The sequence below is a fragment of the Epargyreus clarus genome, unplaced genomic scaffold (assembly GCF_041222505.1).
Source record: "Epargyreus clarus isolate Ecla_fem2 unplaced genomic scaffold, WU_Ecla_fem_2.2 ptg000006l, whole genome shotgun sequence".
Taxonomy (NCBI): Eukaryota; Metazoa; Arthropoda; class Insecta; order Lepidoptera; family Hesperiidae; genus Epargyreus; species Epargyreus clarus.
Genome location: NW_027332214.1, coordinates 13,420,765 through 13,483,863, shown reverse-complemented (window position 1 = coordinate 13,483,863; position 63,099 = coordinate 13,420,765). Strand labels below are relative to the sequence as shown.

Below are 63,099 nucleotides of genomic sequence, written 5' to 3'. Positions count from 1 at the left end.
CCACAAATAAGTATTCTTTGGTACAGCGAAGTCCTGCAAACTTGATGTTGCGCCCACGCACCTTATCAATATAATATTTCAAAGCAAAGTTCGAAGCTTCAAAGCCACATTTCATGTCAGATTGCAAGCTCCTAAACAGAGCCGGATGGGAGAGTCCCCAAAATAGAGATATAAAATATCCAAATTTTGGACAGGTCACCAATTTTTGCGCTATTGTTTCCAAATATTTTTTCGAATTTTTAAATGAATCTGTACTTCCGATAACTAATGAATACATTCTTTGTGGTAATAATTTTATTTCCTGCAAGTATTTTTTTGAGATTTTACGGAAAAAAATCCTTTCGATTAATACTTCGACCCCGCCCCTTAGATGTCTTAGGATATCAAAAACCTCAAAATCCTGCTTGTGAATTTTGTGTGATAACATTGAGAGGACCTTGTTATTAGTGCAAGAAGGGATCATAATAAACCGAATTTGAATTTTACACTTTTATTAATAAAAACAAAGAGTGACAGCAATTGAATTTTACGAAGTATTAACTTTCTATTGCTCTTTCTTAAGAAATACACGTAGTATTTATAAGTAAATTTTAACAATGTCTTTAAACAGATATTTTTGTATTATTGCTCTCTCTTATAAATACACGTAGCATTTTATCGTAATATATAATTGAATTTATCTTTAACAAAAAGCAGTCTTGTGTAACATTTAACGACCATCGTATATGTATTAAAGTTCAAATACATTTACCGCACTTTAACAATAAGAACATTCAGACTTAAAACTGCCATTTACAATAAATTTTAAACAATAAAACATTTGATATTCTAGTCGTAATTATAGCACAAGAAACATGTTTATAAACAGACATAATATATATTTAACTTATATTTAAATTTACAATTAAAATTACAGTATGTTCCCCTCTGGGATGGGATAGAGATTATATGTTTATTTTACTCCATCTTTGTAGAGGCGTGGTTGGTGGTTGTTTTATAGAGAAAATGTAAGATATAAAATTATACTGGCCAAGTATAATTTAATTTTTCTAAAATGATCTAAATGCGTTTTTAAAAGAATTGTGTAACCTGTATATCTTTACTGATAAACACCACGAATAATAAAACTACCTGAATAATTTAATATGTTGAGTATAATTACTTGAAATAATAAGATTACTGCAAATAAAATCACAGTGAAACGTGAAATTATAGACCGATTAATAGATTCGGTAATTGATAAATTGAAATTTGGTCACCATTAAGCCAGGATTGATAATTTGTTTTAGTAGTTTAATCGTCAGGGACAATATTATATTGAATAGAGTACATAAAGATAACACAGTGACCTGCGTATTTAGTATTACTTAACTTAGCAATTTTGAAATTCACCTACCACAGAGCTTTAGGCACGTGCGTCCCCATGAGCTTGCCATGTTATTGAATCATGTTAACCTAGGTACTTACAAGTAACTTATCTAAATCAGTCTGACTGAAGAACATCGAATGGTGAGTTGGTTGTTTATCGCGAGGACCGCAGGCGAGCAACCCGGCTGGACTGGTGTTGCCGTACATCATATACTAATCTTATAATTTACTACTTATTATAGCACAAGAGCCGACCGTGCGAATTACTGTGACCATTTGCCTTTAAAAATACATTTACATAAATTGATAATTAGTTATAGAGGAATATTAAGTGTAATTGTCAATACTTTTAAATTGCCGAAGATATATCAATTATCATGTAACAATTTTAAACATTAATACAACAATATATTATAATATAATTATTATATTTTTTCAAATAATGTTCTAAAAAATTGGGATAAAATATATCAAATTGGCGTTATTATATTATCCCTTTATTCATTTCTAAAAATATTATTTGATTTTGAAGCAGATGGCCATAAAACAAAGAGTCGGCTTTAAGACTATTAGCACTTAAGTAACTACATAATCATTACTTTTATTTAGATTTTATTACTTAAGAAAGCCAAAGTATATTCTATTCTGTTATTCGTAAATGTTTGGTGTTATTCAGCATTTATACTTAATTATGAATTATGAATGTATGTATTGTATTATATAGATTAATATCCAATTAAATGAAATAGTGTGATCTATTCAATTATTCCGCGTCATCTAGGGATCAGTCGTACTTATTTTTTTTTACAATTTCGGAGTTTATCTATATTATATGACATATGAGGAAAGTTTAAAAGCAATTTCATCTTTTATCAATTTACTAAAAATATTCTCACTTTACTCAATCGACTTTATATCTCGTATACATATTACATACTTCTTTATATTCAACTATTAAATATATTAAAATTAGTATTCCAGTCTGGTTTAAATACAGTTTAATACTGTTTAATATTCTGCAGATATTTTTTAAAAATTATATTTTTACAACAATAATATATGACGTGAAAAGAAAAAGTATTTTTCATGTTTCCTTTAAAAATTTTCTTACAAAAATATTACATATCAATCGCTTTTATTTATTAAGTGTTTTTATTAGTAGTCACACACCACACATATAAGAAAAACCAGCGGAGTCTTAGACTAACAATAATTCTAACCTCAATGTAAGATTCAATATAGTCCGCGCCAAACTGCTAGTCTGCTCTGAAGTTGTTGCGCGCAGGTTTAGTTAGCATATACTCCGTAATGTAGGGGCACACTAACGCAGCTATGTACCCATGGGAGAGAGCGGGCAGCGGAGGGTGCCGGGAGGGTTCCGAGTTGTCTTTGTCCGGCAAATAACTGCGAATTGCTATTGCGACGCGACTCGATTCTATATTCGAAACGGACTAACAGTTCGGCGCTTACTATACATTAGAGCCAGTTCTAGACTTCCATGTGTTCGGCGTGTGTTGAGTCCATGCACTCGTATCCGTACTTGATGAGGAAGTGGAAGCGCGGGTCGGAGGCGAGCTCGGCCAGCTCCGGCGCCGTCAGCACGTCCTCCGCCGGCGGCAGCAGCAGCTCCAGGTCTCCACCTGGGTTCGTAATAAAATTGCTATTATTTTACTTCTACTCATTGCGTCAAAGAAATCCGTTCGAAAAATGCGATATGTAGGTAAGTATTGTAGTGTATGTGAGTAGTTAGGTGGAGGTTAGTTCGGGCGTATATGTCATAAGGTAAGTGGAGACTGTGAATCAGTATGTGTGCGAACGTCATTGTACGCAGTCTTGACTATTAAAATTAAGCGAAAGTTTATATTAAAAATATATAGCCATAAGACAATAATAGCCAAGCGATTTAAGCTCTGCGTCTCAATCAGGGCTCCGAGATTCAAATCTCAGGTACGCGCCTCGGATTTTTCATAATTATGTGGGTTTGGAAATTAATTACCGCTTGCTGATTTAGCATCATGATTAAAAGTACATCTGAGTTTTTTAAAAAAAAAGGTGAAAATTAAGTTTGCATTCTGCAATCAAAGTAAATGGCAAGGTATGTTCAATTTATAGTTATCGCCAAACTGCTAGTCCGCTCTGAAGTTGTTGCAAGCTGGTGTAGTCATACAATTTGCTATGGCGACGCGATTCATTTCTCCATTCAGAGCGGACTAGCAGTTTCACGCGGACTATACGTATGTGAGACATGGTACTGACCCATGAGGTGCACGAGGTCCATGAGGCGGAAGAACATCTTGTCGCGCAGCGCGGCCGCCGGCGCGTCCGAGCCGCCCCACTCGTCGCGCCGCACACACGCGCACCAGATCTGTACATACATGTCATCTCATTGTGCTTTCAACAAATATAATTATTGATTAACATTCTCCATTTATGAAGTTGTTAAAAATTACAATAACCATACAGACGCAATGCCAATCGTATCGTAAAATATTTTTTAATATATCTGCTTTTTGTAAATTTTATTTTATTTTTTCTTACCCGTAAACGAAGCTCATCTCGTCGCTCCATATCTTGTATGAAATCCGTGAGGTCCAAGGCTTTCTTGTAATCGTACTCGTTGAGAGCCTTCGACTCGGACTCAATGTACATCTGTTGGTAAAATGAAATAACAAAGATTTAATTATGTCCTGTTAACACAGGAGCTTCAATTTTTTTTATTGAAAATGTTATCAAATTCTCTATCCATTAAAATATGTTTCGCTGGTTTTTGCTGCTAGGGTTCACGTGAGACATCCGGTGCAGCGTATATCGGTCGACTGCCCTCAGTCCCGTCATTCGCACGTACACCTACTACACAGGCAAGGTACTCACGTGCACCAGCTCCTCGGGCTCCAGCACGCGCGTGTCGTCGGCGGACAGGCCGTGCCGCGCGCGCACGTCGCGGGGCAGCGCCGCGTGCTGCTCGCCCAGCGCCAGCCGCCTCTCGATCCTTTGCCACGTGTCCGACGACTCTACGTCGTTCTCATCGGAGGCCAACAGGCACAGCTTCGCCAAGGATGCCATCGTCTAAAACCGATGTACATTTTTATAGTCGAAAAGTTATTCTGGAAAGAAGAATTTCGCACAGGAATAAACCATTTACGTCAAAAAACCAGCAGAGTGCGGAAAACAGACAAATATTCATGGCGACTACCGTTATTATGTATAGGGTAAATTTTTCAAACACGCCTTCAGGGCCAAATCCGTAACTACAAGGATTAGCAAAAAATGTTGACAGGAGTTACGAGGTCGATTTTGGTAAAAACTCAAACTGTATCATAACTTTTTAAAAATATCTTTTTCCCTAGCCGGGAATCGAACGAGTTAATTTTGAAAAAAAATATACCCTCTATATTATTCCACTATTTGATACTTATGAGGATCAAATTCTAGGAATTAATTTTATGTGACAAATTAGAGGAAAAGGAAAATTTTGAAGAAAATACATTTTTTTTTTTACAGTATCCTTAAGGATTATAAATGACATATGACTATACATAAGTCATAATATGATTTTTTTTTTTTGGTTAATCATCTATAGTAAAGCTATTTGTTCATTTATCTATTTTAGACAAATATTTAAATATTACATAACGATAATAAACACTATGTAGAAGTATTGTCGATTAGCTTATGGGACTGACCGTCATGCGCGCGACGGACGCGGTCTCCTCGGCGGCCATGTCTGCCAGCAGGCGCGCGGCGGGCGCCACGTCCCCGGCGGCGAGGCGGTGCAGCGCCCGCAGCGGCGCGCGCGCGGGCGCGGCGGCCAGCCAGGCGGCCAGGCGCGGCGCCGCGCGCCCGCCCAGCGCGCGCAGCAGCAGCGCGCTCGACGCGCCGCCGCGCGACGACAGCCACGCGAACGCCTTCTCCGCCACGCCCTGCCCGCAGACGCACCGCATTGTACCACGTCGTACCGAATACAGTTCGTTATTTCTAATACTGAATATCATTTTGAAGTCAATAACGAGTAGCTCCGATACGAACCGCCGATTCAATCCTTCGTAATGCAACGTATTCAAATTCATACTTTTTTCAATCAAAAATTCATTATTTTTTAAAATCTGCTTAAATTGATTTTTATGAAAAAATTATGAATCTGTGTAACCAACGTCAGATAGGACTCCTTAAAAATTATCCTATTACAATTTTTGTCCCTTCAACAAATTAAATAAAATATAGAACCCACTCACCTCATTAGCATACTTGTCGATGTATGCATGAAGACGATCCATATCATTCTTCTTGACACACATTTCAATCAGTAGATCGAAATCTTTAAACTTCTCCGCCAACACCGCCGCTCGCTCCGTTTGGCCCTCATCAACTGTGAATTAACAAAATGAATCACATTTTTAAAAGCTGACCCCTAAACATATGTAATCATTATAATTTTAACATAGTAAGTTTTCGAACCTCTATTTCATACAAGAACACTAATCATCAGATGATTTTCACACTGTAGTCACCTTCTACTATATTCGGAAAGTGATACTAGATCAACGAGTCATAATTTTTGGTTTAATTCATTTTTTCTTACTGTAAGGTTGTATGATCTCCCTCCTCATCCGCTCATATATGTGCGCAGTGTGTGACGAGTGCTGCAGTGGCTCCGCTTCGGTGAGCATCAGGTCAGCTAACGTTGCTGCCGCTTCTAATACTTGAGCTCGCAGACTTATATCCGGGCAGTTGTGGGCACATTGCCTGAGAAAAAAAGTTGTTTTGTAAATTTATGTAGTTCATGTAAGTATTTTTACAAGTAAAGAATTTTATGTTATAAAGATTTCTGTGGCCTATTTTTGTAAACATGGCCATGTCTGGATGCAGTATCGTAAGTTAAGTTATGTGTTGATCTGTCATACTAATTGAATTATCTAAGGAACGATGATGATGACAATGAATATATTTGAATTGTTTAATGGATCGTAGTATGAATAAATTGGGTACGTGTCTCTCTGCCTTTGCATGTCTGTCGCTTTCTGCGTTGTGTGGTATGATGCCTATATCAGTACGCTGTTTGTGTGTATTTGTGTGTGTGTATGTGTGTGTGTGTGTGTGTGTGTGCGCGCGTGCGTGAATGCAGTGTGCGCGTGTGCGGCGTACGCACGTGAGGGCGCGGTGGTGCAGCGCCTGCAGCGCGGGCAGCAGCGGGCGCGCGGCGGGCGCGGGCGCGGCGCAGGCGGCCCACTGCGCCCACTGCGCGCGGCACTTGTGCATCTCGCCCACCACCGTCTGCGCAAATACGAAATCCATTAGAGTTAAGGTATTGTCAAAATCTTGTATGAAACCGATCAGTAACGGTCATTGTTTAAATAAATATAAAATATATACATTATTTTGAAGTTGTTGGAGGTATTTATTTATAATTATGACATGATAATACGCATTGTAATTGTTTTAAAATTCAATCCTATATTATACTTCCATAGTAAAATTGACATGTGCTTTATTTTTCCTTAAGTTGTACATACATATACAGAGTAAATTTTTCAAATAGGCTTTCAGGGCCAAATCCGAAACTATAAAGATTAGCGACAAATGCTGAAAGGAGTTACGAGGCCGATTTTGATTAAAACTATAACTGCATTATTAGTTTTTTAAAATATCTTTTTCCCTAGCCGGGAATCGAACGAGTTCATTTTGAAAAAAATACACCCTCTATTTTATTCCAATATCTTCGAAAACATTGTGAGAAAACCCTCACACCTTAGAGATTTATAAAATAAAATCTCATGTATGTAATGTACGTTAAGTCTACCGATACGTACTTATCCAGCGCGGTGGACTATAGCCTAATCCTTCTCGTTCTGAGAGGAAACCCGTGCCCAGCGGTGGAACAGTAATGAGTCGATGATGAAAATACTTACATTGAGCAGCGTGAGCGCCTGGAGCGCGTGCGCGGCGGCGGCGCGCGGGCCGGGCTGCGGCGGCGGCAGGCGGGCGGCGGCGCGCAGCACGCGCCACGTGCGCGACACGCGCCGCACGCACACGTCCGCCGCCGACAGCGCGCCCGCCGCCAGCGCCGCACACACCTCCGGCTCCTCCACGCCCTCCGCCTCCGACCCCAGCGCCACCTGACGGCAGTACACTCACATTTGAAATATTCGTCCCTTATAATACCATTCTCGTCAAAAAAGGTGCAAAAAGAGCTCTCCTTCAAGGCCGGCGATACTCTGGCGACTCCTCTGGTATTGCTAATGTTCATAGGCAACGTTGACTACTTTCCATCAGGTAGCACGTCTGCTTTATCGTTAGGCTTAAATACATTAAAAAACACAGAATTGAGCAGTGTTGAGCTGTTTTTAAGGGCGTGGTAAGGGAGAGAAATGAATACGGGGCGTTCTAACTTAGTTTTCCGAGGTAACGTATGGTGCATTCGTTATACAAGTCGTCTATAAATTGCTTTAATTACTTACCACCACTTAAATAGTTATAAAAAAAATAATTAAACTTTATTTTGGATAAAGAAGAGACCAGATAAACATTATATAATAAATATACGCGATACTAATCATCACTAATCGCCAACAATATCTAACCAACCTATATTGGCTTGTATGTACTAACCTGTTGAAAGGCTGCGTCGACGATAGCGGTGGCGGACTGGTGCGCCCGCTGCAGCGCGCGCGCGGCCGCCAGCTGCTCGGCCAGCGCGCCCAGCACGCTCTGCGTACTCACCACGCCCTCGCCGCACTCATCGCTCTCTGCCACACATACACATACAACATGTATTACGCGCTTTCACTAAACGATAGAACAATCAATAAAGTAACAGGCAAGTTATGACATAATATGCATTATAATTCAGAAAAATAATACAACGATTTCATAACTATTTATAGCGTGATGAACAAAAATAAAACTTATAAATTATACGCAATATACACAGGGTGAATTTTTCAAATATGCCTTCAGGGCCAAATCCGAAACTTCCCAGATTTTGATCCTTATAAGCAACACTATCAGATAGGGGAATAATATAGAGGGTGTATTTTATTTCAAAATAACTCGTTCGATTCCCGGCTAGGAAAAAAGTTATTTTAAAAAAGTAATGATGCAGTTTTAGTTTTTCTCAAAATCGGCCTCTTAACTTCTTTCAGCATTTTTAGCTAATCTTTATAGTTTCGAATTTGGCCCTGAAGGCTAATTTGAAAAATTCACCCTGTATATTTAGCAAATGAATTAATCACATTAAATTATGAATATTATATACAGTTGAGTAGAATATGCTACATGATATGTTGAACAATATTAAATATCAGTGTCATTATTTTTTTTATTTTTTATTTTTTTTATCAACATAAATCCACAGCTCCTAAAGTATTACGTACTGTGCACATGCACATGTGCACTTATAAAAGTGTGGTTATTTCTAATTTACATAGTACGTAGTGTATGTTTAGTATATGAGTGTAGACGCTCACCGGCGCTGACGAGGCCGAGGCGGCGCCAGAGGCCGTGTGCGCGCAGGAAGTCGAGGAAGAGCGAGAAGGCGCGCTGCTTGTCGCGCAGCTGCGCCGCCGGAGACAGCGCGCACGACCCGCCCAGCGCCGCGCCACCGCGCACCTTCCAACTGAGGCACAAACACACACATTCAAGTAATATGGAAAAAATGAAAGTGAATTTATACAAAATCGTAATCTAAAATCGACATAAAAGTTTGCCAGTAAAACTCCCAAGTTTACAAAAAAGACTACGAACAAAGTAATTTTTAATATGTTAATATGATATTGTAATATTTTATATCTCTGGTAGAACCCTTTGAGTTCTAACTCCGGCGTACTACCGCCACACCTATTTTTACCTAATAACAACAGTGAACTGTTTTGGTTTGGAGAGTGTGGTAGCAATTCGTTTCTGTCATATTTCTACTTTTTGTGCGTTTACATTCCGTGCGTGAAGTATTATGCATCCAAGTGCGTGTCCGCATCGGAGACGAATTCTGTGTATGGATTAGCATAGTATGTCACCGCGGGTCGCCGGCGGGCGCGTCGTCCAGCATCTCGGCGGCGACGGCGCGCACGGCGCGGTCGAGCGGCGCGTCCACGTCGCCGGGCGCGCGCGGCGGGAAGGCGGCGGCCAGCAGCGCCGCGGCCGCGCCCGAGCGCCGCACGTGGAACAGGAACGCCGTCTTCAGCTTGCCGCACAGGTCTGTCGAGATCGCGTTCACCTGGAACACAGGATAACGTCAATACACGGGACTTTAAGAATCTATAACTCCAAAGACGTATTTACATTATTTAAAATCCAGTAAATATGTCATGGGCTCATAAATGTATATTTGCATTAATTATTATTTTTTTTGCGTTTTTATGAGATTTGGACAATTGGCAAATCATGCTACATAATATGAACTTTTTAAAAATCACAGCTATTATTCAAATCTTCGAACACAGTCTTATATTATTGAGAATTGTATAAAATAGAAACTATTTTTTATACTCACTTCATGAGGATCTATCTCGTACAAAGAAAGATTCCCATCGTACATATCAGTAGGACATGGCGAACCCATTGGGCTGTCGCAAAGTGATCTGAAATTATTTCTTATAGTTAATAAAGTGAAAAATGATAAAATACACATGAAATATTTTTATACATGAAATAGTGCCTATTGAGCAATCAATTTATACATATAAAAAAAACGGTCTTTTGTATGTTATACATATAAAAGACCGTTTTAAGATGTATAAAACTTTTCAAAGTTCAATTTTAGTTACACTCGAAACACTTACGGCGGTTGTGTAGAAGGTTCATTGATTTTCAGCAATAAGACACCATGCTTCCTGCTGAAGAGCAACGGTGACCCGTCGCAAAGCTCAGCGCCCACGATGCGGTCACCCTCCGCTGATACGTCGATGTATTCTGCCTTATCTGATGTTGCTGTGGCTGGGAATATCAATAAAATTTTATCGTTTTATCTAAGTACACTACTAAAGGGACTAAGTCTCTCACGTTATAAAATATACTGATATATATTGTATATAACATACATATAATGATATAGTTACTGATTTATAATTATATTGAGATATTAAATAATACAATAACTTGATGTTGGTTGGCTATTGACTCATAAAAACAGTTTTTTATTTTAAAGTATAGTCCGCGCCAAACTGCTAGTCCGTTGCTGGAGTTTGGCGCGGACTATACCTAGGATAAAGTTACAATTTAGATTAGTTTAAATCACTTTTATTATGTCTGTAATATTTTTCGAGGTTTTATCACCAAATGTCTGACGTTTGGTCCGATGTTTGGGCTAGTGATGATAGCACATTCTTGTAACACCATTCTCTCTTTATTTTGTAACCAGTGAGTGATCTTCTAATGGATTTCCGAGACTACTGTATAGTGAGAACGGTGTGCGTTCGCACAAAAAGATTATCTTTTTTATAACTTGACAACTGACATAACGTGGGGACTTCCGGAAAACAATTATTTCTGTTTCCAGTATAATTTTTATTTTTGCAATATACTCAGTTACATTTCTCTCGGTTTTTGATTTAATAAATATAGTTTCTTGTTGTGGACAACTCGGTAAACAGTGTGTGTGTGTACGGTACCGGCGACGAGCGCGAGGTAGGCGGGCGCGTGCAGCAGCGCGCGGGCGCCGAGCGGCAGGAAGCGCGGCGCGTCCTCGTGCGCGCGCACCGCCGCCAGCGCCTGCACGCGCGGCCGCTCCGCGCTCTCCACGCACACGTGCGCTGAGGAGGGAATAATTATTTATTCCATGATCACTTAACACTTGTGAAATACGTTAAGCATTTGTAATAAATAGATAATAATAACAATAGATAATGGATAAACATATATAATTTGCGTACATAAACGTAAAACTTAATAATACGTAGTAATATGATAGTGCCTAGTTTAGACATATAAATATTATTGTGTAAAGTGCTTATTATAATTCTTACCCAATGCATATCTCATCTCGGGCGAACGTGCTACATTTACGGCTGCAACTAGAAGTAACAACCCATGTGGGCCGTGTGCGTGCATATCCAACGCCATTATCTCCAATGTATTCAGATCACCTGCAGACGGTATTTACAAGTTATCTTAAATAAAATAAAGAGAAGTAGTTCCTACAATGTATATGACAAAAGATATGGTGAATAAATTACATATATAGGCATTATTTTATTTAAACTCTATTTCCATTTCAATATTTCACTTTTAACAAATCCATATTTCATCTCTAGATTTGAAAATGAAGGTGTCCCACCTTGCGGCGCGAGGTGCGAGCGTGCGAATGCCTCAGCGAGCGGGCGGCGCAGGTGGTGCTCGTGCAGCTCGGCGCCGCGCCACAGCTGCAGCAGCGGCCCGCCCGCCAGCAGCGCCACGCACTCGCCCTCCCCCGCCTCGGCCGCCGCGCCCCCCTCCCCTGCCTCGCCCGCCTCGCCCACGCCGCTCGCGCCGCCGCCCAACACCACAACACCCACCAGTTTCTGTGCCACAAGATGAACACTGCTATAGGACACAAAGCCAAAAGGGCACTATATCTTACATATAAAATTTTCGTGTCACAATGTTAGTTACCATACTCCTCCAAAATGGCTTTACCGATTTTCACCAAATTTTATATGCATGTTCGTAGATCTGACAATCGGCCAAATATCTATTTTTCATACCCCTAAGTGATAAGGGTTGTTCACCCCTAACATTTTTTAATTATATGGCAACACAATTTTGCCAGAACAGCTAGTATCTATACATATAAATAAAATTGGAGTGTCTGGTATTAATATTGAAATAACCACTTTTTACTACTTGCATATAAATATACATATGGTACATACACCAAAATAACATTTTTTACAATTTTTGTCTATCTGTTTGTTCTGGCTAGTCTCTCAAATGGCTGGACCTATTTTGACAGAACTTTTATTGGCTGATGTAAGGAGTAACTTAGGCTACTTATATTTTAGAACTAGATGTGCCCTAAGGTTTCACAAGGCCACACAGCTAGTTAAGCAATAAAATTTGTTCTAAATTAGATATAACCTCTCTTCCTTTGGGAAGTCGGTTACAAACTGTTAACCAGATTGAGTGTCCAATTTATTCAATGAAAATACAAAATCACACATAAAAAGAAAATAAAGATGTTTTTCGTAAAATTAAGACCATCATCATAACACTAAGTAATATCATTCCTATTATCCTAATCCTATCAATCAGTATTACACAAAATAACTTACTGTATCACCATGAGCAGGCATAGACCCAAAGAACAGCAATGACACACGCCTCCCAATACCACCTAACCAGCCACTAGGTGGCCTTAGTGTCTGGCAAATCACAGTTGGTCGACCCTCTATAAAAAAAAACATCAGATTAACAATATAACCCTAACAATGTTTATATGTCTGTTTGAGAGTATGTATGTATCTATGTATGTATGAGAGTCAATTATAAGTAATATAGTTTCACTGTTTATCCAATAATAGTAAAATATTATAAAATAACTTACCTTTACAAGTATCTATTTTGACTAATGTACAAGTCGTAGTTGCGAGCAGTAATCCTCCATTAGGCCTCAAAATCAGACGCTCACACTCTTGTCCAGCCAACTCACATGTGACATCAGTGTATGCACCTTCTTGACCCACAGAGGGCCAGTAACGTATCACACCTTCTGGGGAAATGCCCACACATGCTGGCATTTGACCATCTTCATAGAACAAGACTACAAGGTCTGCTTTATGTGCAAGGTCTGTTTGTGGCAATGCTAGTTCCCGTGCAGGATGGGCCGCATCCCTGCTCCAAGCCAAGACTCGTCTGCCAGCCACTGCCCAGCACCAACCACATGACGACATGCGTACTGTTACTTCACCACTAGCTAAAATATAAAATGAAATTTTAATTAAAATCATAACATAAAATTAATTATCAATATGTCCACATCGATATATTAAAAATAACAATTATGATAATAGCACTTTCTACACATAGCATCCCACTATGTTGTGAGTACTGTGAAAACATAGACAAGTAAATAAACAATCAGACCCAGAAAAGAAATCTAAATTCTTAATTTTTCGTTATATTTACTAATATAGTTTAGATAAAGTACCACACTGGGCATCAAAAATAAAAAATAAAGATTATAAAATAGGTATCACAAAGGTGCAACCCCAATAAAATTTCCAAGTAAAAAGGTAGACAACATTTAAATTACTATGAATTAACATTACCGGACAATTACAAAGGTTGTACTGTAATTAATAACATACCAAATGTGAGTGCTTCTGTAACCATTACAGGCAAAGGTGCTCCAAAAGTTTCAATAGTCATCATGGGAGTCTTGTAGATCACATCACCACCTTGCGGCTCCGCTGATTGCGTGAATTGGCTGTAAGGAATATAACCTATAATCTGGCGGGAATTTTAGCACATCAACTGGTTTTTATTTCAAAATTACTAACTGTAGTATTTGTAATAAATAGGAGGTACAACGAAGAACAAATCTCAATAAATTTATTTTCTTTTGTAAAAAACGGTAATTCTAAGTAAGTTTTATTTGATACTAAAAAAACTACCTCAAACACGGTTGTCGGTCAAAGGTATCGGTTTAATCATAATAATATATTGTTTCTCGTAACCGCTATATTAGTGAATACATCGAAAATAATAAGCGTTTAATACTTACTTTTGATTCTTTTTAGCAGAAGACAGGCCTATAGGCCTTCTACCAGTTATAGGCGGTCTTACTCGAGGTGAAAAAGGACTCCTCGTTGCTCCAGGACTAGGATAATCCATTTTTCACAAATATCAAACAATCACAAACAGAAAATAACAGTTATTAGCAGAGGGATTAACTACACCATTCGCTTTTCTGGAAAATTAATTTCGCAAACTGGCAAATTGTTCAGTGTCGAATTCGAATTGATTGATTGATGGAAAACTTTTTGTCGTTAACGCCATTGACGTCTGAATAGCATCCAATAACTATAATTATACAGCCAAAGTATTACTTAGCCATATCTGAGTATAATAAAAATATTAAAAAACACATTATTTATTATTAAATTTAAATACATAACTGACTATGATTAAAACTTTCTTCTTACATTCCTTTATACCAGTAATTAATAAATGATAGGATAGTAATGTATGATAGGAGGTATCAGCTATCACTACTCGATTATTCATAATAATGGAAAGCGACAGTCAAACTTTATATTTACATGTTTAAATTACATCTCATAACAAATAATAATCATTTAAAATCATTGTATATGTATACTTTTATTTAATAGAATTGGGCTGATCGGGCTGATCATTTTTATAAAACCATTATATCTATACTAATATTATCGATTTTAAAAATTCTTTCACCATTCGAAAGCTACATTATCCACGAGTAACATAGGCTATATTTTAAATGAAATATATTTGATAAATAGATTTTGAGGAGGTACAAAGTTTGCAAAGTCAGCTAGTGTATAATAAAAACACAAACCATCAGAGTAAATCCTGACTGCTTAAAATTATAGCATATGGTTACTTTTCCAATTTAAACGAACGAATAGATAATAATCGATGGAATATAATAGTATATTTTTATTAATATTTATCAATCACACTTATAAAAAGATTAATACATTATTACAGTCATTAATTAATGACTGTAAAAAGAAAAGTAATGATAACGTAGATAAAGTTAGGTCGAAAAGAAGGAATCAAAGGCGTATACCAAGTATTAAAAATTAAAAAAAATGTCAAACTATAACGTAACTGAGGGCAAGCGGCAAGTTAGCAGTCAAAATAATTTTCGATTTAACGGTTCCCTTTGTGATTTTGAAAGTATTTCATGTATTTACTGCTTTATTCGTGTCGTGATTGTTTTATGCCTCATATTAGTGTTGTAGGCACAAAATGTACATCAAATCTATATTGTTAGATGGTTTTAAATCATACGGAAACCGTGTAGAAGTGAGCGGTTTTGATCCGGAGTTTAACGCTATCACAGGATTGAATGGAACCGGCAAATCTAATATATTGGACTCAATCTGCTTCGTACTTGGCATCACCAATTTATCTAATGTAAGTTATGTTTGATTATAATAGTCTTAAATTTTGTAAAACACTGTATTCTGTCTGTCTTCATTTCCCGCCAAATATTCTGTTTACTTTAATGTTTTCTGTTTCATAGTTGTAGTAATTATAGGTTCTAATTTTCTTCTCGTGTCTGATAGTAATATATATTTCCAAATGTCATTATTCTATTCTATACTAAATATATGCAAAGTACCACTTGATAAAAAATAATTTTCATAATCAAATTATATTAATGTGCTCTTTATTTGAACACTTATTTATACTAATTACTTACTTTGTCCATAACAGGGTTATACCTAAAAAGTCCAATCATATTTGACTTAATTGTAGATTTATGGAAATAGGTGATAGTGGTATTGCTTAGGGCTTATAAAGTTAAATAGAAATTCATAGGTTGTAGGTTCATTGTTAGAACCTGTCATGGTTTTACATGGAACCACAGATACAGTTTCTGCCTTTCCCCCTCAGTGTAGACTGTCGTGTTACTGTGTAATTTGCAGGGTGTTGTAAGTAGCAATGCATGACCGACCTTGCCCCTGCAGTGATCATCAAACATCTGGTAGTATGCTTCTTGCAACTTTAATTGTGTAAAAAAATGTTTTCTTCCTATAAATTTCACATACTCATAGGTGAGAGCAGGCAGTCTCCAGGAACTGATCTACAAACATGGCCAGGCTGGCATTACCAAGGCCACCGTGAGCATAACCTTCGACAACAGAGACAAGAAGCAGTGCCCCATTGGCTACGAGAACCATGATGAAATTACTGTCACTAGACAGGTAAGGAGATCTTATTTTAAAGTGAATGAATGCAGTCTCAGAGACCTGGATTGTGGCCTGGATTTGTGGTTTGTGGAGTTATTGCCATACAAACACAGTAAAGTACAGGCACATGCAGGACTAATCTATATTCATAATTTAAGTTTTACCCTGGTTAAGAATTACTTGTGAAATGCTTTAAGCAGCATGTGGGTCACATGATAAAATACTTGGAAAAAGGTTTCTATTCTCTTAGGAAATACAAAATTGTATATTATCTCTATGGCTATCTTTTCATGTACACTTTTACTTTCATTTAATTTGTTAACAGGTGGTAATGGGAGGCAAGAACAAGTACTTAATAAATGGCATCAATGTTCAGAACAAGCGGGTCAGTGACCTCTTCTGCTCTGTGCAACTCAATGTCAACAATCCCCACTTTCTAATCATGCAGGGGCGGATCACCAAAGTGCTTAATATGAAGCCTCCTGAGGTATGTGCCATATTTTCATATTGATTCTTTTCTAGTAATTCTATGTATATGAATGAAATGGAAGTTCATAATACACATAAAATCTCCTGTTTTGTGGGTACTATGACCCAAAGACGAGTACAAAACATAATTTGAATATCACTTAGGTTAAATGTGACTGGGGATTGAATCCGGGACTAATGTATATCTGAGAACCTAGTAATATATTCTGATGAATGAATAAATGAAATGAATAATACAAGATGCTATCACATATTATATTAAAACATACATCTTGTCTTTGACACCAGATCTTAGCAATGGTGGAGGAAGCGGCAGGTACAAGAATGTATGAAGCTAAGAAGCAGGCTGCACAGAAGACCATTGAGAAGAAAGATGCCAAGTTAAATGAGCTCAATGATGTAAGAATTTTGTATTCATAGTATAGTAAAAAAATATATTAATTTCAAAGTCACAGACACACATCTAAGTTTTATTTATATTATATATTATATGTAAATACTAAAATTTCGTCAGTGTTGTGTGATATTATTGTTTCAAGTTCAATGGTTAATCTTGGTAATGGTTTTAGATCATCAAAGAAGACATAGCACCAAAATTGCAGAAGCTGCAAGATGAAAGATCACAATTTCAAGAGTACCAAAAAGTTGTTAGGGAGTTGGAAAACCTCACTAGACTTTATGTAGCATGGAAGTAAGTCTCTAAGTAATCTCATTTTTAATATAACAGATTAATTACCTCACACTTATTTTATATGTTTTGTTTTTCAGATATGTGTCTGCAGAAGAGAGTGCAAAAGAAGCTGCAAAGAAGGTGACTGAAGTAGAAGATGATATAAAAAGCAAGAAGGAGACAATTAAAAATAATGAGAAGGAGGCAAAAGACCTGGAGAAGCAGGTGGCTGACTTGAATAAAAAGCTGGATGAGGTACAAATAATTTGCATTTTACCTGAAATAGTGGTAAAAATAAGGATGAATATATTTTGTCTGTAATAAAAAATGGTAGGCAGGGTATAGAATTATTTTTTTTATGTATGTAAAATACCAATTCAGTAATAAGATCATTTATATTAATTAAAATCTAGGCTTATATAAGACTAATAATCATAAATTGAAGAAAACTTTCTCTGACACTGCACTCCTTTCTTCTAACATCTGAAGGAGTACACATTGTTCTTGTGTTCTAGAGTATAAGGATATAGAATAATAACTGTAATAATAATGTATGTTAGTAGTGATTAATTAATATAGTTCAGGTAGATTGATTTACCTTTGTACTAATATGTCACTCTTAATAAATGTTATTAATTCCTGCAAACCATGTGCAATTTTTGTTGAAATATCAAGTTATAACAAAAACAAAATATTAAGTTTGTCAAATAATATATTTTAGGAGTCAGGCAGTGTCCTAAAGGAGTTAGAAACAGAGTTACAAACAGCGGAGAAGACAGAGGCGTCGACAGCGGCGGCGCATAAGGCTGCCAAGGATGCTGTGTCCTCACACGAGAAGAAAGCCAGGCTGCTTGATAGGGCCTTGGCTGATGATAATATTGCCCTGAAAGACAAGAAGGCTGTATTGGATCAGGTAAGAAGTGACCAAAATTAGAAAGACTTATACTGGCACGCATAAACTTTGTTATCCATACCCATGAACCCAAATGGACGTAAGTATACAAAAATATAAAAATTTTGTTCAAGTTCATTAGTTTCCTATTATGTTTCTTTTCATATACGATGTAGAACTAGCAAACGAACAGGCTGTCCACCTCATATTAAAAAGCTATTTCTGCCTAATAACAGCAGTGTTAGGCATGGCTGTGTTCCTATTTGGAGGGTGTGGTAAGGGAGACATGCTTTTCCGAGGCGTTCCAGCTTAGTCCTCAGAGGTAGTGGCGCATCTGTGGCAGACCTTAGGTAGGAATATCCAATCCTATCTGGGGTTCATTACAGATGTCCATGGGTGGCAGTAGTCACTTACCATCAAATGGACTGTGAGCTCGTCTGCTATTCTTCTATTATAAAAAAAAAGTTGCCAAAGTTCGGAAGAGTTATATTGGCACCGATGAACATTGTTATCCATACCCAAGAACTTAAATGGTAAGCGTAACAAAAATCCAAAAAAAATCCTCAGGTTTATTGGTTTTCTATTATGACGTGTGTGTGCGCAGGTGTCGTCAACATTCGAGAGCCTGCGCGCGGCGAGCGCGAGCGGCGAGGCGGCGCTGGCGGCGGCGCAGGCGCGCTTCCTGGCCGTCAGCTCCGGCCTCGAGGGCGCCTCCGAGTCGCTGCAGGACCAGCTCATGGGTAAGGCCCTGCCTAATACGGCGATTGAGCTGTCTACAAGTGTTTCAATTCCTTCTAATGTATGTATGGCGTATGTTTTGGAACCAAATGAGCAAAGAATGAAAGGTGGTAAAGCCTTGTAAGGTTTGACTCCGGCGGCACCGCCGCCACACCTATTTCTGCCTAATAACAGCAGTCTTAAACGCCGCTGTGTTCTAGTTTGAAGGGTGTGGTAAGGGAGACATACTTTTCCAAGGAGTTCCAGCTTAGTCTTCAGGAGTAGCGGCGCGTAACCGACGTCTGGTAGGATTATCTAATCCTATCTGAGGTTGATTATAGATGTCCATGGGCGGCAGTAGCCACTTACTATAAGGTGAACTGCATGTTCGTCTGCTACTCTTATATTATATAAAAAAAATCAACTAAACGAAAATTAAATGAAACTGAAAGTTATCAAATTACATCTATCAAAGTTGGTTAATATTTCTATTATAGTGGTAAAATAAATTACAAAACTCATTTCTTATATAAACTACGTAAGAATTTGTACATAAACAATACCAATAGATTAGTAGACACAGTATTCTAATTATTAAAATTCCTTGAAAGTTATTGCAATTTAGCAAAATGAAATTGATTTTAGTTTATTTTCCATTATGATAAAAAAGTTTGCAGTTGTGTAACATTTAATATCGCCCTTTCAGCGGCAAAGCAAGAAGCTTCGGAGGCATCAACCCGCATATCTCAGAGTATGATGGAGAAGAAACACGCGGAAGATCGATTAAAAGGCTTGGAGAAGGAGTTCAAGTCCAGTAGCGTGCAGTACCAACGCGACATGGACAGCATTGCTAAGCATCAAGCAGAAGTGGATCAGCTGAAGGTCAGCTAGGATGATTGTTAAAGGGCTCTATTTATTTTGACAATAATAATATTCAAAAGATATAGGCATAAAATGCTATTTCTTATGTAACCTGAAAGACTATTTTATAATAAAAGATTCCATTATTTATTTTCTCTGACAATCTATTCTGTGACATCTTACTCTATAAATACATATAATATCCAGAGGGATATTAGTATACCTTATTATTTTATAGTTTCCCGCTACATTGCTGCTCGCCAGCACTTACATAGACTCTTATTAACATAGATAAACTAAAAATTATTGTAATTAAAATATTAGTATATATATAGTATATTTTATTGTAGTGTAAGGGACACCTATGTAAAATTAAAAATACGCCAATACCTTTTTTTTTTATAAAAGTTTACTAGCTACTACCGCATCAGAAGGTCAGTTTTAACCAGGAATAATAGTGTTAGTAATATTTCTATATGGATTATTAACAATATTTCGTCCATTATTATCCATCCAGGCTCAGCTATCCAGCATGAACTTCAGCGAGGAGCGTAGCAGCCAGCTGAAGGACACAGCTCGGCAGCTGCAGGCGACTGCGCGGCACAAGCGCGACGCGGCAGACGGGCTGTCGGCGCGGCTGCAGCGCTGCCACTTCCAGTACACGGCGCCGCAGCCCGACTTCGATCACAGCAGGGTTGCTGGTTAGTATCATTGGAAACTTTTGTGCCATACAGTATCTTGATGAATATGTGTTAAGTGTCACGTTTCTGTAATCAGTCTTATAATGTTGTTATATTTTGATTATTTTGTTTCACATTTTCAGGTACTGTATGCAGATTGATTGATGTTTGTGATCCGAAATACTGTACTGCATTGGAAACTGCTGCGGGTGGCCGAGTAAGTTCATGAAAGAAATGTATTTAGTATACAGTGAATATTACATTTGTAATTAATTAATTTTGTCTTTTTAATATATGAAATCAGTTAACTACTGTTACATTGTTTGATATTCCACCTCATGGAAATTACAATTTGGGGAGTTGGCAATCTATGACTGGCTTTGAATAAATCCTTGTAACTTTTTTTTAATTTTTCATGACATAGTGCGCCAGAAATAGTTTGGAATCAGATCCTTTTAGTACATTGCTTCCTTACCACATAGATAATGCTATAACAATAAGTAACATTATGAGTATTCGTGCAGTTATACAACGTGGTGGTAGACACTGAGGTGACGAGCAAGCTGCTGCTGCAGCGCGGGCAGCTGCGCTCGCGCACCACCATCATCCCGCTCAACAAGATCGCCGGCCACTGCATCCCGCGCGACACCGTGCGGATCGCGCAGGAGATCGTATGTACCTGATCTGTTTATGAACTAATCAACATTTGCATTTTTACAATAATTACTAGCTGACGTTATAATGCGTAATAACTAATAAATAAAACTCATTTTTTTTAAATTCAAACTAGGTTCTTCTTTACAGAACACTTTTTGAATGTCAATGCAACTATCATCACTTCATAAGGTGTTACGTTATGGAGAAGGAGCGGCGAAAGAAATTCCATTACTTATAAAAAATGCTTACATATCTTTTAAAAAAATGTTTTATACAATGGCACCTTTTTTTTTTTTGTTTTCGAGGAGGGAAACCTTTAAAAGGTACCCGACGAAGTGGGAGCGACGCCGGGTTATGTGGGATTTTTACCGCACCAAAACCCCCCCGATGGTACATGTAGAGCTGGAGCTACTTCAGACCACACTGTTATATGAGTCAAATAATCACTCAGCCTATAGTACGCTCTTTTACATAGCATTTGTTTAACGATAAGCTTAAACTTTTTTCTTTGAGATTCAAGATGGACGGTAGTAACCGTCTATTATTAACTGACTACTGTCGTTCAAAAATATTGTATTCGATGTTGCTTAAATTACCATCGAGCTACGTATTATGCCAGGGTGGCGGTCCAGACAAGGTGCAACTGGCGTTGGACTTGATTTCGTTCGACGAGCGTCTCCGGCCGGCCCTGGCGTGGGTGTTCGGCGGCACGCTGGTGTGCGCGGACCTGGAGACGGCCAAGTGCGTGACGTTCCACCCGCGCGTGCAGCGCCGCTGCGTCACGCTCGACGGGGACGTGTTCGACCCCTCGGGCACGCTGTCCGGCGGCGCCAGGGTCAAGGTACGTGGCGGATGACGTCATAAGTGAGCGGAAGTGGAGCAATTATGGTCACCATCATCAGCGACGAAGTCGAAAATATGAAGTATCGCTCGTGTGTGGCGGCTTCCTGCTACTGGTAAAGAGATGGCGCTACATTTATTTTAAATCACGCTATTTAAGTTTTCTCAAAAACTTACTTATATATGTACATTTTCAAGCTCCCAATTGAGACCATTGAAGCACGCTCCCTTCCTCCTTTGCCAACTGTCGCTGTGTTCTTGACATTTGACAATATTTAAAATATAAATATTATAAAATATAGATAATAATTTATAATTTTATATTTACAGGGTGGTTCAGTACTAGTTCAAATAGCAGAACTGAAGGAATTGGAGAAGGAACTTAAACAGATGGAATCTCAGCTCGCGAAGTGCACCTCCGAACTTAATTCTATGCAAAACTCAGCCGATAAATATACTTCACTCCAACAAAGGTATTGTCATTTTATTTGTTAAATTACGGTAGTTTAAGAAATTTAATAATTGTTTATTAAAACTTGGGGCACTTCAGATTGCCATTTAGGATTACATTCGATAATGAAATACTGAAATTAATCAATATTGCTTGAATAAGGCTAGCAAGGTTTGAAAAAAGATTTTAATTAATGAAAATTAAAAAACTCGTATGACAGTGCACGTTGGTAGGGTTACATTAGTGCGAACAGGTTGATTGAAAAGTATAGTCCGCGTAAAACTGCTAGTCCGCTCTGAATATAGAAATAAATAGCGTCGCCATAACAAATTGTATGACTACACGTCCTCGCAACAACTTCAGAGCGGAGCATAGATTAGTAAAGATTACTCACTCCTAACAAGAATATGTTACCAGTTTTGACAATTGAAATTGTTATAGTCCTTTATTTTTGTGTTTGAAAAATAAAAAAAAAAAAGTTTTTAGAGCATTTACGAATGAAACGATATTTCTCCACACTTTTTTTTTTTCGATTCCGTGTTGTTTTTGCACCACTTAACTGCACATGTTGGCATTGTTCCGCGCAAATTACACCATGACAGTCGGAGACGTAATGGGAAAACATTCAGCCATTATACGTATGAGTCTGCCATTTGTGGCTTCCTTGAATTTCAAGGCGGTGAGATATTCTAGTAGGTAGATTCTATGGAGGGGAGTAGCAGTTTGGCGACAACTCTAACAAAATGTTTGCAGGCTGGAGATGTCTGCGCACGCGCTGTCGGTGTCGCAGGCGCGCGTGGCGGCCACGCCCACCGCGCAGCTGCACGCAGAGATCGCCGCGCTCAAGGAACGGGTGAGATGGAACGAAATACTTGTATATTGCAAACTTCTAGTCCGATCTGAAGTTAATGCGTGCAGGTGTCAGTCAGAGAGCGAATGCGGTCGAACACAACTACAAGCATACCCTCCGTAGGAACGTAAGTTCACTAACGCAGCTATGTACCCGCGGGTGAGAGCGGGCAGCGGAGTGTGCCGGGGCGGGGGGACCCGGGCTGTCGTCGTCCATCTTATATCTACAATTTGCTGTTGCGACGCGACTCAGCTCTATATTCAGAGCGGACTAGAAGTTTGGCGAGGACTTTTATCACTTTGTAGGCCACTGTAGATAATAAAATAATAATAGCATGAAAACTGTTGGAGAAGTGAACATAATTTGTATTAAAAATATCATGTATCAGGTAGCTGAACTAACAGCTGCTGTGGAACAAGACAAGAAAACTCAACAAGAGACAGCAGTCAAGGCAAGGGAATTGGAAGCGAAAGTAAAAGATATCAAGGGCCACAGAGAAAGGTGTGTACATGAACTAAATATGCTATGTTATTTTTTTAATATAAAATCTACTTCACTGTACTACTAAAAAGTTATAGTTTTATTGAGATAACACATAAATATTTACATTTTGTAAAACTTATATACATAAACAACATTCTAAACTAATCTTTATGCACATTAACTTACGGCACAAAATGCGCGCCGTGAAATGCTATACGGACGCTCAGACAGCTGGCGATGGACGACGGGCACCCGGCCGCGGCAAATGCATTGAAAAATGAATTCTATGTAGATGACTTAATAAGTGGCTACAACTATATGTTAGTTCTAAGCTAATTTTACTATTGTACACATATAATTAAATACTAATAAGCTAATTTTACTTCATCCAAATTGTTTTAAAGTATGTCATGTCCACCATTACATATTTTTACAGAGAATTCAAAAAGGCAGAAGAAGCTTTAAAAAAAGCAAAGAAGGACGCAGAACAGCACAGCACGTCGTGGAAGCAGAGAGAGCAAGAGTTCGAGACTCTGCGCCTGGAGGTGGAGGAGCTGGAGAAGGCGGTGGCCAGCAGCAGCAAGCAGCTGCAGGACACCACCGAGGCTGCGGGGGAACTGCAACAGGGCTTGCTAACTGCTAAGGAGGAATATACGAAAGCTATGGTCAGTATTTTTATAATATAGGAGTAGCAGACGAGCATGCTGTCCACCTGATGGTAAGTGGCTACTGCCGCCCATGGACATCTGTAATCAACCCCAGATAGGATTAGATATTCCTACCTGAGGTCGGCCACAGATGTGCCTCTATCCCTGAGGACTAAGCTGGAATACCTCGAAAATGTATATCTCCCTTATCCTTTCAAAACGGAACACAGCAGCGCCTAACACTGCTGTTATTAGGCAGAAATAGGTTTGGCCGTGGTGCCGCCGGAGTCGAATCACAAAGGGTTCTATCACCTTAGTAGTTCATAATGTAATAGATCTAACTTATCGGCTCAACAACCTAATCTCCGCAACTTAATCAGTATTAGATGTGTGAGAAATTGAAGTGGAAATGTTAAAGTTGCAAACATGTCTTCAATGGACCTTTAACAAGACTTATACTATCTTAGAGAAGGTTAATCCAATTATGTACTATATGATGTTAGACTAAAATGATCGCGAAATTGAGATATTTTTAACCGACTTCATACTATGTAACGGATATTCACGATATGCGGTTTTTTATTTTTTTAAATGCTATTTTTAATTATTAAAATAATAATTAACTTCAATTTTTCGTAATAGAAAACATGCATTTTGATTAATAGGAAACGGTAAAGAATCTACAATCGCGGATAAAGAAGCAGAAGGCGGCCATAGCGAGCCGCAGTAGTGATATCGCCAAACTCCTGCAGAAGAAAGAGCAACTCGGGAAAGCGAATGGCGACATACAGCTTAAGATCAAAGAGCTAGATTATAAGATTAAGGAGTTGCACACTGAGGCTACTGAATGTGAGCAGAGAGTGAGTATATTGTAGTGTTAATTATTTCTATTTTAGGTACTGTTTTGAGAAACATGTTAATTTCATACATAGGTATGCAATATATTATTTTGTTAAGATCGGATATAAAAAATATTGTAAATATAATTTTTAAGTATTCTTGTACGTTTATTAAAAGGAATATGACGTTCGATGCACACTTAAATAATAAGTTGGTGTTCCAAAGAATCATTAGGTTAGGTATAGTCCGCGTAAAACTGTTAGTCCGCTCTGAATATAGAAATGAATCACGTTGCCATAACATATTTTATGACTACATATGTTCACAACAACTTCAGAGCGGACTAGCAGTTTGGCGCACAGTATAATTGGATCGACTTATTTACTAAACACATAAAATAAAGCAATAAGCATTACAGAAACTCTTTTAATTTGCGAAACTCTTTAAAGCTGCGAAGTTCAGCAAGGGGTGTGCAGAAAATGTCAACAGCTGGACTTCACTCCACACAGTGCGCATACTTAGTCAAAAGTGGTTACCAATTCAGCTGTCTACATGGCCTACGTTGTTACGTATATCGGTTGCATTAACACGTTTGTTTTCCCAGATCAAGAGCCTAGAGTCGGAGAACCCGTGGATATCGTCGGAGAGGCAGTACTTCGGCGCGGCGGGCGGGCTGTACGACTTCGAGGCGCGCGGCGCGGCGGCGGCGGGCGCGCGCCGCACGCAGCTGCGCGAGCGCCGCGACCGCCTCGCGCGCGGACTCAACGCGCGCGCGCACACGCTGCTCGCCAAGGAGGAGGAGCAGGCGAGCACACACACACACACACACATACATACACGTGCACATGCATATACATAGGAGAGGCAGGCGAGACACACACACATACATACACGTACACACACATATACATACACACGTACACGTGTACGTGGGTACACGTGTATATACAGGTACATATACGTGTACGCATTTTGAAGGTGATAGAACTCATTGTGGTTGGACTCCGGCGGCACCACCGCCACACGTATTTATGCTTCATAACAGCAGCGTTAAGCGCTACTGTGTTCTGGTTTGAAGGGTGCGTCTCGAGGCGTTCCAGCTTAGTCTTTAAGGATAGGAATAAAATCTTATCTGGGGTTGATTACACATGTCCTTGCGCAGCATTAGTCACTTACCATCAGGTATACTGCATGTTCGTCTGCTACTTCTATAATTATCATAAAACACAAAATTTGATGCTGCTAGGAACACGTACACAAGTAGTGAATGAACGTATCTTGTAATAAATATTACATGCAGTTCATTATAAACTAATTACAATGAACTAGCATTATGACCATTAAATAATTATATGAAAGTTGTAGAACCCTTAGTGGTTTGATTGTGGACCATCATATCTATTTCTGTTTATTAATAGCAGCGTTAAGTGCTGCTGTGTGGTAGTTTGAAGGGTCTGTACTGGTAGGAGTAGACTCAAATTATAGAAAAATGCCATTATAAAAAAACAGTACAGTTTTCCATGTAACGTTAACTTTAGTATAATTTATACTTATTTGTGATTATTGTATTGTAATCGAATATAATGTGGTGTACAGTATCAGGACGTGATGCGCAAGAAGCAGATCGTGGAAGCGGACCGCGCGAAGCTGGTGCAGGTGATGGGCGAGCTGGACGAGAAGAAGCGGCGCACGCTGGCGGCGGCGTGCGAGCAGGTGTCGCGCGACTTCGCGTCCATCTTCGCCACGCTGCTGCCCGGCGCGCACGCCCGCCTGCGCCCGCCGCCCGGCCGCTCCGTGCTCGACGGCCTGGAGGTACGCCGCGGCACACACACACACACGCACGCACGCACGCACACGCGCACGCACACTGGTCACGTGGCTGGATCGGATGTGGTGTGCGCTGAGTGACGACGCAGACGCACACACATACATACATACATACATACATATACATAAATACATATATACACAGAGTCACGCGCCCCGGCCGTACGTTTTTACCTATACACATATTATTCAGGTGTGACAGACGCACGTGCATAAGCACGAGCGCTCATGTACATGATGCTTCCCTACATATGTGCCGTATACATATTGTGCATGCAAGTTCGTTCGCACGAACGGGCGTACGCATCCTGGTACACATTTATATAGTCCGCGCCAAACTGCTAGTCCGCTCTGAATATTGAAATGAGTCGCGTCACCATAACAAATTGTACGACTACACCTGCAACAACATCATTGTTCGTTAGTCAAATAGCGACGTCCGGTTCATTAACTGATATCAACAAGTCTCTACAAGTAAAGAGTAATTGTAACACATACATTTTGTCTTAACATTCTTAAACTAGAACAATCTTTTTATACCACTTCCATGTTCAACCAAAAACTGACGTGTTAGTGATGCCAATACCCTAATTAAACTAAGATTCAGTATGCCAATAGTACCTCGTAAACTGCCAAGAATTTGATAACCTCTAGCATGATTCTACATTGCCATCACATCACAGAAATGATAATGTTCAGTTAAAACACGAAGTACTTTACTCTGTACGTTCCAGGTGAAAGTGGGCTTCAACAACACGTGGAAGGAGTCGCTGGGCGAGCTGTCGGGCGGGCAACGCTCGCTGGTCGCGCTGTCGTTGGTGCTCGCCATGTTGCTGTTCAAGCCGGCGCCGCTCTACATCCTCGATGAGGTCGATGCTGCGCTCGACCTCTCGCACACGCAGAACATTGGTCAGATGTTGAAGGAACACTTTAAACATTCCCAGGTTGGTTGCTTTATATAAAAAATAATATAATATAAAATATTTATTCTATCTATAATATATCTAAATCTTTGTCAGTAATACTAAAGTTTTTTCACTTGCTATTAATAATCATGTATGTATCGGATAGATTAATTATTAATAGCCTGTTGGGGGCTATCAGACCAATTCGAAAACTACTAATTTCTTTGCATTTTAAGAATGGTCACATAACGATAAAAGAATTTGAAGGTGGTAGGTGGTTGAACCCTTTATGGTTTGACTCCGGTGGCATCACCGCCACATCTATTTCTGTCCCATAACAGTGGTATTAAACGCTACTGTGTTCTGGTTTGAACGTAGCGGCTCATATGTAGTGAGCTCAGGTAGGAATATCTATTTCTATCCTACCTGGGGTTAGTTACAGGTTATGTCCATAGGCGGCAGTAGCCACTTAACATCAGGTGGACTACATGCTCGTCTGCTACTCCTATATTATATAAAAAGTCTAACCAAATTGCTTCTTTTATTTATTAAACAACGTGTGTTATATTCGCAGTTCATAATAGTGTCGCTGAAGGACGGCATGTTCAACAACGCCAACGTGTTGTTCCGCACGCGCTTCGCGGACGGCATGTCCGCCGTCACGCGCACCGCCACGCGCCGCTAGCGCTGCAACGCTAAGAAAATACTTTTAGATTTCAATCATAGATAAGTATAGATATCTCACCGCCTTGTTATTGAAGGAAGCTATCAAATAGCTTAAACGGCTGACAATTCTGTCAGCGGCTGTCATGGTGCCGACATGTGCAGTTAAATGGTGCAAAAACACGAAATCGAAGAAAAATGCGGAGAAATATCGTTTCATTCCTAAATGATCGAAAACTATTTTTTTTAATATTTTTCAAACACGAAAGTAGATGAAAGTGACAATTTCAATAGTCAAAAATTTTTAACAAAAAAATACAACCGACTTCTATGTCACTACAAAGTATAAAATAATTCAAATAAATGTTGGTTTAGTACATATTTCTGAAGTCATATTTTGTCTCCGAGCTACATTATCAGACTCTTAAATAGTCAACGATGAACTGGCTCTGCAATTTCATTAGAACCTACACCAAATATCTTCAAACAAAACTCAATTATACCCATCGGTTGAGGAGTTACATATTTTGTCTCCAGAACCCACTCTGATCCTCATCATATTTAAATGGGACCAACTTGTAGCAATAGTCCACATGCGAAATTAAAGGCATTAAAATAGGTTCATAAACGGCGAAGTTATGGCTGTTATATTTACATGGGTGGAGGAGTTCCCCTCATTTTCTCCAGAACCCATCGATAGATCCTAACCATATTTAAATGGGACCAACTTCCAGCTCGTCTCTACACAATAAAAAAAGAATTATTAAAATCGGTTCACTAACGGCGGAGTAATTCGTGTACATACATAAAAAAAAGATACCGGCCGAATTGATAACCACCTCCTTTTTGAAGTCGGTTAAAAACTGGTTATATTTTCTTATTAGGAGTGAGTAATCTTTACTAATCTATGAATTCAATTTACGGAAATGTGTGAAGAAAACGTAATTTACATTTTTAAATGGACATTTGTAAATACTGATCAGTGCTCTGTAATATGTTTACAAGGCTAATTTGTGTATGTGCTCTTTTTTAAAGTCGTTCAAACGTAATAGTTAAAAGTTCGATATCCTAAGAATTTACGATTGACATTTTTATTGTAAATTGGTCTGTTGTTAATGATCGGCCTGTTACTCAAATTCGTAAAACGCGTAATATAGTAGCAGTTATTCATTCTGTATCACTTTTAATTCTCATGTTTTCGAGTACAACCCTGATGTTTATCAATTGTAGATCAAAAACGAAAATGGAGAGAGGAACGGAGAGCGGAGAATGTTTACCAAAAACGTGTAAACAACGGAGTGATGAAGTGTCCTATGAATGTTTTTAAATGTATATAGATTTATTTAAGTTAAGTAATAAAAATATTTGCGGTAAAAGTAATTGTAATTTCATTTTCTGTTTCCATAATGACAAACACTCGTATAATTTGGCAGCGTTGGCGTATCAAAAATTATTTTTACGTTTTGTTATAGTCCGCGCTAAACTGCTAATCCGTTCTGAAGTCGTTGCGTTCAGGTTTGCTAAGACGATGCGATTCGTTTCTATATTCAGAGCGTACTAGCAGTTTTACGCGGACTATACCAAATAAATTAGAGGATGTTAGTGAGTGATTGAAATTTGCTGCTTAAGGACAATAAAAAGCAATGAACATAAACATCTTTACTAATATTATAAAGAGGAAAGGTTTGAGTGTTTGTTTGCATTGAATAGGCTCCGGAACTACTGGTCCGATTTGAAAAATTCTTTTCCCATTAGAATCCTTGATTATCCGCGATTAATATAGGCTTTAGAATATTTCGCTAAGTATTAGGAATCCGTATGTAAACTTCGATATTGAAATCAAATGTCGCGACGGGTCTAGTATTTAATAAACCTACACGTAATACGAATATGATACGTGTAATATCCTTGCACACCGCCATCTATCGGCCGTTAAAAATTCAATTACCCTAAACATTCGACCATAACACTCACCTGCTCTTGGGAAATAAAACTTTAGTATTCGAAGCTGACTTTAATATCCGATTTGATCTCATATCCAGTTCACGTATAATATTTTATAGTCGACGATAAAAATGGTCCAGGTATCATAGCAAGATTCCATATTGATGCAGAACGTCGATATACCTGTATACTCACTAGAAAGACTAGACAAGTATTAAAATGTTCTTAAATTAACGTACATGAAAACTAACACCCGTTATCAATATTATTAATCTATCTAATGTGTGACCTATAAATGATATTTGTTATTATTCACGAGTGTAAGAAATACTTTGTGCCAATTTGTTCCACACACTGAAGAGCTTCAAAGCTTGTGTTGTAGGTAATGATAGAAGATAATCTTAACCGTAATTTATGGCGTCCCTACATTATTACTCTACGAAAGAGTCAAGGAGGTAGAATTAAATGAAATATAAATTTACTACGGACACAAACATGTTTGTTCAGTCGAGTAGCAAAATCTGTATACGATTTTTAGACTAAAACTTGATAGATGGAAATTTGATTGCATTAGTTTTAGTTTGCGGTTTTGCTTGCATACTCGTAATTACTTCTATAGTTATAGTGGCTTATTGCCCTACAATCGAAATAAAACGTCTTTTATTTCTCAATAATACCACGATTTAATATTGTACCGTGCAAATTTAACACGAAATAAGTAAGCCATTTACGGAAGCTTTATAAATATGCCCAGCAGGCTTATACGACGAAATTGGGCATTATTTTAATTTAGTTTTGCGCGTGACGACCCCGGACACTAAGTTTGATGGATGAGACATCGCCTATCGCTAACCATCGCCGCCTTCACTTTTTACTACCTTTAGAATAATTTCGCTCTAATCTTAAGAATGTAATTTATTGGAGGCTGAGTTACGCAATATTTAAGGAGGTATTGAATATTCATTTGTTCCGATAAGGCCTCCTTCGATTGCCGGAATTAAAGGGAATAAATTGAAGATAATTTAGAGTCTATGATATTTTTAAGGAGGCTTAACAAGACTAATTTACGAGGAAATGAGGAGCCCTTATTAATTAAAGCCTAATTGATGTCTTGCAATCTCTGCAGTTTAAGTAAACTAAAGTAAGTACTTAATTGATACCAAAAAGGACTTTGTAACATAAACTACGAAGGCTATTTTAATTACTCGATGACATTGAATATATTGGTTATGTGAAAATCTAAACCGAATCTAATAGCATAAAACGAAAATCTCTTGTGCTTTTCTTTTGAACTTTATATACTCGTAATATCTTAAAGTTTACAAAAAAATAAATAGACGTGCCAGTTTTAATGTGTCTCCGAATACGAAATATACACGCGTAGTGCCCGTACCTATAATATATAGGTAGAGCGTAAAAGTAGAATACGAGTATGCATCCAAGTATCTTTTACTGGAAATCAATGCAAGTACAGAAGTCGAACGTTGGTTATTGGAGTAAAAAAGAACAAAAACTTTTGGTACGCCTTATTTAGCTTAAGGGATAAATGTTTAACTAAAAATGCGAGCAACCACAGTAAATTAATTTTGCTAAGCCTGTTTAACTACCCACTAATTTATTCACTTTTAGTCGGTCTGTCCATCTTTTATTCAGATAGTTGCTTCGTAAAGTGGATTACATTAGTTAGGCCTTATTTTAACCGTGTTAGATAGATGGGTACATAGGTACTTACTAGAAAAGCTCTTTGACATCCATCCAAAACTCAAACTGTCCAAACTTTACCTAATTTAGGGACCAATGATTTTGTGAAACGCGCTTTATTCATTATTATTGTTTTATGTTTAGTTAAATAGTTGTCGTACAGTTGACAGTTATCTACCAATAAGCATGTATGCTTATTGGTAGATAGATACAAGTAAACTCATGTAGATCATGACGGATCTGCAAAGTTAATCTACATGTCATGCTTGCATCGGAAGCCTTACGGGTAGTTTGAAATCATTTCACACGTTTTTCTTAATGTTACACGGTCAAATATGTATTTTCTTAAAATTGAGGCATTTCCTTTAGTTTGTCATTTATCATTACTTCCCAGATTTTGATCCTTATAAGCAACACTATCAGATAGTGGAATAATATAGAGGGTGTATTTTTTTTCAAAGTGGTGCGAGGTGGAGTAAGGATTCTGACGCTATCCAAGCTTTGGGAAAATGCGCGCTCAGCCTTGGCATATACGAGTAATTAATTCACGAAAAATATAATTCATTTATATAGCATTCTCAATATTACGTACCTACTGCAATTTATTTGGAAGTGTAATTTGAGCTATTGAGAGAATACCAAAAAGTGATCAATCGAGCGCTGATATTCGAGTATTGTTCCCACTTCCCACATCACTGGCAGCGACTCGCACAATGGGTGTCGATGTCGAGTGGACAATTACTTGAAAACTATCTGCAACTATTACTGTATGTATAAAATTGAGCCTATAAAGCGAGCGAAATATTCTTTTGCTAAGAGTTATTTTCACGAAATAAATTTTTGTAGAGATTTTTTAATGTCTCTGATTGACTTTATGATATTTGCAAGTAATGTTTACTCGAGAAATAAGGAAGCAGCAGCACTTAAGATTACTATTATTATTAAGACGACTATAGTATTGGATGTTAGTAGTCACTGCCCCCTTACAAAAGGCGTATAAAAAGTCTGATCACGTTGATCATGGCGTTGCATGTTGTATGTAAATAAAATATGTTTTATGAGGATAAACCTACTGTTAATTTTAATCTTCCAAGTCCACATTTAATACAGAGATGGTGGATAATGATTTAAACTTCTCTATACAATTTGTTAAGTGCCCGAAATACCAATAACAAAATTACCCGCAGGGCACAATTCATATTAGGAAATATTAAAAAGGAGAACAAATTAATATATCCCACGCGCAACAAATTGTTTCCGCATAAACAGCGTGGAGATTATCCCGTTTCGGAGCTAATCCGGCTCGAAGGACCTGACGCTTCAATATTCCTTTATTAATTTACGTTAACAAGGTAAGTAAGTACCTACCTCTTTACGACATAAATAATATTTTACACGAGATTTAGGACGCAGTAGGATCGCAGTTACTAAACTTCGTCGAAGGCCTTATGGGTTTGTAACATCATGTGTGCATAAGATCTCTACAGGCGTACAGAAAGACTCAGCAGTTCATATAAAAACGTTGCTACTCTAAGTTAATAGAAAAAATCTGGTAAAATGTTAAATTACTTATTTACTTTTAAGTATTTACTTAATCATATTTTGATTGTGATTGAAAGTACTGGGTATTTGTAGTGGCTGACTTAATCCTAATCGATTACGGCAGAAACTTCGCTATAATGTAGAGAGTTATCATTGTGTTTAGTCTCCGTAAACCGCAGCAACGTGTCATTCCGTAAGGATCCTCTCATAAATAAGCCGGCAAGCGGCGGCTGAGGCCACGCGCGAGCCCGTCATAAGCTCCTGAGGCTTCAGTAAGTATTAACTACCTGCGTTTTGTGCACTTTTCAAAGTAGCCAAACGTAGGTAGAATTAAATAATTTATACGCCATAATTTGGTCTAAATTTGTGAAACAGTTCCACCTCCACAAGTGCTTTTAGTTTTATGCGTTAGGGAGTTTACTTGGTTTCTTTTTTTGAATCAAACACATGGTACCACTGTATTACAAAAAGTGGAGTTGCAAAAGTATTGAAACGTTCTTGTTACGATAAATATAATATGCAGTAGAGGCAACTCTACATTTGGGTATATCGTATTTTATTTTAAAACAGTACTTAATTAACGTAAATGCTTCAAACATAAATTAATAAAGTCAATGTTTCTCTTATTGTCCGTAGTATCAAGTCCATTTAAAATTTCATTCAAATAATAGTCTTTCAGTGTTCGTTGCAGTAAGATCCGGCCATAAATAAGCGAGGGCGACAAATGGCGGCCGAGGCCACTCGCCGGCGCCCGCGATAAGCCACTAATGCCGTCGACCCAATAAATATAGGTAAACTACCCACGAAATTTGCGCTCGTTTACTTTAACCAATGAATGAACAGTACTAAGGGTAGTATGAGTTTTTACGTTTGCACAAAAACGTTCACCGTTTTCGTTTTAGGACATACAGCGCCCCCGTAGACCGTATCGGAACTAAAATTTTGCATAATGAGTTTGAGCTGAATAGTGAAATGTAACGACATTTAATTTTACAAATAAAAATACAATGCATTAATTTTTACATTTATAATTATTAAATTGTGATATTCACAATATTCACAAAAATGTGACAGTCACAATTACATGTGATAGCGTTACATTATCAACGAAATATATTGAGCGCCGACTTCAGAACTATGTACTAAACAAGCATTTAATTTTATTTGATTTATTTTTTACTTTGTCGGTTTTATTTTTTGTTAAATTTTTTTTGAAACTTGTACCGTGGAATTTTAGTTCCCATACGGCGCTGTGTGGGCGTTAACGTAAACGGTGAATATTTTTCGAGTAAAGTTAAAACTCATACGTTTGTTTTTTCAGCATACGCGAAAGGAGTGATAGCCTAGTGGTTAGAAAATCGGTCTCTAAATGAGGTTCCCATGTTGTTTACGGGTTGCTCTACGATGAAGGAAAATATCATGATTAAACCTGTATGCTTGAGAATTCTTAAGAAAATGAAGAAATGAAGTGTGTGAAATCTTTTAGTCTTTGAGGAAACACATACTCAACAGTGGGACAGTAATAATGGGCTGACGATGATGACGTTACATCCTAGTGTTAAACGCAATCGGCATATTTTTCAGTGTATGTGCGTAAGTCGTGTGTTGTACTACAAAATCCACTAGTTTCGACAGGTTCAGTCTATATTTTTTGGTCAGAAACTGTACAGTGAAATGCGGTAGTATTAAGCCGAGACGACAAATGGCGGCCGGCCACTCGCAGCTCTGTGATAAGCAATTAATTCCCTCAGTCCAATAAATAGTAAACAATACTATTACCCACAATTAGTGATCCTTATTATACGTACTTCTTGCTTTGATTTATAGGTATATCGGTAAATATGTACTGTAATGTATTAAAACTTTCAGAACAGATCAGTTAAATCCTTGTGTGAAGTTACGTGAAACTGGTGCATTTTTATCTAATGTAATGCGAAATAAATCTACAGCATACTCGCATACTCGTACAGGGTGATTGGTGATTGTAGTCGGAGGCTTTAATGGGACAAAATACAGTAATTTTTATGGACAAATCATTAGTTTTTTTTTCTCCAAATTACAAAAGGCAGCCATTTTAATTTAAGTTGGAGTATGTATTTTAATTTAGTAATATCTACCAAGGAAAAAGTCTTATGAATACAAAATAGATTTTATTAAAGAGCTAAAAATGTGGCCTATAAAATGATATTAAATACATTACCAACCTATGTCAATAATAAATGTATAAACAAATAACAGCACATTTTTTATGTTTTAAATTATTTGAAGGCTCCGATATCCATTACCAAAAACGATGTATGTTGAACGGAGTGATATGCAACTGTCGCTACGATTTTCCAAGAACGGAACTAGGACGATGGAGAGAGAGAATATAGACAAATCCCATTTAAATCGTGGAACAATTCGATACGACGGAAACAGACGGCACGGGACTTTGGAATACTGAGTAAAAACGTACTGATTAGAAAAATAAATACTTAATATGTGACTAAAGAATTACGATTATAGATATATTTGCGTGGTAAATGGTATTTAATTCGCCTTAACAACAGTTATCATTGCATGCACATTTTCCTTTCAATTCATTTTGTAATAATAGTCGTAGTTGCTGCTAACTTTCAATCCATTTTGTATGTGTACATAATATGTTATAATTTCTCCGTAAGCGAATCTTTGTAAAATCTTATGAGAAACGAGATACTATAATATCTTTAAACGTTAAAATATTGATTGAAATAATTGCTCACAGAAAGATATTTGTTATAAATTGACTCATGATAATAAATTTATAGAGCTGTGGATTTTGTTAAATAAATGGACACAAAGAGCCAAGTCATGTCAGGGTTAACATCAAATGCTCTATAAATCGAAACGTTTAGTACTAAGAGTTATTTGCAATGTATTAATTATGCAATGTACAATTATACATATTTTGTATTTTCTATTACAAAAGACTATCATGGTCTGTTGCACGAGAAAATAACAATCTGAGTGTCATTGCAGCTTTGTTCCCATTTTATAGCACTTTTTTTCTAGACAATATTGAATTACAATTACAATTACAATGGTTTTGTACGAACCAAATTTGAATTACAGGTCAATACATAAAATAACTGTAAGTCACGAACACACGCACATAGACAATTTCTCGAAGTTCACCAAAGAGTGTACAATTACATAAATTAAATCAAAATCGTAAAGTTAGGTACGAGTCTCGCATTCCAACGCGCTCGCTCAATCTATTCTCGAATGGAACTTAAAATTCCAATATGAACCCAGCAGATAAATCATATTACCCATTGCCACCCGAAGGCTCTACAACTGTTAATTACATAATTGGATTGAACAAAGAGCTCGGAATTAGGGCGATCCGTCGGTTACTTCCTTTGCTACAGAAACGTTTTAATAAAGGACCATGTTTGAAACTAGTAAGTGTTATTATATCTGCTCGAATGAAATCTCGATTCTCCAGATTTATTTGGTTAGAAGTTATAATTTGACATTGGTTTAATTACTACTTAACATTTACCGCATAGAACATATTTTTTTGATATACCTAACGTTTCCAAGTGGTCACAATTAGTTTGTAGCGCTTTGTACTCCGTTAATATAATAAAAGCCAGTAAAAATGATTTATTGTGGTCATTAGCTTCTTAGTTCTTGATAATCTCTTTTCTTTGGGATGCCGGTTAAAAAGAAAGATTTGTTGAAAATATACCACGAAACGTGACAAAGGTTATTTATAGCATTTGTTCTTATTACACAGGTAATCCAGAGGTTATATAAAGGTGTTTTCACTAAAACCTGTATATTGTTATTTGTTTAAATAAACGACACCAACGTTTCGGAGGAAAGAAGCTTTTAAGCGAGTAAATATTGGAGCGCGTAATATCCTCGAGTAGTGCAAAGGCGATGGAATGAGACATTCCCGGAAGCCAGTGTTTGCGTTATGTTATCAAGACTTGGAATAAAGAATTTTTTGGATGGAATCTATAAGGTTTTTGAAGGTGGTAGAACCCTTTGCGGTTCGACTCCGGCGGCACCACCGCCGCACCTATGTCTACCTAATAACAGCAGTGTAAGGCGCTGCTGTGTTCCGTTTTGAAGGGTGGGTAAGGCAGACAGACTTTTCCGAGGTGTTCCAGCTTAGTCCTCAGGGGTAGCGGCGCATCTGTGGCCAACCTCAGGTAGGAATATCTAATCTTATCTGGGGTTGATTACAGATGTCCATGGGCGGCAGTAGCCACTTACCATCAGGTGGACTGCATGCTTGTCTGCTACTCCTGTTATAAAAAAAATATAAGGGATAGTACGTGAAAAATGTCTGGAAATACAACATATCATCACACAATAATCTGTTTAACTTGGATCTCATTTTTCACAGTGTGTTGAGATAAATTACAACCGACTTATTTTGAAGAAATATTTTGTAAAACTCAAACGCATGTCTCATGTAATTAAGGTCGTGCCGCATTTATTTAAGCTTTGAGACAGCAGTGTTGTTGTGTTTTGGTTTCCAGAGTTCGATAAGGCAAGAACTTATACGAACCATTCAAACGAAGTCCTAATAGGTACGAGTAGCATCGCATTTGTAAATATATCTTATTTTATATTTAGAGGTATCTTATTTTGACACAGAAACAAAGGTAGTGCAGATAATGCGGATTCTGTATTTTTATATTCCAGAGCATAGATTGTCTTTAAGCCTCCCAATCTGCGTCTTCACTTCCTCGTGACGAAATCGATCCTATCGCGACCCTGTTCTATTACTTAAAATATATCCATGTGAAATATCTCTACAGGATCTCTTACATTTATCATAACAGTTGAAATGTATTCACAATTTTTGAAAAAAATATTTTCTATTACTCCTGCAAATACTTTGGCAAAATGTAAAAAAGTCTTATAGGTAACCGTCGTACAAATATTAAAATCGTAAAGCAACCAGCGTTAAATTGAATTTCATTTATCTTTAAGGTTGTTGCTTTATTTTTAGTTTGGGATTTTTTTTACTTAAGACATATGGAATTAAAGTAGATGGTTTTGATATATTTAATTAAGCAACCACGAAGTATTAATAGTTTAGGACGCAATTAATAATATTAAATTTGAAAAATGACTTAAGAGTCGATTTCTAGATAAGTTAAAAGAACTGAATATGAATAAATTAAAATGTGTACTTATGTATTTTGGATGTAAGTGAAGTAATGTTCTACAAGATACATATTTACTTCTTGGTACCGAGTGCTGCAAAGATAATTGTTTCTTTTCGCAGTTCAATGTTTATGTAATTGTAGTCCAATGCTGACCACACCGACAGACAGAAACATATCTTGTGCTCTAAATGGAATACATATTAGAAACATTTACAAACAGAGGCGGCAAGGGTAAGTTATCTTCCTGTCTAAATGTAAAATAAAATGTAAAACTTTCTAAATGTAAAATTTGCTTAAGGATGGAACAAACAGATTTTCTAAAAAGTATATTTTTTTAAATTCATGTATTTACAGTATAGTATAAGTGACAATAAATTATTCTATTTAGACAGAAAGAGGCGCTTCTGGAATTTGTTCTAAAACCGTCTTCACCATAAACAACTCATTATTAAGAGAAAGGTATCATAGTCTGTCATGCCGACCAAGTGCGTATTGGTAGCCTTCACATATCTTTGAGTTTTTTTTATTTCCTGATGATGTCTCCCTTCATCGTTAGAGTAAGTGATAATCAAAAGTACGCACATAACTTGGATTAATCAGAGATGCGATTTCGAACGGACATGGGATTCGAACTTCGAACCCTCAGTATATTAGGCTGAATTTCACACCACTGAGCTACGAGTGTAAGTGCTTTATTATAAAACAGCTATATAAAATTTATCCTCGATTAATATTTCTGTTCAAAAAAATAGATTTTGTAGTGCTAAAAATTTAGGAACTATTATATTTATTTCCAGTGCACTGACCTTAGCCAATGCATTGTTTCCCAACCAAGGCCCTACTAAGGGCGTAAAGTACAACCCCACGATCGGGTACGAGGCGTACTGGCCAGAAGGCGACTGGGTCTACAGCAAGGCGCCCAACAGAACCACCCTGGGCATCAAGGATGAAATGTGTGGTCGGCCCTGCTCGAAGCTATATCGAGAGTAACGTATTTTTTGTCATGCTATCTTATTATCAGAAATCAATAGTTACACTTTGGTCCCTGATGTACTTTACATTTATAGACTTTAGATAGACAGTTTTAAAAATCAGACATACTTGGGCTTTGAATCCTTTAAATTTAAAGACTTCACAAGATTTACTGCACTCAAACTGTCACATATTGCCAAGCCCTTAAGCTTCTGTTAATCAATCTCGTCTCCACAGGTACGGACCCATTTGTGGCAGAAATAAAAAATTTGTTCACAAGACTTTCAATACCTACTGTGAATTACATAATGAGGACTGCCTTTTAAGAGAAGGTACGCCAAGAAAGAAAAGCAAATATGTAGATACATGGTATCGTGTCAGCCAAGTTCTAAAAAAAACTTAAAATAATTAACATTGATTTTCTTATCTAACTGCAACAATGCTACCTTTAGTTATAATATTAGGTAAAATATATAAAAGGATACTACATTGTATAAGGCACTGATATTTAACATTCATGGTCTCTCAAAGAAAGGTACTTAAGCCAAAGTACACCGTGCCGGCCAAGTGCGTATTCGTAGACTTCACATATCTTAGGTTCCTCAAAAACATAAGCCTGTGGCACTTATACTTTTAGTGAGAAATAGATATAGCGCAGACGCCTTGGGAAGAAACTCGAAAGGACCTACCCATTAAATTTCTCGTTGTTTCAGACTGGTTAATAGCTTACCGAGGGGAGTGCCAAGGTGAATTTAAAACGTACCCCACAAAGAGTAGATCGATCATTACGAGACTTGTGTCATATTTTTCCCTTTTCGAGTACAAAAAACCAACACCAAAAATCAATATCAACTTTTGGTTAACTACGACAACTCGTAAACCTTAATAACTACACAGGGTGAAGTTTTCAAGAGTGCGTACATACCGAAATCCAAACAATCAGGGTTACCGAATGCTGAAATAAGCTGTGAGACCGATTAAGATAACATTAAAAGTGCATCGTTTGATAAAAACATATATTTCCCAAGACGCGAGAGAAACGAATTCGTTTTAAAAACAAACGCATCATGTTTTATTCCACCATGGATAGTATCGGTTATAAGGATCAAATGGGAAGTAATGATAAATTGTAAGCTTATGCTTATTAAAGTAATAATTAATTCGATATTAAATGACTTTATAAAGTAGCATAATAAAATGTTATGTAAAATTCAAATGATTAATGAATCCATCCTAATCCTAACCAATCCCTTCTTAAATTGTCATGAGATGTACATTTACTATACTGCTTTTTTACAATCTTCTGCCCATCTACTGCTATCATAATAATAAATTAAACCATCACGAATTTCGATGTTCTCTGAAGAAAAACTATTCGCATCGGAGGAACCTTATTAGGAGGAATATGCTCCACTACTGTATTTACGGTCTTCTCAAATTGTCAGAGTGAACCGTATTCAGCAGGGGCATGTAAGGAGTTCCAGCCATGCTGAAGGACCGGGTTCAAATCCGATAATAATTATGTCTTCCTTTAATGGTAAAAGATGAAATTGAGTATTTCTATTTAGTATATTTTTCTTAAAGATCAAGTATAATACCTACGTTTTGCATCATATGAAATTTAATTATTGACATTTTGAGAAGAGATCCCTGCGCAGTTTTAGTCAACATTGCTCGCCGCTGATAGAACGACGCCATAAAAACAATCGTGCTTATGGTGATTGGAAATTAAGAAATATATGATTTGTTGCGCGCCATGTACCGGTCACTTGCGATTTTATGTTAGTATCATAATTGAATTTCAGTTTGTTTTAATAAAGAAATAATAAGCTGGACATCATTAAAAAAATATGTATAAGTAGTATGAACATCAAGTCGAATTCAAGATAGAATATTAAAAAGTATTTCAAAATTATGTGCATTACATAAATATGACTTTAATGGTGTAAACACAATGACTTATTATTATTATTAGACGAGCATGCAGTCCACCTGATGGTAAGTGCCTACTGCCGCTCATGGACATCTGTAATCAACCCCAGATAGGATTAGATATTCCTATCTGAGATCGGCCACAGATGCGCCGCTACCCTTGAGGACTAAGCTGGAACGCCTTGGAAAAGTCTGCCTCCCTTACCACACCCTTCAAAACGGAACACAGCAGCGCCTAACACTGCTGTTATTAGGTAGAAATAGGTGTGGCGGTGGTGCCGCCGGAGTCGAACCACAAAGGGCTCTACCACCTTCAATTATTTCTTTATACAATATTATTTCTAAATACTTAGTAATTTTATTGAAATTTTTAATCAAATGTTCTTCATTTTCAGTTCAATACCTAGTGGTACTCCTACTATGCATCAGCAGTGAATCCCAAATGCACAAGGATTGGCCACCGTAACGTATTACAGTCATTTTATATTTGAAACAACTAAGTTTCACCCGTGGTAATCGGACCCTGTCTAATATGACGCCCTTGTAATCCATCAAAATAACTACACCAAAATTTGTAAACAGGCCAATTCGTCAACGTATTGAATTCACTACCAACGAGATTAACGTACGTTGCTAATAATCTGTCTATCTTATGTTTTACACTCCAAAGATTGATATTTGCATAGTCTACATACTAGAAATTGTCAATTAACCTGCGTGGCGGAGCTGTCACCGTACGGTCTGACGCGCAGAGGGTTTCGGATTCGATCCCCGGCCAGACAGATATGTGAATGATGAATTTGGATTTGTGTGTGTAGAAAGCGTTTACGATACTTGGTATAAAAAAATTGTATGGATTGTTTGTTAATAATAAGCGTAAATACCTATATAGGTTAATTACAGATTCGTGGGCAGCAGTTACCATTTACCATTCATGTGCATTGTCTATTTCAATTCGTAAAAAATATAGATACTGTAACGTTGGGTTCAGTGGAATCACGAATATTTGCCGAAACATGGTAAAACATAACCGTGCAAATATTCAAAAACAACGTTCGTTTAATATTTGTTTTTAGCATGGTAATCGTGTAAATGACAGATAGAAAACCAAATCACTTCCTCTGTCCAGTTATCAAGTTACAAAAAGGGAAAACTGAGTTATTACGTCACCCATGTATAGCGAGACACAGATAACTTAAACCACAGACCTATATTGGGTACAAAACAAATACAGGTCTGTGACTTAAACTGTAGAGGCTATTTCTTTGAATATCTTTGACTTATCTGCTACAATAGTAAATCTAGTCGAGTACTCAGTAGATATTAGTATATTCATATAATATTGTATCTTCATATTATGTCTCTTTCTTACCCCAGAGCAAATATATTTCGATTTTCCTTATGTACTATACTAGTATTTTTTTTCTCCGTTGGCGAAAATACTTATTTATCAAAGGATTCTTTAATTACTATTAAATACTTACTTATTTAATACTTTTTATTGAACTAACTAGATTTTGATTACTTTTCAGTTTTCCTAGTAAATGTCTTGAAAAGTTGATAATATGAATTAAGTCAACGTAACGCTCGCAGTTGAGTCGTAAAATCGGGCAGTCTGCAATTTGGGATAATACGCTGAAATATATATGAATAAATGCTGAACCGTTAATAACCATACAAATTTAACTGTTTGACGATAATGAAAATATTAAACCCAACTTTTACATCCATTCATTTGAGTTAAATATTATTTCGCGAAAAAATCCTTATCTATTTTAAATGACGATATGATCAAAAAACAAGAAAATATATTGAAATATTTTTATTAGGATTAATATTTAAAGTAGTCATTTTGTAAATGCTGATTACTCTATGGCAATGTAGGGATGTCGCTCAAGCGTCAAGCACACTCCGTGCGCCTGTCCGGCGACCGGCGTCCGGCGACCGGCAGTCTGACATCGGACCGACATTGCGATAACTTGCTCTCTGTCCGCATATAACAGTACGAGTATTCTGTATTTGAGTCACTTTTTATAAGGTTTTGTTTATAAAACCTTTTAATAAACCTAGAGTTATTCATGTAGCTTGAATATTGTTTAAATACTTACAATTACACGTAAATAACAACTTTGTTATAATGTTACATGGTTATAATGTTATTGATAACATGATCTGCCATCGCTTTAAAATTTTAAAGCCTACAAACTACATTGTACATCGGTTTTATAACAGTTAACACTACAGTAGTACGACATGGGTCCGTAATTACATGTAGCCTTTAAATTTAGTGTTTCAGGTTAACCATCAACTTCAGTTAGGTGTTATTATTTTTGGTTTAGCAAATTACCGTGTAAATCTTTTAATTTCGAGATTAGATTCTCCTGCTCGCGTGACTATTATTTTATATAACACAGGGATATTAGACGAGCATGCAATCCACCTGATGGTCAGGGCCTACTAATGCCCATGAATCTAATCAACCCCAGATAAGATTAGATGCTGTTAGGGTTCTGGGACTCAAATAAAAGTGTGGGCTGTAGAATGCTGGTTTATTATGGCCGCTTAATTACAGGGTTTATCCCGGTTAAAACAATATTTTTAAGACAAATCGTCCGTGGCCGACGGAGATCGCAAGCGCGAGTGTTCGGCTCGTACCGCCACCGCACCGCCCTCCGTTGACGTTGACGTTGCCCGCCTCCGTCCGCGCGTCTCCTCCCGTGCGTGTTATGTAGGAATCTTAACAGATACCTCAGGTCGGCCATAGGTGCGTCGCTATCGAATAGGTCGTGCGTGCTAATGCCTCGGAAAAGTATTTTTTACTTTATATTTTTGATTTTCGTATTGTAAAAATATTTTAGGCACCTACAGAAGCAATATATGGAAGAAATTCAAAATGCGTACAAGGATTACAACCCGAATCCTGGGTACGAGCCCTACTGGGCGGATGGCGCGTGGGTGTTTGTGGACCGTGACGCCAAGTTTAACAGGTCAACGACCAAGATGCAGCTGGTCTGCGGTGAAGAATGCAACTATCTCCACAAAAGGTTCTCTTTTAATAAAACAGGAGTAACAAACGAGCGTATGGTCCAGCTGATGATAAGTGGTTTCTAGACGTGGACATCGCTCGGAGAAGGAGTCGCCGCGGGCGTACGTAAAGGCCCCCGGCGCTGTGTCCCTGTAGTTCCGGGACCAGAATAAAGCTACGGTATCCCCTGCCTTTCGTAAGAGGCGACTAAAAGGGGGCTTCCGGGGTTGCGGGTGGCAAGAGTGGGACGGTGTGGCGAGCGTCACGCTCACCTGGGCGGAGCCCAACGGGGCAACGCGCTAAGAGGGCTCCGGTTGCGTTCCTTTGGAGATCCCGGAGCCCTCTACGCAGCGCCGAGGACGGCCACCGGGGGAGTTTTAGTGCGGTAAGAATCCCACATAACCCTACGTCGCTTCCACGACACCGGGTACCTTTTGAAGGTTTCCCCCTCGTAAACAAAAAAAAAAAGACGTGGACATCGACATAGCTGGCTCATATACATTTGTCATCAATCCTAGATAAGATAAAAATTGTATCTGAACTCTGACTAAGCTGGAAGACCTCATATGCCATCCTTACCATTCCCTTTAAACCGAAACACAGCAGCATTAAACATTGCTTTCTTTAAGCCTAGATGCGATGGCGGTGTCTCCGAAGTCGCACTATAAAGTGTTCTACCACCTGATTCTACCACTTTTTCCTACATCTAGGTTCTCTTTTACAATTTTGATTTTAATTTACAGAATAAAAGATGTGTGCGGTCGTCAAGTTTACTCTGGGGATTCACAATGTCATTCGCCTCATTGCATTATTGATGACTTTACTAGTGTATTCACGAACTTCAATACCTACTGCGAATTCCTCAACCAACAATGCAGGGAGACGAAGTTGGGGAAGAGTAAGTAGATTTTTAAATCATAAATAAATTAACAGTAGCGTTAAGCGCTGCTATGTTCTGGTTCGAAAGGTGTGGTAAGGGAGACATAATTTTCCGAGGCGTTTTAGCTTAGTTCTCAGGGGTAGTGGTGCCTCTGTGGTAAACCTCAGGCAGTAATATGTAATCCTACCTGGGGTTGGTTACAGTTGAGCGGCAGTAAGCACATCATAAGGTCTGCATGCTCCTGTGCTACTCCTATTAACCAGATCCTTTCGAGAAAGCTCGATTAGAAGAGGCATTGACTCCGTGATCCGTCGATCGACCGGTTACGGATGTACAATATGTACTAATGGGCGGCAGTAGCAGCGGGCTGCGGACTTTAGCGGTGAAAGATTACACCATGAGAAAGTCAACATGATAAAAAGTTTAATACAATAGGGTATTTGACTACAGTGAAAATATCAATCAAACTGTTGTTAGCTTAGAAGCAAATATTTTTATAAGCCAAGTAAGCCCAGTAATAATTTAAAAGTCCGTATGATCTTTTAACAAATCAATAATAAAATCAGTAAATTTTCATGTTTATCCACATGATTGAAAACGCACGGGATTGGCTGTGACTAAAGTGATGTCACCTACCTGTAAACATTAAATGTCAGTCGAACGGGTCTATCATTGACAATTTTTCGATTTTATTAGTTTATGTTTCTCAAACCTTTATAAAAGCTAAATAACTTTCAATGTTTATCCTCTGGAGGATGCGTATCGCTATCGTACTTTCGTAATTAACTTCGTTAAAAATATCGTGACGTCACTTCCTGACATACGAGGCACGTCATATGATCGACTGTTTTTACAAGACGTTCCCTTAAAGGTAATTGAGTATGTTTTTTGCTAATAAATATGCCTTATTTCGAAAAAAAAATCAATGACATGGGTTTCTGATACACATATGTAAATAGTAAAACACTTTCTTAAAACCTGTCAAATTCCCTATTGGTTATTGTTAGTATAATAGGTAACAACACTAATGTAGATAGGAAATGTAGATAGAATAGCATACGAGCATTCGTATGCTATTCCGTCATATAAAAAATGACGTTGACGAATAATGTCATTGATTGTTCCAGTGTGGGTCCTCGTGCACGCCGGGCGCTGTGTGGCCCACTCGTCCTTACTGCCGCCTGTGCGTTATGGTGGCCTAATAGTGAGCAGAGTAAATGAATATTTTACGAAGTTATCACAGGTCTTTTTCAACAATTCGCTGCCGCCGCCGGTATGAAGTCACGCAAACTTATAAACTACATGACGTTTCGCACACTCTTTTAAATAAAACTGTATTCAAAAATCTGTTTTACCATTCCATGGAAGTTCCCGTGAAATAAGTTTAGTTTCTTTCCAGATTGCCTTCATGTAGAGGTTGATAAAATATTATGACAATTACAGAGCGAAACCATTGCTAAGACTAAATAATAAAAAAAATGTAGACTCATAAAACTGTAATGTTTAAACCGGGTCTAAAGCATTGCAAGTCCGTCATATTAAACATAATACGGAGTTAAGAACATAATTAAAATAGCTGGGACGACATGTAACAAAAACGTTCACCAATCCGTATGGATTCAACTGTCTTCACCAGGACTATTATCGGCAGCCCTATTCTGTCCACGTACAAAAACATTCAATCAGTTGCACAAAGCGTAGTTTTTCATAATGTGACCGTTTAACATAATCCCGAGATCGGGATCCTTTGTGCGGGAAAGAAAGGAATAATCGGTGGTCATACATCTCGTCTTTATCTCGCTCGGCCGGCGGTCGTGATGGAGAGGGCCCTTTGAACTCGTTCGATATCACCAGAATAAGTAGCCACCTGGAAAAGGTTAATGAACATCCTTAATGTTTGGCGAACTGCGGTACTCTGGCTAAATTGCTGAGATTGTCGAGTATGAGGATGACGTCTTTTTAATCGACTTCCCATAGGAAAGCGGATCTCTATCCGTCGTGTATATCTTTTTCTTGTAATACAAGCAATTGATGAGATTCGGTAGTGGAACACTTTGTGCCGGTCAAGTATGAGTCAAACTCTCTCAAGGAGAGTTCCGTACCAACGTGACATATTTAACACAACATATTTCGAATAGTATTTTAGTATTTGTAGTACAAGCAGGTAGGTTGTAGGCTTGGTGGTCCCTGTAGTTCCGGGACCAGAATAGAGCTACGGTATCCCCTGCCTTTCGTAAGAGGCGACTAAAAGGGGCTTCCGGGGTTGCGGGTGGTAAGACTGGGAGCTCGAACCGCCCGGACAGCGACCCCGGGAAGGACGGCGGTATGTGTGGTCGCATACCGTTGTGCACACCAGACGGTTTGGCGAGCGTCACGCTCACCTGGGCCCGATGGGGCAACCCGCTAAGAGGACTCCGGTTGCGTTCCTCTGGAGATCCCGGAGTCCTCTACGTAGTGCCGAGGACGGCCACCGGGGGGTTTTTAGTGCGGTAAGAATCCCACATAACCCCGTGCCGCTCCCACGGCACAGGGTACCTTTTGAAGGTTTCCCCCTCGTAAACAAAAAAAAATGTGAGCCGTCACGGGACGCCTGGCAGATGTGAAACATCGACATTATTATTTTGTAAAAGTAATATGCAGAAAAGAACATATTGTGATAGGAACTAAATATGTCATAATGATAAAATAAAACATTACGATTTTTTTCCAGATAACGATGACTATTTATTGAATAAACATTTATTTTCATTAAATACAAAAATTTACGAATTTATTTCAAATCGTGACTACTTAATTATCGCACAGTCGATTGCGCATGGCGACGCGTCGCCACACCGTACACACTACTGCGTGCGGCATGCGTCGCCACGCCAGAAATCGGTTTTACGTGCGGCTATAGATGTTTCACATCAAAAAAAAAGTGTGTGTGTGTCAGCTACGACGCATGATTTGAGTTTACTCCTTACGAACGATAATTATGATATATATCGAATAGAAAATAGTTAATGACGTTTTAATGTTTTATATATTGCTAATTATTTTTATTGTACTAATTACTTTCATATGGGATTTGAACTTACTGTATTTTAAATTAATAAAAGCACTCTTGATTCATATTTTGGTTAAAAACGCTACTTCCTTTTTGAGAGGATATGATGATTGTAATAAAAAGGAGGGATTGTAATGGTAATACGTTGCCGCCCAGCGACATGTATACATGTTCGAAACGAAATGTACCGTAACCGTCCACGGACATGTATACACGGTTACGGTTAGTTTAGCACCTTCGTATTTGGCTTATTTTAAATTATCTATGTTTTATTTGTGGCTAAAAATACTTTTAATATGTAGTCTGTGAACCTATTTTACCGATACAACGCATTCCTTCACGTCACTAGTACAAAAAAATAAAATTATGACATTTCTATTCAGTGACTTCACTGGTGTTGCGCGTAAAGTGTGGATATATATGTTTGTCTCTTTCTACGTAACGCCTTAACCTTTTCGTGTTACACTTGATTTTACTCCTCATAAAATTTCCGTACCGGGCCTTATAACTCAAATCGTTTCTTAAGGAGTAAACTCCAAAAATAAAATTATGACATTTCTATTCAGTGACTTCACTGGTGTTGCGCGTAAAGTGTGTATATATATGTTTGTCTCTTTCTACGTAACGCCTCAACTTTTCGTGTTACACTTGATTTTACTCCTCATAAAATTTCCGTACCGGGCCTTATAACTCAAATCGTTTCTTAAGGAGTAAACTCCAAAAAGTTTGTAGGCTTGGTAATCAAGTCTCATTTATACTAGAGAATACCTTGGTATTAACTTGGACCTTTAAAGTGCGCAACCAAACACCTACCCACTAAGTTACGATAACGCAAACTAAACTACGAAAATAAATCAGAAAAGAAAAAATACTATGAATTTCCGCATTCATGACAGAAAAGCGGAGTATGTTCGGAGTACGCTTTATAACGTAACACAATACTTCAACATTGTGAGACGGCGATGTCGTATCTTATAAGCGGATTCCTTCCTTGCAAATTGCATGCGAGCACTCCCCTGTTACAGTTTTAATGACATGATATGGAATCCAGCTCGAAATGAAACGAAATATCATTGTGATTGTTGTACAAGTTTTTGCGAGAGCGCTTTAAGTGTTCGGGTACGAGTGGTGTTTTTGAAATGAAGACCAGTTACTTCCAGTCTCTTCCATTACATTAGTTAGTTGCGTTCAAATCGGTTCAGTTTTCCAAGATGACCTGCAGGCAAACAAAAATTATGTAATATACTAATTCGGCAACGCATCTGTGTTCGGTTTCAGAACGTGTATTGTATATGGAGTTGGTTATGGATGACCATAGGCGGCAATGGCTACTTACCATAAGGTGGACTACATGCTCTATTCTACTTCAACCTTATAAACATAGTTACCTCGTAGCAGACGAGCATGCAGTCCACCTAATGTAAGTGGCTACTACGGTCCATCGACATCTGTAATCAACCCCAGATAGGATTAGACATTCCTACCAGAAGTCGACTACAGATGCGTTGCTACCCCTGAGGACTAAGCTGTAACGCCTCGGAAAAGTATGTTCCCTTACCACATCCTTCAAACCAGAACAGAATAGCGCTTAACACTGTTGTTATGAGGTAGAAATAGGTGTGGCGGTGGTGCCGCCGCAGTCGAACCACAAAGGGTTCTACCACCTTCAATTACGTATGATGTTAACCAAATTCGTCACTTCAAACGCTTTTCATTCCGTAATCTGTTAGCATTGTCCTAAATGGCGGAGCTGCGATATGTAGTTTTAATATCGCCTGAAAAGTTGTATTGTTCGCGTAGCGGCGTCATGAACTGAAATGTAGCTGGGTAACTGCTACACTGTCAGGGTGCATATGTAAATGATATGAAATGTGAGTTAGTGATTACTTATATTCTGGTTTTATTTATTTATTTTCGTCATGAAAAATGTTGCATTTACTTAAATCATGAGGTATATAATTTATTATTTCCCAATATAATTAGGGCACGGATCGCAACTCCGAATAATACGGATTTAAGTCATATTCCCCCGCGCTGACCAAGTGTAAGTTGGTAGAGATTCTTGAGAACTTTTAAAAATAACTCACAGATTTCCTTGACCATTGAAGCAATCGATAATTAACTTTTAATATGCACGATAACTGAAAAACAATATGAGACTGCCCAGGATTCGAACCTCGGAACCTCGCGATCCGCAAAACATTTTCACATTTTCTTGCAATTAACAAGAATTCTCATTCTTTACATTATATTTTTTCAGCGAACCTATTTAAGTTTATCGCAATTTCACTGAACAAATATTATCTCTTATTGCTATTCGATATAGACAACACTCTTATCCAGGAATTACGTCACTTGATGCTAAACCTATAACTGGCACCGAAAGGGGTAGGGTCTTCTAGCGAGAGACCTAACTTACTTGTTGTATTCAAATAACGGACATGAATCTTGAAATTAGAGTTCACTTTTGAAACGTGAAATTCCCGAATGGTAAGAACATTGTAACCACTACGAATAGTCGTAACTACATTAGATGATTGTCAAGTTTAAGGCTTACAATTTTCCAATAAAGTTGAATTTTAGATGCGTGAAGATGTAGTTATGTCCCTTTGGAGGAGCTAAGCAGATGCAAAATCCGTGAAATGCATTCTCGCATTACAAAGGCGGATACCAGCATCTTCTCGCCACGCCAGTATATTTCATAACCAAATACCTTATTAAACGTCTAGTTAATGCAGCTTTTACTTTATAAAATTGGAGAATAAATTTGTATTTCATGTATAACACAGTGGGTACTGAAATCGATATATTTTTTCACTTTGTGTTCAATCTAGTCATTAGATTACAAATGAACTTGAACCTAAATATGACTTACCAACACTCACGTACGTACGCGGTTTCATTCGTACAGTATTCCTATAAAGAAAACTGTGTTTTCAAGTCAATAAACGTTTTTTTCGCTAGCTAGACGGAATTTCGATATAATTTTTAAGTCCGGTAGTAGTTTAAGAAAATATTGTAACTGACAATTTGTAAGTGCCGCCGTTAGTCTATACAAAATAAATATATTTCATTACATTTCATTTTCACGCCAACTTGCACGACGGAGTGGTAAGCATACCGGTCTGACGTGCAGACGGTTCCAGGTTCGATCCCTGGCCAGATAGGTATCTAAATGGTGAATGTAGGTTTCTGTTCTGTGTATGGTTGCTTGTGTATCCTTTTTGTATGTATTCATGGCACCATCGAACCAGAGAATCATAGTGTAACAAGTAATTAATTTAAAAAATCAAAAACCCGACTGCACCAAAAAGGCTGAAGTAGAATTTCCAAAAGCAGTGAAATAGGCATTTCATTATTTTTATCCAGATAGCCAAATACAAAATTTCATAGTAGGTATCTGCTTCAAAAACAAAAGATGTTCAAATATGTATTATTATCCTATTTTATCCTCGTAGTGCTCATTTACGCTATATAAAGAACCTATGTGTAAAATTCCAGCACACTTAAATTCAGCGGTTTCCCTTTGCGTTGATGTCTGGCACAGCAAATCACTCATTTAGAAAGACAGTCATCTCGATGTGTTATACGAGTATATATGTACTAGCTGACCCGGCAAACGTTGTGTTGCCATATAAATAAAAAAAATAAGGGTGAACAACCCTTATCACTTAAGGGTAAAAAAAAATAGATAGTAGCCTATTCTCAGACCTACTGAATATGTATATAATATTTGGTGAAAATCGGTGAAGTCGTTTCGGAGGAGTACGGTAACTAACACGAGAATTTTATATATAAGATATATTAACTGACACCCTACTGACACCCTACTCGATAGGTTTGGTTAACTTTTTTAAAACGTGTTACTATTTCGCGAAAAAATCCACCATTTACGGTCTATAAAATATATAACTTCATTAAATCAAAGTTTCGGTCATTATTTTACCTCGTTAGAGGTAGAATTTCATCATTTTTATCCAACAAGCCTGATACAAAATTTCATAGTGTTTGCTTCATAATTGACGATTGTTCAAATGAACTTTTAACCCTTATTTTACCCTCTAAGAGGTTGATTTTTCGGAGGGGGATAACTTAGTATGTCCTTGTCGCTATCCAGAAAGCCAAATACAAAATTTTATAGTAGTTGCTTCAAAATTAAAGGATTTCAAAAAAACTGTTTTCCCCTATTTTACCCTCTTAAGGGTGGAATTTCCAAAAGGCCTTTTTTAGTACTTATTCACGCTATATAGAGAACCTATGTGCAAAATTTCAGAACTATAAGGTCCTTGGTTTAGGGTGTACGTTGATTTCTGAAAAATGAAAAAGTCATTTAGTTAGTCAGTCAGTTCGTCACCGTGCTATTTTATATATATACAAATATGTTTTTATAATCTCCGTTTAATTTCCTTTTATTTGATACCCTACTCGATAGGTTCGGTTAACTTTTTTTTTTAAATGTGTTACTATTTCGCGCCAAAAATCCGCCATTTTGATTTTTTTTTTACTAACACACTAAGGACACTCGGGTCATTGAGACAAATATAATGACATCTTAACTGTTGAAATTCATCCAGCCGTTTTTTAGATCGGATCAAATAAAGAAAGACAAACATACAAGATACGCGCGAAAAACATAACCCTTCCTTGGCAGTCGGGTAAAAAGCATCTTAACTCTAATGCGTCATTAGTAAATTTCAGAAAAGTTTGAGAATATTTAATTTATTCTGTTTACTATAGATTTTCTCACGATTTCTTCTTTGTTCTCCTCCTGAGCATGTAATTATTAATTTGTTATTTAATTATTTGTGTATTTCTAACCATAATGCGTAATATATCGTCATCGCTTGATGGAACTTTCACTGACTTTGAATATTCAGTTTTCAAATGTTTTCAAATGTTCCCATCGAATATAATACAATAAGTCTACAGCCTGTGTGTTTTTACATATATTTTGGTTAGATCATAGTATCATAGTTCACGAAAAATAAAAATCGCTCGTAAGTCATTACGTTGCAAAATATTGTGAATCATGCTTTTCCACTGCGTTATTTAAAATGTCTGCTATAATTATCATCGTCAGTTGGCTGCAAGCTGTATGAAATTAAAATTCAAATATTCTGCGCTGTTTTCATATTCTTGTTCATGTTTTAATTTTCTTAAATTCCTCACTTTACTATCTTCCTTTTGCATTAATACGAATGCCCGGTTGAACGATGATAAAAACGGCGAAAATGTGTAGTTATGCATAACGATAACGAAACAATACTTGGTCTATTTTACTATTGTCTTTACACTTTTCTTTTCCACCTTTGATCATCATCATCATCATTAATCCATTACTGTCCCGTCTCCTCACAGAATGAGGAGGATTAAGCCATGAGTGGAAATGCATACCTGGGATTTGAACCACGGACCCTCGATCGAGAGGCCGAGTTTCGACCATTGGGCTATCACTGCTTTGACAGGATATTGTAATAAAAATTGTCCAACATTATTGATATTTTAAAAATAAGTTTAACCCCTACTGCTCGTAATTATATAGGTTACTATAACTTGAACATTGTTTGTGAATATTATATCATATCCAAGGTGTTATCAGAGGTCACATATTTTACATAATAACACGATTGCGTTGATAGTCTCGTATTTACAATATGTCGGTATATTATTCAAAACATTTCGATTTCGCTACTATTTGTTATTTAACGTTTGAATAATTCGTGTCTTCAAATAATATTGTACACAACTTTTGTATTTTATTTTACTTCTGTGTTTAGATTGCGTTTAATCAACTTTTGTTATTTATTTTAAAATATTGTAGATATTATAAAATACTATTGTTTATCCCATTTATGTTTTCGGGGTCTTCTTTTAGAATCACACTAGCTTAGGACTTTATAATATTGACGCTATTTTGGCAATCGGCAACAGAGGGAAAATATTGCAAGAACTATTTTTGCTTCTCAAATTGAACCCAAAATGAAGTTGAAAAAGCTGACTCCAGAACAGAAGCAATTCTACAGGGATAACGGATTCGTTCAGCTCAAGAACCTGATTCCCAAGAAGGAGTTCGAGGAACTTTCCCTGGAGTACGACAGGCTGTTCAAAAGGAAGAACGAGGCGAAGACTGAGAGTTCCTGGGTTGGAAGTGACGATAGCAATAGACAGAGCGACAGCCCTTACTCAGTAAGTCTTTTAATGTATTTTCATAGAATTTGGGGAATCGTAGAGCAAACATTATGCTGATTCGATACGGATTAGATGAAAAAGGTGGGCTTAATAGACGGTATGTATATTAAAATTAAAATTTTAGTAAGTAGTAATATAAACATTGTACATTTTTGGACTAATTTCTAGTTGTCTACCATTCAAAATGGGAGAAAAATGTTTACTGTACAACGTATGTATACGAAGCAAAGATACGCGTATTATGGCACAAGCGGTCACCCATCAAACTGCCAACCAGGACTGATGACTTGTTATAAATCCAATATAATTTACATATTAATTTACTGATTTAAAAACATTAATTACCAGGTAAAAGGAATCCACAACTTGCAGTATCATCACTCAATTTTCGGCAAAATTCTATACAATGAGAATATTCTGGATGCCCTTGAGGATATCATGGAGACGGAGAACATAGCGCTCCACCACACCAAGGCACACTACAAGCCCCCGGAGAAAGGCGCCGCTTACCCTATGCATCAGGTATGAGACATAGTATTCATTGCAATGTATGCTATTACGTATACGCCACGTATACCCTATATTACATGTGCAATAAAATTTGGTGTAAGAATAGGTAATTTTGCCATTGTAATTTACTGTATTTGTGGCAAGAATATTTATTGATTTAATTATATTTCCAGTTGTTATATAAGGTCTATAAAAATCAGTTCCTTACTTTTTATTTCTTCCATGTTTGTTAATCGTTTTTTTTTGTTTGGTACTCTAGTAGCTTACTGACGAAAATTTTTCAATATTGTGAAAAGTTAATTCGCTACGGGCGAACGCAATTTAAATACGGTATTATTGACCACATGAATACGTTTTTCTACAGGACTACCCCTATTTCCCCTACCAAAACGATTCCATGGTGGCAGCGTTCATCCACTTAGACGCAGCATCCCCTGAGAACGGGGGGTTGTTTGTGTATCCCGGCTCTCACAAACTGGGACCGCAGGAAGACTTCGGGCCTAAAGAAGGCAGTAACTTCCATTACGTTGACCAGGTGCGTAAGAAACTGTGTTTTAAAGACCCATATTATTGTAGAGTTTGGTTCTCTGCCAAGCAGACACTATGAAAGATGTATTTTGATTTTTGTTTGAGTCTAATAGTTTGTATGCTTATTTTTTGTGTCACCACCACGTGTAGCGACCACGAACAATTCTGTGGCTATTGCTACCTCTGATACTGGTATAATAAAGCACACATAAATAAAGCAAAAATACATCTGTTGTATACCTCAAATAAGAATCCCGATCTATTTGTGGCTAAATACTGATGTCCATGAGCGTTACTGACTGCTTTACGCCAGTTAGCTTATTTATATTATAACTATTTAAAATATATTATACCAAAACAAACAATTTATTACTTCTGTTTGTTACAGAAAAAGTTTCCGCTCTCCGGCGCGACACCAGTCATCGCAGAAGCAGGTGACGTGGTCATCTTCTCGTACCTGTTGATCCACGGTAGCACACCCAACAACTCCACCAGACCCCGCCGGATGCTGCTCATCCAGTACGCGGACGCACACGACAAGCCCAACGCTGGGGAACGTGGACAACCCGGCCGTGGACTTATCTTACGAGGCGTCTGCCTGGACAGAGATGCCACTGTTGCTAATAGACATCAGATAGCCTAGATATTTTTAATGTAATTTTGTGTAATTACTGCTACTTTTGTCTAAACTTATAACAATAATCATTTGAATAATACTAAATATAGGTATAGTTTTTAAAGTTATTTTTGAAATGATCTACCTACTTTGATTTAAACAATGTATGACAGCGATAAAGACCTAGTAATTTAATGAAAAAGGCGTCTCAAATTGTCTTAAATGTTAACTAGCACTGCTTCCTTTCGGACAAACGGCATGGGGAACATACTTGTATATGTACTTTTAGAAAAAAACATGTAAGTATATATGTTGGATTAATAAAACTTGAAATCCCAAAGGACGGCATTTTTATTTAATTCTCGGTCGTTATAAACGTTAATAAAATAGGTTAATTGTAATAAAATATGAGATAATATATTTATTGCATGTCGTTGCAATCCATTATATCCCACTTTTGAACGCGGGCCTCCTTTAAGACTGAGAAGGGCTTAGGCCATAGTTCACCGTGCTGGCCAAATGCGGGTTGGTAGACTTCATACAAACTTCAGGAGCTTTTTCTTAACTCTCAGGCGTGCAGCTTTCGCTTGTTTTCCTTTTTAGTAAGTACTAATCGACTTCTATTCCGCAAATACCTATCTTCGAAAATGCAGAGGTGCCTGATGCCTGGGAATCGAATATTGTACCCTAAATTTCTAAGCACTACGCTGCTACAGCTGTTTTTATCGCATGTATTCTCGAATAAATAAGTGTGTTAGTAAATAAGAGAACTATTAAATAATACGGAGCTAAATGGTCTATCTGAGTACAACAAAGTTGTTTCTTTTGAAGTACTGAATTGAAACGCTTTATGTCTGCTTTAACATTTCAAGAGTCGAGTATGTAAAGTATGTTTAAAACAGAGTCAAGCAAAGACTTCGAAAAGTTATATGTTTATAGTAGTTTTGTATCGCTGTTTCAATGGATAAATGTGAGGTATTACTATTTTGTTGTTTTTTTGTTAACGAAGCAGTTGATACCTTATTTTATTTCTGTTTGTAATCCACTAAAATTGTGCCTTAAAGTTGTGTATAGTCATATCTATCAAAAAGGAGATAACGATGAATACAACACAAGATTGCTACAAATAACTAAATAGCTACTAATTAATGTGTAAACATAATTTTTATTACTTTGTTTTTAATCGTACTTTTAGATTACAAATGAACTTCAACCTAAACCTTACTTAACACGACTCGCAAACACACGCGGATTTGTTCGTTTTTATACAGAAAACGTTTGAAAACGCGTTTTTCATAATAGTTAATATTCCTTAAAATTGGTTCAATATCTTTGACTATTAAATTGTATATAGGTTCCCATAACATAAACATAAAACATAAATATATTGTGATTATTATATCATACCCACAGTGTTATCAAAGGTCAAAAATTTTCCATAATAATACAATTGTGTTGATACAACTGTGTTTAAATATGTAGCAGTATGTATTCAGTACAATTAAAGAAACATCTCGATTTTAAATGCATTTCTTATTTCTTATCGAACTTTCGAGTGTTATGTGGTTTCAAATTATATAGGAATCGCTTATAATATATTGTGTTTACGAATAGTTTAAGATAGTTATTTATTGGCATTATTTTAAAAATATCGCTTACATTTCATTTTTGAGAATTAAAATAATAGTGTTATTTTTTATTCTTATTATTTAAACACATTATAAAATTAGTTGCTAGTTAACTTATGATATACTTACCATTATTCTTAATATTATTTACACATTTTAAAAAAAATCACTACAAGCCCCCGGAGAAAGGCGCCGCTTACCCTATGCATCAGGTATAAGAAGGTTTTGCACGATAAGAAAAAATATTTTAATTGATAGATTAAACTAGTTGCAATTTTATACAAATGTGCTAGTGTGGGTACTACATGTGGGTTTATTACAACAGTATTAGTATAACGGAGTAACAGTTTAAAAGGGCGTGACGTCAGCACCGCTGACGTCATAATTATTGTTATGATGTTGATGAATGACTCATAATGAAACCTTCGAAAGCAAACCACACGAGAATTGTTGAGCTTCGTTTATTCTTCGGGCAGCATAACGACGTCCTAAGGAGGTCCGCACTGTTCCACAGCTCCAGCAATAATGCCCCGATGTCGCCAGTACGGCCCTTTTTATAGGACCGGCGCACGTGCACTTGTTTTTCTATTGAAGATGCAGGTAGTTTTACCTCAGGTGTTTAATCATTTCATTTTATAATAGGAGAACTGCCGTATTTGCTCCGACAAGTAGAAAAAACATTTTGAAAAACAACCTTTATTTAAATGCTCTAAAATAAGAAAACTATTTGTAAATTAAATTATACCCATCAATTTATTGTATTACATGTTTTATATATAGATTTTTCTACAGGACTATCCCTATTTCCCCTACCACAATGATTCCATGGTGGCAGCGTTCATCCACTTGGATGCAGCATCCCCTGAGAACGGAGGGTTGTTTGTGTACCCCGGCTCTTACAAACTGGGTCCACAGGAAGACTTCGGGCCTAAGGAAGGCAGCAACTTTCATTATTTCATTTTTAAGATCCGCGTGGTAGAGTGGTTATCTTACAGGTGTGATAGATAGAGGGTTCCGTATTTGATCCCTGACCTGGAGATGTGAATTATAAATTTGGATTCGGGTGTTTGTAAGTTGTAAACTTTTTTCTGTGTTTCCATCGCAACTACAACGTAAGTAATTATGATTACAATGTCAATAATGTAGAGGCACCACCACTGAAGATCATCAATTGACGATCGGTGATCAAGCCTAACCTGTAAGGTGATTAAAAATGGGCATTGCGATTTTACACGGATATTGTGCAAAAATCAAAAAAATCTCTAACAGTCTTTAAGCGCGAGTCAAACTGCGTTGTGTAGCTAGTTATGTATAAAACAAATCGATCCCTACATGTTCTCTGTAACAGAAAAAGTTCCCGATCTCCGGCGCGACACCAGTTATCGCAGAAGTGACGTGGTCATTTCGTAATCGTGTAGTATAGTTAAAGTCTATTAAACAATCGTTAACACCCCGTATGGTTCAATGGTCTTGCGCGTCTGAAGCGGGTACGACGTTAATTTCCGCTATAGACATCGACGCGATGGATCTCACTTTCTTTTGTCTAAATGATTACTTATTATCTGCCCAAGACATGTACAAATCAACTAACTTCATAAATGTAGTTCCTTCAAAAATATTTTACCACCAACCCTTTGTGGTTCGACTCCGGCGGCACCATCACCACAGCTATTTCTGCCTCATAACAGCGGTGTGAAACGTTGCTTTGTTCTGTTTAGAAGGGTGTGGTAACGGCGACAGGCATTATTACGGTATTCCAGCTTAGTCCTCAGGGGGAGCGGCGCAACTGTGGTCAACCTCAGGTAGCTTCTCTGCTACTCTTATATTGTAATATAAAAAAATCTTTGTAATTCGAATTTATGTAATTTTGGGTCTACACGAATCCCTATAGTCACGAACACATAAAATGTTATTATGTAAGTTAAGTTATTATGTAATTTGCCTTAACTTTCCTAAAAATATGAAACCAAACCAAACCATATTATCGAGTGGAACATTTCCGCATAGAATGGAAATGAAATAGCTATAAGTAATAGACATAAGGATTTCCGTATGATAATATCTTGTGTGGAAAAGGCGAAATTATACAAATCGGTAGAAACGGATACTCATTGGCATGTATTATATCGCAGCTATTCACACTGATAGGATTACTATTGCGAAAACTATGCATTTGGTTATGAAACTATTTTCAAAAATATTGGGATTTGATGGTAAATTGTTCTTGTTAGATCCGAGCTTATTGAAGAGCTTTTGTGGCTTAAACGTAGTAGAACCTCCTATGGTTCGTAGCCTGAGACACCACCGCGTGTAGATATATTAGCGTAATAACAGCAGTTCTTAGCGCTACTGTGTTCCTGTTTGAAGGGTGTAGTAAAAGAGGCGTACGAGAGATAGGCTTCAGCATCGTAACAGGTACGGGCAGGGCGACGAAGTTATAATTAGGGTCAATATAAAACTATTTAATAACTATACTTCCATGTTGGCGCTCAAGTAGGATTCTAATAGTATATTCGATTAATTTTAGAAGGCTATGGGTGGCCGCGACCACTTAACTACTATCAGGAGGTTGCTACCTCATTTCATGTTGTAATAGGTTCTTTAAAATATGGAACTTTAAAAAATACAGCAGAAGTCACACATCCAGCTTTCAGGCTATTAATATTCCTTTTACTTACGAAATTCAGCTTCTGTCATCACACATTTTACAGAAGAACAGAAAGTGGAATATACTTAAAATACAAATAGTATTAGACATTGTATGATGTTCGCATACAGAACAAGTCAAGTCATATCGTCTTACAGACCATTGTTGTAGCACGATGCAAGGCAAAATGCAAGTTTCCTGCCTTCCGCAAGATGTGGGCACATATTGTGTATCGTCATAAGGCTTTCCATTCATTACAATTATTTCAGAAGTGTATCTTGTTTTTCATTTTTTTTTATAAACATATTTGTGATTTGATGAAATCGTGCTACTTTTATCGTGGACTGCCAATATAATATAATCTAGAAATAATGGATAATAATTTTCATAACTATGCATTATGCCTCAAATTAATATATTTTAAAGTCTGGAACACAATTATTCAGTCCATTATAATTGGCATGTTATATTGTTCAGGAATTCATTTTGAAATAATATTTAATCAACTCTTCTCTACAATATTTAATGAAATAGTAATCCATTAAAGTATTTTAAATATATTCAAAACAAAACATTATATTTTATTTACTTGTATATTCTTGTCTTATATTTAATATAAATTTTCTGTGAATGCCGTGTTCACCTATAATTGTGGGTACACGACTTATCTATCTAAACTTTTGCTATATATTAAATAAGTGTATGCTACGTTGGTGAACCTTTAATAAATAAATAAGTAAAAATCTGTCGGATTAGCAATATCCGGCCTTAACCGGATCACGTTACGAAGTTCACGTTGTGTGCTAATTACTGAGTGTCGTAGACCTTCAAGTTTCTGACTCCATTCGTATCCAATGCAACTCGAGGAAGTCAGCTAATACTTGCAAGTTTCCATTTCAATCCATTAGGCAGTGAGTTGCGGCCACAAGATCGCGACAGGAATAGTAATTACTTTCGGACTGATTTATCTTTAATGATTTTTAATGAACTTGTACTTACTTACTTTACTGCGTTGGCGCAACGACCCAAAGTGAGTGCCTCCAATACTAAGAGACACTACTTCTGCCTGTCCTGCGCCATCTCCAACTTGAACATTTCATTGACCTTGTAGTATTATCTAAACCAAAGGGTTTAATCAACTCCAAATACGATGAAGGTGCTGTTATAAAGCAGAAAAATGTTTCCAATGTCGAATACCACATGTTTTCCACTTTCGCTAAGTATTTAAAATCCTAGCCATAATGAGTTAATAAGAATTTATTCTCGGAAATCTTTTTAATACGATAACTCATGAGGTACCTTGCAAAGGTGAAAAGGGATGATAAGACGGCGTAGTTAAGGGAAAATTCGTATTGACACAATACAATATACGGGGAAGTAACAGAATCGTTTGTAAAATTGGATCACGACCGATCAAAATCCGATTTAATACTTACATGTTATTTATTTATCAAATGTCAAATGATATCCAAGGACGTATTCGGCATTTCTGGATTTGAATCTTGGGCCACTAATGTATGAGATTGAAATTCCACTTAGCAATCTCTGCTATCAATCTTATATTTTTTCAGCATACAAATTTTAACTATTTGATTATTGCCAGATAATGTGGTGCTAGTGAGGCATACACGTGGCAGCTTATCCCGTACCTCGTTATTTGAGCTAGAATCCCGGGCTGTAATCCGAGATTAGAGGCACGCGCAAATGAACCGACACTTTTCCTCACACCAAATATCTTTAAGATATTATTTTCTATGTACAAAAAATATTTATAGGCTATAAGTTATTTAAGTTATATAACTTAGTTAAGACGGAGTATTGTGAAGAGTTTTACTGAAGTCGATCATATGTACGTTGCAGTATCTTGGAACTAAGTACAAAGCATTCTCTTTGTAAAGTGACTCCGCTTTATCACATCTTGAAACCAGGACATTGCAGTTGTATTGCTGTTACTGTTGTTGTCTGTGGTTGTTGTTGTGTTTTACTGTTGTTATAAGATACTAATAGGTAAGACGGTGATTCAGACAAACGTCGCATTTCTCCCTCTTTAGCATATTTGTTTAATAAACATTT

General features: G+C 37.3%; 3 protein-coding genes across 6 annotated transcripts; 2 read left to right on the top strand and 1 right to left on the bottom strand.

The window, feature by feature from the left end:
- Positions 1-2,407: 2,407 nt before the first annotated feature.
- Nup133 (nuclear pore complex protein Nup133) lies at positions 2,408-14,321 on the bottom strand. The gene is made up of 21 exons (XM_073074121.1): positions 14,060-14,321; positions 13,644-13,762; positions 12,881-13,249; positions 12,609-12,724; positions 11,636-11,858; positions 11,325-11,444; positions 10,971-11,111; positions 10,143-10,296; positions 9,854-9,941; positions 9,378-9,577; positions 8,832-8,980; positions 7,975-8,111; positions 7,275-7,481; positions 6,515-6,639; positions 5,948-6,111; positions 5,601-5,734; positions 5,052-5,288; positions 4,240-4,434; positions 3,907-4,017; positions 3,625-3,733; positions 2,408-3,008 (listed from the first exon to the last, which is right to left on the bottom strand). Exons 1-21 carry the CDS (start codon positions 14,167-14,169, stop codon positions 2,857-2,859), a joined length of 3,360 nt encoding a protein of 1,119 aa, XP_072930222.1. The 5' UTR covers positions 14,170-14,321; the 3' UTR covers positions 2,408-2,856.
- An 821-nt stretch (positions 14,322-15,142) lies between these two features.
- On the top strand, positions 15,143-30,087 carry SMC2 (structural maintenance of chromosomes 2). Its single transcript, XM_073074120.1, has 22 exons — positions 15,143-15,456; positions 16,101-16,250; positions 16,561-16,722; positions 17,013-17,123; positions 17,294-17,415; positions 17,493-17,649; positions 18,116-18,307; positions 18,891-19,026; positions 19,710-19,885; positions 20,382-20,565; positions 20,688-20,761; positions 21,069-21,215; positions 21,821-22,042; positions 22,372-22,514; positions 23,246-23,345; positions 23,731-23,843; positions 24,262-24,490; positions 25,138-25,332; positions 25,917-26,117; positions 26,909-27,124; positions 27,874-28,083; positions 28,619-30,087. The coding sequence occupies exons 1-22, from the start codon at positions 15,289-15,291 to the stop codon at positions 28,727-28,729; spliced, it is 3,519 nt and encodes a 1,172-aa protein (XP_072930221.1). The 5' UTR covers positions 15,143-15,288; the 3' UTR covers positions 28,730-30,087.
- Positions 30,088-42,300: 12,213 nt separating this feature from the next.
- On the top strand, positions 42,301-57,091 carry LOC140742999 (phytanoyl-CoA dioxygenase, peroxisomal). Of its 4 annotated transcripts, none has more exons than XM_073074126.1 (7): positions 42,301-42,416; positions 44,813-44,998; positions 45,723-45,877; positions 54,932-55,094; positions 55,446-55,619; positions 55,972-56,142; positions 56,524-57,091. In XM_073074126.1, exons 3-7 carry the CDS (start codon positions 45,852-45,854, stop codon positions 56,776-56,778), a joined length of 789 nt encoding a protein of 262 aa, XP_072930227.1. In that variant the 5' UTR covers positions 42,301-42,416; positions 44,813-44,998; positions 45,723-45,851; the 3' UTR covers positions 56,779-57,091. The 4 variants fall into 4 exon arrangements, with proteins under 4 accessions (XP_072930227.1, XP_072930228.1, XP_072930229.1 ...); XM_073074127.1 differs by lacking the exon at positions 42,301-42,416 and adding an exon at positions 44,657-44,718; XM_073074128.1 differs by lacking the exons at positions 42,301-42,416; positions 44,813-44,998 and adding an exon at positions 45,346-45,364.
- The last annotated feature ends 6,008 nt before the right edge of the window (positions 57,092-63,099 follow it).

Bases quoted from the DNA above. Each gene is read 5' to 3' on its own strand.
- Nup133 (XM_073074121.1), bottom strand. From the start codon at position 14,169: ATGGATTATCCTAGTCCTGGAGCAACGAGGAGTCCTTTTTCACCTCGA. The intron at 11,859-12,608 runs GTAAGTTATTTT...CTTGTGGCACAG, and splicing joins TGCCTGCTCATGGTGATACA to AAACTGGTGGGTGTTGTGGT. The intron at 8,981-9,377 runs GTGACATACTAT...TTTGTGCCTCAG, and splicing joins GCGCCCGCCGGCGACCCGCG to TTGGAAGGTGCGCGGTGGCG.
- SMC2 (XM_073074120.1), top strand. From the start codon at position 15,289: ATGTACATCAAATCTATATTGTTAGATGGTTTTAAATCATACGGAAAC. The intron at 25,333-25,916 runs GTGAGTATATTG...TTGTTTTCCCAG, and splicing joins CTACTGAATGTGAGCAGAGA to ATCAAGAGCCTAGAGTCGGA. The intron at 27,125-27,873 runs GTACGCCGCGGC...TGTACGTTCCAG, and splicing joins CCGTGCTCGACGGCCTGGAG to GTGAAAGTGGGCTTCAACAA.
- LOC140742999 (XM_073074125.1), top strand. From the start codon at position 54,888: ATGAAGTTGAAAAAGCTGACTCCAGAACAGAAGCAATTCTACAGGGAT. The intron at 55,095-55,445 runs GTAAGTCTTTTA...ATTAATTACCAG, and splicing joins AGAGCGACAGCCCTTACTCA to GTAAAAGGAATCCACAACTT. The intron at 55,620-55,971 runs GTATGAGACATA...GTTTTTCTACAG, and splicing joins CCGCTTACCCTATGCATCAG to GACTACCCCTATTTCCCCTA.